The 72,089-nt window shown below is 42.6% G+C and overlaps 4 protein-coding genes and 1 long non-coding RNA gene across 5 annotated transcripts; 1 reads left to right on the top strand and 4 right to left on the bottom strand.

Annotated features, from left to right (window-relative positions):
* Positions 1-20,376: 20,376 nt before the first annotated feature.
* LOC125713524 (kelch-like protein 10) lies at positions 20,377-25,848 on the bottom strand. The gene is made up of 6 exons (XM_048984731.1): positions 25,609-25,848; positions 24,592-25,081; positions 23,617-24,228; positions 22,863-23,012; positions 21,908-22,235; positions 20,377-20,935 (listed from the first exon to the last, which is right to left on the bottom strand). The coding sequence occupies exons 1-6, from the start codon at positions 25,767-25,769 to the stop codon at positions 20,913-20,915; spliced, it is 1,764 nt and encodes a 587-aa protein (XP_048840688.1). The 5' UTR covers positions 25,770-25,848; the 3' UTR covers positions 20,377-20,912.
* Positions 25,849-28,915: 3,067 nt separating this feature from the next.
* Positions 28,916-32,691, top strand: LOC125713525 (basic proline-rich protein-like). Its single transcript, XM_048984732.1, has 2 exons — positions 28,916-30,916; positions 32,056-32,691. Exons 1-2 carry the CDS (start codon positions 30,874-30,876, stop codon positions 32,514-32,516), a joined length of 504 nt encoding a protein of 167 aa, XP_048840689.1. The 5' UTR covers positions 28,916-30,873; the 3' UTR covers positions 32,517-32,691.
* Positions 32,544-33,817, bottom strand: LOC125713186 (kelch-like protein 10; the record flags this gene model as incomplete). The annotated part of the gene is made up of 3 exons (XM_048984144.1): positions 32,544-32,555; positions 32,877-32,975; positions 33,350-33,817. Coding segments are annotated over 3 exons (579 nt in total), but the record flags the coding sequence as incomplete, so codon positions are not given.
* Positions 33,818-39,288: 5,471 nt separating this feature from the next.
* Positions 39,289-40,892, bottom strand: LOC125713311 (uncharacterized). Its single transcript, XR_007383533.1, has 3 exons — positions 40,747-40,892; positions 39,752-40,112; positions 39,289-39,664 (listed from the first exon to the last, which is right to left on the bottom strand). It is a non-coding gene; the product is annotated as an uncharacterized LOC125713311 (long non-coding RNA).
* A 515-nt stretch (positions 40,893-41,407) lies between these two features.
* Positions 41,408-43,598, bottom strand: LOC125713187 (kelch-like protein 10). Its single transcript, XM_048984145.1, has 3 exons — positions 43,412-43,598; positions 42,391-42,880; positions 41,408-42,025 (listed from the first exon to the last, which is right to left on the bottom strand). Exons 1-3 carry the CDS (start codon positions 43,570-43,572, stop codon positions 41,408-41,410), a joined length of 1,269 nt encoding a protein of 422 aa, XP_048840102.1. The 5' UTR covers positions 43,573-43,598.
* Between the last annotated feature and the right edge of the window lie 28,491 nt (positions 43,599-72,089).

The raw sequence follows: 72,089 nt of genomic DNA on the forward strand, positions 1-72,089 counted from the left end.
AATGAGTATTTACGCTGTGCTATTCCTGAATACCTTTCTTTGGTCTGTCTCTGATGTGCACCAGTGTTTGTCAGAATCAACGCTGGCTGCAGCTGCAGCAAATACCTGATGGAGGCAGATTGCTCCGCCTCCTGCGCAGCACGTGTCCTGTTCTTAGACGTGGGAAGCTGAAGTGACAGCTGTGGTGGAAAATGAACAGGCAGAATGACGGCAAGAGCTCGACCGCGGTCCCCACCATTATTTGCACATATGAACACCTTTGGCTAAGATGCAAATCAGGGCTGTAAAGCAGCAAAGCAAAGAGTCGCACCGTTTAGTACGAAGACGCCACCCTTTCACTCATTTGAATGTGTGCTTTTTCACATCTCCTCTCCTGTCTGATGTGTCACGTATTATCAAAGGCACACTGCAATCACATGGAGCACGTGGCCGAAGGCAGGTATCGCTGCCAGATTGCTAACTTGATTCTCTGATGGCAAATGACGTGCCTTTTAGGGTAAAAGTCAACTGTTTGCTCAAACATTCTTGAATTTAATGAGTGCAATTCCTGGCAAATGAACTACTAATCTAATCTAGAGTGACTTACTGCATAAAAATGCAAATGAAGTGAGCACTAACTGAACTGAATGTCATTTCTGGAGCTCAATATGAACTCCAAAATAGTCACCAAGGCCTTTACTTGCCTGCCCTATGTGGGTTGCCGTAACGAGATTTTTCTGAGTGTGCATTAATAGTGATCGGAAGGTTGTTGGTTCAAATCCCATGAATGTCTGCAGTGATTCTACACCATTGGGTCCTTGAGCAAGGCCCTTAACCTGCAATTGCTTTGTCCTGGGTATGATGTTAACCTACATCCAGTCCTGCAAGGTGGCCCTCCAACTTACAGGGAAAATTTAGGGGTTAGGGGCAGGATTGGCACTCCAGCCACTGGAAAAAAAACTCCCACTTTTTCATTCAGACTAGTGTGGTGCTGAGGTAACACCTGCTGCACGGCTGCAATCAGGTTCTCATCCCTGAGGTGGTTTGTTGTGTGGTGGGTGTGGCAAAACGCTGTAATCTGCATATGCTCCTTACCACCACCATTATTGTTCAAAATCCATTTTTATTGCTCGATGTTTCCTTAAAGTCGCACGGACATTAGGTGGGAGTGATGCGGGTTAAGAGTCTTGCAGATCCAACAGCTGAAGGGTGACTTTCCAGCCACAGGGTAGATGAATGTGTATAGAACAAGCGAGGTACGAAAGCCCAGGTCCACGTCTCTCAAAAAGTCAGGCTACTTCAGAAGGTGGCTTTGTGGCAGTGCTGGATGCAGTGAGCGAGCTCGGTGTTTACAGTGTGCCTCGTGCTTAGCCAAAGCTACACAAAAATAATAAAAGAAGATTGTCCAAATGACACGGCCCACACTTCCTGTCAGAAATATTAGCTGGAGAACCTATACAGGTGACAAGCTAAACAGCTTTCAGCAAATATAACTTTTATCCCACACAAAAATTATTTCACGGTTGATAGGTTCCAGGACTCCTAGACTATTTGCAGGAAGCCTGGGAAGGTTATAAATCAAGTCGAAGCATTAATATTTTATGATTTTCTCAAAGCGAGAAGAGAGATTGGAGGAGCTAATGGAATTGATGCGTACGCAGGCTGTTCGTTTTGGCCCTGATTTCCGGATCTTCCTCTGACAGACATTTTCTGCCTCGGTGGAAAAGATCATAAGAATCTCTGAGAAAAATAGAACTGGAAACTCTTAAGATTGCTACCCCCAAATAAAAGGTAGAAGATGATCTATATTGTCTACTTTTGGATGACATGAAAAACTGACCACAAGAAGATAATGACTAGCTTCAGGATTTCAGGAAAAACAGGACACAACAGATGATGCAGAAAGATAGGCTGAACAGGTGCAATCACTACATAAGTCTTGTGGCAATAAACATTACTGGACAAACTTGTTATTTCATATCTTGGGTATCGGGGCAGAGCTGAAGGTCTATGATTCAGCTTGGTGGCTTTAATGCCTAAGACAGGCAGAGGCAGTTGTGCGAAACAGAAATTTTGTTTCCTGCCGAATGCTGCAGTGGATAAAATCAGGGATAGAGAAAGAGAATCCAAATTCCAAATTCTAGTGAAGTGTGTTGCTGTCCTTAACAGGTCTCCCTGCACAGGTACCTCTTCTGCACACTAGATGATGCCTTCTGATTAACATGACCCTGATGGAAACTCTTCTCATTCCAGGTGAATTTTATAGAGCTTTGATCTTTAGCACTGTTGTACTGTGAGCTGGCGAATAGGAAGTGTGCAGGTGGTCTGGCGCCCTTCCCCTTCTGCAGTGCCCCCTGCCCTGCAGCCGCGTGCTCTCAGCGCCCCCTGCCCTGCAGCCGCGTGCTCTCAGCACCCCCTACCCTACACTCCGTGTGCTCTCAGCGCCCCCTGTCCTGCAGCTGCGTGCTCTCAGCACCCCCTACCCTACACTCCGTGTGCTCTCAGCGCCCCCTGTCCTGCAGCTGCGTGCTCTCAGCACCCCCTACCCTACAGCCCGTGTGCTCTCAGTGCCCCCTACCCTACAGCCCGTGTGCTCTCAGCGCCCCCTGTCCTGCAGCTGCGTGCTCTCAGCACCCCCTACCCTACACTCCGTGTGCTCTCAGCGCCCCCTGTCCTGCAGCTGCGTGCTCTCAGCACCCCCTACCCTACAGCCCGTGTGCTCTCAGTGCCCCCTACCCTACAGCCCGTGTGCTCTCAGCGCCCCCTGTCCTGCAGCCGCGTGCTCTCAGCACCCCCTACCCTACACTCCGTGTGCTCTCAGCGCCCCCTGTCCTGCAGCTGCGTGCTCTCAGCACCCCCTACCCTACACTCCGTGTGCTCTCAGCGCCCCCTGTCCTGCAGCTGCGTGCTCTCAGCACCCCCTACCCTACAGCCCGTGTGCTCTCAGTGCCCCCTACCCTACAGCCCGTGTGCTCTCAGCGCCCCCTGTCCTGCAGCCGCGTGCTCTCAGCGCCCCCTACCCTACAGCCCGTGTGCTCTCAGCGCCCCCTGTCCTGCAGCCGCGTGCTCTCAGCGCCCCCTGCCCTGCAGCCCACGTGCTCTCAGCACCCCCTGCCCTGCAGCCACGTGTACTCAGTGCCCCCTGTCCTGCAGCCGCGTGCTCTCAGCACCCCCTGTCCTGCAGCCCATGTGCTCTCAGCGCCTCCTGTTCCAAAATCATAGCAGTACCCAGCACGCCAGTTAACAGGTCGGGATTCCAGAGGTGACCCAGGGGCCCTGAAACGCGACAAATCCAAATGAAAAGGAGCCAGGGACTGGAGCCGGTGGTCGAGGAAGGCCAGCTGTTACTGCCCCCTCCTGGGAAGAGCTCAGAAGACAGGGAGGTTAAATAGGGCTACAGACACAGACCAAGGTTAATGCAAAAATCACCGCCCCCCCCCCCCCCCCCCCATCAGTATTCCACTAATAGAAATATATTCACACACACAGAATATAGTTAGCATACAGTCTCGGTCAGCATCCACTTCATTAGGGCTTCTCTGAATTATCCCATAAAAGGCTGACCGCAATCTTTCATGTCACTTAAAAAAAGTGCAGAAATTAACATTTGCTCTCAGTTAACTGAAAATAAGATATATTCACCTAGATATAAAACAAAAGTGTGATATTAGATGCTATCCGATGAGTTTGATCCAGGTTAAATATTTCATGCAGCCAGACTGTGTTTGGAAACACCCTCGTGACAGAATGCAGGGGTATTTTTAAGATGTAAACAACACTCAAGAAACGTCTAAAGACTAGAAGTTAAAACACCCAGAACAGAGAACTCAAGTATACTGACCCATAATAAATTGAAGTATAAATAAAGAAAACAGCAATATGACTTATTCAGATCACAGCAAATGTCATAAACATCACGGCTGGGTGACGTACATTCGAACTTCTAGTTCGCTAAGACATTACCAGTAAGACATCAACCTTCAGGTGTCTTAGCTGAGGCGTTAGAGCTCTGTATGCCGCGTTTGCTCAGATCTATGTCTCACACTGGCTTTATTCAGCAAAAGAGCAGTCGCTGTCTGTCATAATGACAGCGTCCTCCCTGACATGTGAATCAATGAGCAGAAATGAGGTCTCGTTCAATTAGCATCGAGGTCCTATTCAATTATCTTTCGCTTCTGCATCATGATCGAAATCGCAAATTCAGCCATGCAGCTCTTAGCTCCTGTGCAGTTGTGTATAGTGATGCAGATTTTCTCCTACAGTGAGACCTCCTTTCTGCAACCAAGGAGCATTAATGTAATGGCTCAAATTAGCCAGAGTCAAACCAAACTGCTTTATTGCATGAGAAAGCCTGTTAAGGCAAACAGGACCAGAACAGAAGGGCCCCCATGCCGGGTAATGATTGTTACAGGAATTCCAGACTTACACAGTGAAACTATGTAAAGCATCTGCAATGATGAGAGAGGGAATTTCAGCCCCTTCTAATGTTGCATAATATATCAGCACTGGCTGCGTGATGCCTGTAACACCTGCGTCACTTTCGCTAAGCGTCTGATAAACACATAACATAAATATAAGGCGAAACAGAAAGCCTGTAGGTGTAAGCGACCTTAGTAGAGCTGCGACTGCACACCTCGCGAGGTTTCTAACCTCCATAAATGAATGAAATGCAATGATGGATGACAGACTGCAATGAATGAAACAGAATTACTTTCAGTCAATCTAACCAGTTGGTTTGGCCGCATGCCACAAACAAGTCCGAGTCCTTCCGTCTGTCCATCCATCCATCCATCTTCTAACCGCTTATCGCAGTCAGGGTTTGGGGAAAGCAGCTTAAATTCGCACAGGCAGATGTCATTCCCACCACAAATGAAAGCAAAGTACATGAACATTTTAATATATCTTCAGCAAACCCTCCAAACACCCAAGCTAACAAAGATCGCTCATTTTTCCCATGATCATTATTATTATGTATTAGAGGAGACCATAATGCACTGGCAGAGTATGCTTGTATAATGGCTATTACTCCTGTGTTTTCCAGATAACCTGCCATCTGTTCATTGCAGTCTCAGCCAGAGTGAAAAATATCCTGCAATTTCTGCTTCTGGATGACAGCAATAACAAACAGCGTTAGGATGGAGGAGGATGACTGGGAACTGGAGTGGGGGGTCAGGGGGCTACACCCCCAACAGCATGTGTCTGACACCTACAGAAAAATTCTGACTGCAGGCCACATGGGGGCGTGTGACTTACAGACAGATATCAGTCATTTCTTCTTCAACAAAGTAGCTACGGCATCAGTGAGATGAGGAGACCACACAAGACTGCAACCAGACAGCTTCTGTTTTTCTTATAGATGGCACCAGCCCCCCATAAGGGGAAAGAAACTAAGAGTTTCAGCACTTAATAAAATTTAACACAAAAAGAAACACTGATGCTCGACTATTTGAGGATTTTCAGTCTCATCCATGGCAGCACAGGGCATACGGCAGGGTGCAGGGGACCAGACAACGGGTACAGAACAGGGCACAGGGCACAGAGTATAGGGCAGGGCACAGGGCATACGGCAGGGTGCAGGGGACCGGACAACGGGTACAGAACAGGGCACAGGGCACAGAGCATAGGGCAGGGGACAGGGCATACGGCAGGGTGCAGGGGACCAGACAACGGGTACAGAACAGGGCACAGGGCACAGAGTATAGGGCAGGGCACAGAGTATAGGGCAGGGGACAGGGCACAGAGTATAGGGCAGGAGACAGGGCACAGGGCATACGGCAGGGTGCAGGGGACCAGACAACGGGTACAGAACAGGGCACAGAGTATAGGGCAGGGGACATGGCATACGGCAGGGTGCAGGGGACCAGACAACGGGTACAGAACAGGGCACAGGGCACAGAGTATAGGGTAGGGGGCAGGGCACAGGGCATACGGCAGGGTGCAGGGGACCGGACAACGGGTACAGAACAGGGCACAGAGTATAGGGCAGGGGACAGGGCACAGGGCATACGGCAGGGTGCAGGGGACCGGACAATGGGTACAGAACAGGGCACAGAGTATAGGACAGGGCACAGGGCATACGGCAGGGTGCAGGGGACCGGACAACGGGTACAGAACAGGGCACAGAGTATAGAGCAGGGCACAGGGCATACGGCAGGGTGCAGGGGACCGGACAACGGGTACAGAACAGGGCACAGAGTATAGGGCAGGGGACAGGGCACAGGGCATACGGCAGGGTGCAGGGGACCGGACAATGGGTACAGAACAGGGCACAGAGTATAGAGCAGGGCACAGGGCATACGGCAGGGTGCAGGGGACCGGACAACAAGTACAGAACAGGGCACAGAGTATAGGGCAGGGGACAGGGCACAGGGCATACGGCAGGGTGCAGGGGACCGGACAACGGGTACAGAACAGGGCACAGAGTATAGGGCAGGAGACAGGGCACAGGGTATACGGCAGGGTGCAGAGGACCGGACAACGGGTACAGAACAGGGCACAGGGCACAGAGTATAGGGCAAGGGACAGGGCACAGGGCATACGGCAGGGTGCAGGGGACCGGACAACGGCTACAGAACAGGGCACAGGGCACAGAGTATAGGGCAGGGGACAGGGCATAGGGCACAGGGCACAGAGTATAGGGCAGGGGACAGGGCACAGGGCACAGAGTATAGGGCAGGGGACAGGGCACAGGGGACAGAGTATAGGGCAGGGGACAGGGCACAGGGCACAGAGTATAGGGCAGGGGACAGGGCACAGGGCACAGAGTATAGGGCAGGGGACAGGGCACAGGGCACAGAGTATAGGGCAGGGGACAGGGCACAGGGCATTCAGCAGGGTGCAGGGGACTGGACAACGGGTACAGAATAAAAATGCATCAAAATGCCTTAATACCGTCTTTAATATTCTTGCTTATTTATTCACAATGTCCAATCAACAATGTATTAAAATATAAAGTGATTCACAGATTGCTTCTTAAACACCTTATGTCTGGAAAAGTCTAGCTAGTAAGGGAAGATTGGCAGTAGTACGGCAAGCGAAATGAGTCAAAATACAAAAACATGGAACAGAAATCAAAGCATAATGTAGGAATATCTCATCCACTAGAGAAATCAGAGCAAGTAATGAAACAAAACATTAAAGCTGGTGGAAAAACATGACCTTTACTGCAAAATTGACCTTTTATTAAACTGTTCACTTTGAATCTTTCATTAATTTTGGGACATTCGGAAATGCTTAACACTGAAATAAGAGGAGCCGTACTCCATCAAGGTGCAGTTTGGTCATAAGGAGGCGGAGCTGGGCTCCATCATGGTGCAGTTTGGTCATAAGGAGGCGGAGCTGAGCTCCACTGGGCCCTATATATATTTAAATGCATGTGTTACAGTAACTTTCTTTTGACCATAAACTTTATTTGATCAGCTGTATTTGACATTTTTCTCCAATGCTGTTTTAGTTCGGTGCTTAAGAAATGTGATGGTCAAAATTGACTTTATTGAGTTTATTGCACTGTTGTTATTGTTACCATTTCCTGTACTAGTAATTTGTTCAGAATGTATATCTCCCATATCATGGTCTAGCGTACAGCACTACTTTTACACAAGCATTTAGTTATGAAGAGTACTATTCAGATTGACTGTAAAGTGTTTTATTTTTCATTAACTCTGACACTTTTTCAGAATTTTTGTTTGTGCTAGTTTTTTGTTGAGAGTAATGCTCTGGCTCTTATCACAATTTCAACTTTCAGTTTCAAAACATTTTAAGAGAAATACCTTGGCAGAAAGCAGCTTATGTCACTGGGACTGAGTCTGATGGGAATTTGGTTCTTCGCAAATCTGCATTGACTCTCTTCTCCGCTTTGAGGACTGGGTTAGTCCTGGAAGGAGCCTCACCACACAGGCAGACCGCAATGGAAGGAATTTGGAGGTGATGGTCAGTTGGGGTACGGTACCTATGGAAGCCTTTAAAATGGAACATGACTGGTCAGTGCATGGGGTTGACATAAATCCTGACTGGTCTGACGAGAGGCAGGTAGGCAGGTCTGGATAGAAAAGAAGAGGTGGCCCCATCACGACTCCTAAATCTCTATCTGTCTCCGTTATGTTTACTGCCAAGCAGGTGGTCAAGGCTATATAATGGCTTTCATAAGCCTATTATGGGGTCAGAGAACGCACTGTCCATACGGCCATCGGTGGCAGCTCTACCACGGGCCACATTCAGAAATTACTGCCTCCTTCTTCAATAAACTTGGAGCACTGGGCCTCTGGAGCACTGAAGGGGGAGGGGTTACACTAATGAGGATTTAATGACCCCCCCCATCATAAACGAAGCCCCATGTCTTAGAGAGGTGTGGAGTCCATTACCGGTATTCCATATCCTGTCCTGTTTCTGGACAGGAAGTGGTGTGCTATCTTACTCCAGCTATAATAAAAGCCAGAAGAATGTAACTGAACTGATATCACAATGTACACAGTGTTTCATTATTAAAATAGGCTATTTTAACTTAGTTTGACATTGTGTAGGTGTATGCTGCAGCTATACTGTTGTAATGGACTATTGATGTTGTTCCCTCAGGACAAACAGTGGAAATTCACAGGAGTTAATCAAGGACATAAACCTCATTTAAAAATCTGCCCTGTGAGAAGCCATTCATTACTCGTCAGATGTGGAATTACAGCATTTTTCTCCTTTCATTACTACAGCATATAAAGGCTTAACAGTAGCCGAACCCCCTGCTGGCCACAAACAGTCACTACACTAAATATTAAATAAACATTTTTCTTAAGTTCTGTTAACCAGCTACTTAGCTATGAGCTCCTGACTCTACTTACTATCTATTTATTTAGTTTTTGAGAAATCGGGGGGGGGGGTCTGGTCATTTTTAAGTTGAGCCCCGAATTAACCAACCATGCCACTACCTCATACTACAGTGATCCTAACAGGAAACTGCCTCTTAACAGGAAGCCCAAAGTTGCACTACTGCCCCCTACCTGCACAGCAGCATCAGGCACCCTCACAGGGGTCTCTGATTGTGCCACCAAGAATGACCTAACAAAGAAACACACCACTGGCCTTAACATCCCCAAGCAGCTCTGTAATCAACTGCTGACACCAATCTAGTGCCTTCCCTGGGGGGACCCTGTGGTGGGTCCGCCCCCCTCCCCCAGGCTGAAATACAAGTCTGTGGGTGTTTCCTTAAGTATTGATAATGCCCCTATCTCTGAATAAAACCCTCTACTCGGAATGGTCCGTGTCATGCGGTCATGTGACAGTGTCACCTTGACCTAATCCTACACTCATAGGCAGAAAGTATATATTTGGTTGCATCATATCCAAACAAACTGAAATGCTTTAATGTGTGCTACTCTAAACTCATAGAAGACATCTAGAAGGCTTTCTGTGTTTTTGTTGACGAGGGCTCTAGCAATAAAATTGTTCTCCGGTTCTTTCAATTTGACACACAAAGGTCAGTGATAATTTCTTAATATTTTAATTTCGAATGATTTTTTCCCCCCTATGCCATTATATTAGCATCTTAGTATCACATAGGGATTCACTCACTACAAACATCTATTCAGCTGGTTGCTAAGGCAATACAAGCATGTTTTGTTCCTTCTATGAAGATAATAACGATGGGCCCTTTCTGAGCAGGGAGACAGCGCCCCACAGAGGCTCGAGATACAGGATGGCAGAGAAGGACACCAAACCCATTCTGGAAAAGCCTGTGAGAAACACATACAGTCGAACCTCGTTACTACGTACCCCGGATACAACGTTTTCACCTTTTCAACGTACAGGTTTCTAATTCCCGTTTTTAGTCTATGTATTATTCTAATAGCAGCCATTGTTTACAGCGTACACCCTTACAGCGTAAACTTCGATACAACATACAAATTTCTAGAGAAAATACGAAAACTAACCACCGTTACAACGTACAGCGCTCTCCCCGCCCACCACAACTTGTATCGCTACATCTACCTGTATCTACCGGATCTTCGCCCGACAATGCACATTTGTCTATTGCGTTGCTTGGCTATTGTGTTGATTTAATTTGACCAATATTTCATTAATATTTCAGGTCAAATGCCAATTTGGATGCCAATGTTTATTTAAAAAATCCATTTTGACCAGCCGTTGTGTATTTTCGTTGCCGTTTATCGCCGGATCTTGAAAATAACCATAAAGCCCAGATACATGTACACAAAGGACGATACATCGATCTTATCTATCAACATCATTGCTCGTATGAGGGGCTTGGAAAAGACTGTTAGCATCAGCAATATTAATTTATATAATTCCTGTCATGGAACACTCTCTATACACAGAAGTTCTGCAGCTGTCTGAAGGATTTAAAGCTATAATCTCAAGGATGAAGGGTATCTGCGTAAGAGGTAAGCTCTCCTGATAGCTTAAAATCCATCGGAATGTGACATGACTTGATAATGGTGCATTAACGTTGGATGGATATCACTGACACACGTTAGGAACTTAAGCTGTGGTTGAATAGTCTTTATTTTGCATAGGAAGGTTTCTGAGTGAGATGAGCTAGAAGCGTCTAAGTGGCAGCTGTAACGGTGCAGGAGGGAAAAAGGTGACTGTCCACTAGTGGCTCCAAGACAAAAAGGAGTTTATTGAAGAAACTGAACAAACGGGGGGAAAGTATAAAACAAAAGGACCACGAGGAGTCAAAAAACATGCGGGGAAAAACACTGAATTCATTATAGACAAAGAAATTAAGCACAACTAAGGAACAAGGGAAGACTGGGAACCAGGTAACCCAGGGAGCCGAACCTAGAAACAGAGCGACGACACCCAGCTACATTCACAGATCCACATACAGCGACTGACTGGAAAACAGAGCAGGAACTTAAATACACACAAGGCTAACAAGACGCGACGCAGGACAGGTGAGAATAATACATAAATAACCAATGAATGAAAGCGCAGGGAACCTGGGCAATACATTAGGAAAAAGCGCAAAGACAGAGGAGGGAACCAGAGAGTCACCTGCAGCACCACCTGCTGGCCAAGCAAGGAAGAGACATGAAGGGCTGGGATGGAAGAGTGCTGATCCTGACAGGCAGCCAAAAGAAGAGCTGTTGAAATTCTCTAAAAGGTGCTTCAATGCTTCCTTTCTTACCGCCTTTAGCATAGGGACCATCCTTTACAGCAGTGATTCCCAACCGGGGGTACGCGTACCCCTAGTGGTACGCGAGCACATTACAGGGGGTACGTGGAAAATTTTTTTATATTTAATTTCCCTGATGATGGGTAAATATTATCAGCCATTCCATTAGCTGTGCCCTGGTATAGAAAGAAAATCTATCTGGGATGTGTTGCTTAATGAATTAAATGTTCAAGTTATGGAGATTTAATAAAATGTTTTAAATTTGATAATCAGTTGTACGTTCTACTTTTATTGAATCATCAACACATTTGACAAAGGGGGTACTTGTGGTATGAGAAAATCTCTCAGGGGGTACACAATTCAAAAAAGGTTGGGAAACACTGCTTTACAGAACTGTCATCCCACAATTCCCTGCTGCGGCAACATTTAAAGTAAGGGGCCGTCAGCATGGATCGTAACAGATCATAATCAGCATATTAACCATAAAACAGAAGCTTGTCTTTGATAAAAAGAGAGATATGAAATGTTTTTAATCAGATGATCGTTGAATTTAGCATGTTTGAAACTGAAGGATGATGATGTGTAGTGGATTTATATGCCTGTCTTAACGTTATGCCTATTTAACAGTTAATTTAACAGTTAATAAATGCATAATTTAACAGTTATTCTCATGCAATAATTGGGATAAATATGTGTGTGACAATCATTTCCTTTCAGTTTTGTGACTGGTAGCCCACATTCCTTCCAAAACTTAAACTGCAACCTTGGTAATGAATATTTTTCACTTGCCCTTTAGACATCAGTACATAGGAATTCTTGCTTGTGCCATCCAGTCAGGGAAGTTAAACGTGTAACTGGATTAGATGGCACAAAAGAAAACAAAGGCACTCACAAAACATCAAAGGACTTAACTATGAACTGCAGAGATACAGTATATATTTGTGGAATAAGTCCTAAATAAACAGTAGAAGTTGCCGAAACTGAAAATATGGCTAACTAAAGTATAAATATATGAAATAATCCATCCATTTTGTGTAACTACTTATCACATTCAGGGTTACAGGGGGTCTGGAGCCTATCCTGGAGGGAATGGGCAAAAGGCAGGAAATAACCCAGGATGGGGTCCCAACCCATCGCAGGGCACACTCACAGAGTATTTATACCTACAGACAATCTGGTAACTCCAATTAACCTCAGCATGTCTTTGGACTGTGGGGAGATACTGGAGTACCCAAAGGAAACCCCACGATGACACGGGCAGAACATGCCAACTCCACACACGTGGAGCCATGGCGGAGACTCGAACCCTGGTCTCAGAGGTGTGAGGCAACAGTGTACTGCACCGCACTGCATTTGTGAATTTGGAGTATTATTCACCTGTCCAGTAAAGTATACTGCATATTTATGAGGTTGGAGTATTATTATTCTGGCCAGTAAAGTTTTCTATGCTTTTATGAGGTTGGAGTATTATCGCTATATTCAATTGAGTGCATTTACCAGGTTAGAGTATTACTGCAGGTACTGCAGCAAAACCATCTGTAATTAAATATAGAACACCCCATAATGCCCCCCCCCCCCCCCACTCTGCTTATCCATGCCGCTCCCCTATGTCCTCCGTCCTTAATGTGAGCTATGGGGCAGGTTTAATTTAAACAGAAAATTAATTAAATGTTAACAACAAGGGTGTCGTCTGAGAGGGAATTCTGCTATAACAAGCTTGCATGTGAAACCCTTCAAACATCTGCTTGCTTTGGTGCTTCTTTGGAATAACAAGACGAACTAAATATGAAAATGGTGACGTTGTGTGTGGCTCCACACGTTAGGGCTCTGGGCCCGTGATCGTAAAGTCGCCGGTTCAAATCCAGTGTTTGGCAGTGTGACGATGTTTTAGGCCTTTGAGCAAAACCCTTAACCCCCAGCTCCAGGGGTGCTATGTCATGGCTGATCATGCGGCGTCACTCTCAAGCTCGCTCTCACCTGTCTCTGCGTGTCTCACGGAGAGCAAGACCACGTAGGCGAAAAGACAATTTCTCAACGGGGATCATTATCCTATATAAATATTGAAGATATGTAGTTGCATAACAGAGTGTCGAAATGCCTGCGACGTTTTCTGTCCACCGTGAAGAAAAGTCTCTTTATTGGTCACAGGCCATGATGAGCAAACCCATTTACAGACTGAGGGGGTGCTCTGGTGACATCTAACTGCTCAATTACTTACATCTCAGTGATGTTTGACAGAAAGGCCCCTGCATCATGCACAGCACACTGCACAAACACAGTCCTGGAAATTACTTCAGATCCACTCGGACAATCCTTCTCTTCCTCAAACGCTAAGCCCAATCTGTAGAGAGCCCGAACCCCCGCACACATCATTTCTAAAATCATCGATTTCTCACTTCACACACGTGCATTTGGTCATTTATAAACTGTGAGAAAATAAAAGCAATTTTTAAAATAAAGCAATAAGAACGTACTGTACAAACGTTCAGGAGTAGCCTAAATATATATATTCGGTTATGAAAATGTATATTGTTGCTTACGGTCGTGTCTTCTAATTTAAGCTTGAACAAATGAATTTATTATTTAGGATCATTTTAAAAAAAGGAAAATATTCAGTTGGCAAATTGAAGTGTAGAAAAAAGAGCGACACAAGAAAAGGGCCGGTGTGAATGCAAGTTTTTGGGATGACCTTTAGGTCTGTTCAAACGCAGGACTCTTCAGCCAATCAGTCACAGTGGCCCTTTCTGGGTAAGACTGCCCAGGCCTGGCATAACCTAAAGATGTGTGTGTCCCATGTGGGACCCAAATGGTATATCCTCATAAAACTATTTCAACATTATAAAGCATTACAAGTTACAGAATTATTAATTAAACTTTACGCTTGGGTAATTACGAGCTGCGAATGAACGGGACGCCTTCTTTCAATATGCAATTAATATGCAAACTTTGCTCTGTGCATAGCTGACCTTTTTCAAACGTTTCACGTCGCGAAAAGGTCAGACGCCGAGAAAATTACAGAAGCGACAGCTTTCACCTTCTCGGCCACTTTCCGCTGCTAATGTAAATTCCTGAGCGCATTTACAGACGTACAAATATATTACAAGAAGCATGAAACACGGGCTGAAATCAAGCTTTATTTGAAAAGTGCACGAGAAAAAGTACATTGGGCTATGTCTGTCATCACGTATCCCACGATGCTCTGCTTTTTAAAACACATGCACTTACAGAGGTGAGAGTGAAGTTTGGGGTCTGAGACGTAGGGTGGGGTGTTTTTCAGGGGTATACAAATCCACCCATTGACATATTGAGACATGGACAAAAGACATAAGAACGACCAAATACCGTTAAAAATACAAATGTGAAGTGGAGAATTTTAAAACACCAATTCAGCTAAACCACTACAGTATTCCATATGTATCCCTGCAGTGGCACAGGTATGACGTCTAATATCACCCACTGGTTTTCGGTTAGTGCTTTGGATTAGCAAGACCCCTCTAGGAAAATGTGAAAACCCAGTAAAATGTCATCAGCAGGTAGCAGGACATCATTAATCGTCTAGTAGGACTGGGAACCAGGCATTACTTCAGCACTAAAGCCAGCTAATCATATCCTGGAGCTCAATAGAAACTCGCCCTTTTCTCATGTAGAGAATTCCCTGCAGTTACTCTGTCTTGGCTTGTCATTTTCTTCTGAGTGAGAAATAATTTGCTTTGTCATGATATCATCGATCTGCTCATCTCCTGCTTGTCACAGGTTACACCAGTTATTAATCATTTGCTTGTTACTCTTAGCAGTCTTTACGAAAATGTCCACCTTCTTTCTTAGACATCATATCTCTGTCATCGGCCTGTCAGATGCGCCGTCTGAACCAGTAAGAAATCATTTGCATCTCTTTGGCTCATCATTCATACATCTCCGTCGAGTTGCATTCCTAATACTGATGACAATTTGTTTTATGAAATTGTGGAATTATTGAAATCTGGAAATTTAATTTAAGTAAAAATAATAGTTTTTATTATTCAGTTTCTTAAATTACATGATGGTTACTTTTATTTATGTACTGTATAGCGATACAGCTGTATTTCTGTACTTAACTGTGGGAAAATATGACTGGTTGTATCAAATGTCTGAATATGTATCAGGGCCACGAAAAGATCAGTCAATGCTAGTTATTGAATACCTGTCTAATGGCAAATTAGAAGTTTTCAGGAGAAGCAGTTAGCATATAGATGTCTTTTGAAAGGAGTTTGTAGGATATGGCCGCCATGTCAGCGCCCAAGGAATACAGAACAGATAAGTGGTGTGATCTGAAGAGTTGCAATTAGACTTAGTGTGAAGTAACTGGAAATCCAGTGTATTATGCCTCTCTCCTTACTGGGAACCTGAAATCCAGTGTGTGATGCCTCTCTCTTTACTGGGAACCTGAAATCCAGTGTGTGATGCCTTTCTCCTTACTGGGAACCTGAAATCCAGTGTGTGATGCCTCTCTCCTTACTGGGAACCTGAAATCCAGTGTGTGATGCCTCTCTCCTTACTGGGAACCTGAAATCCAGTGTGTGATGCCTCTCTCCTTAATGGGAACCTGAAATCCAGTGTGTGATGCCTCTCTGCTTACTGGGTACCTGAAATCCAGTGTGTGATGCCTCTCTGCTTACTGGGTACCTGAAATCCAGCAAGTGATGCCTCTCTCCTTACTGGGAACCTGAAATCCAGTGTGTGATGCCTCTCTGCTTACTGGGAACCTGAAATCCAGTGTGTGATGCCTCTCTGCTTACTGGGAACCTGCCATCCAGCGTGTGATGCCTCTCTGCTTACTGGGAACCTGAAATTATTTCCCCCTTAGCTCCGCAGCTCACATCACAATGATTATCTGTCTGAGAAATGATGAAAAACAGCTGAAATTCATTTCCAGGTATTAGATAAAAAAAAACCCTGTGTTTACAGTCCTACATGCCTTCAATATATAAGGAAACACGCTGTTTTTTATTGAGCAGATGCCATTTCTGTTAAAAAGTCAAACAGTTTAACAGTAAATCACAAAGGTGTAAAATAGCAGACCTTGAAGGAAAATCCATCAGGTTATGGGTTCATGCCCAAACTCTCTGTCATACTTACAGTATACACCTTTTACCAGCTTCTGCTGTTTTTTTTTCCGTGTCCCTGTGATTTAATATACGTGATATTTTGTATAAATACCGCATCCTTGGTAACTGTCTGAACTATCCAGGGTGCCACCTGCTGGCAGGCCTGTAGAAAAGCCTGTTTAATAATCATGCATAAGAGGTATTTTCGATAAGTAAAGCCATTATTTTTTAAATTACACTGTTTGGAGCATCATTGTAAGCTAATGCAACTGCTGGGATTAAGCATTATTATTTGTCCAGAATTACTTCATTTTTACTGTATTGTAACATTATTACAGACAGGGTCATACATTAAACATCAGTTATACAGGCAAATAAGCCAAGATTGGACCTTTTTATTGATGCATACTCATGTACATCACATTTATCCCAGCAAATCTTATTGGCTGTCGTCACGAATCATCGTATAGTTCCTGGAGAATCAACATTAGCCACAGAGATGTCTCATTTAGCCTTTCGGAATAGCAGAGTCTGTCTTTGTTATGGTAACCAGATAGTCCCACAGACATGTGACTGTTCTGCCAAAGCCAGGCTCAAACTAGTGGACCAGATAATCCATGTCAGGGAGGACACATTGAACTATGACAGGATTTTTAAAATACCATTTTAATTAAAAGAACCTGGATCTCAGTTATGCGCCGAGGCCTTGCTGCGTGCTGATTGGTCAGTCTCCTATAATCATGCATATGCCACTAATGTTAATGTCTAACAGCTGGATGAGTTTTTCAATCAAAGCAGTCAAAGCACAAGAAGACGTGAGCTGTTTAGCCAAGCACAGGTGCCTTTCAGTTTTAACGTAGTTTGTAAAACCTGGAGTAGCTTGAAGTGTCCTTCCTGACATGGATTACCTGGTCCACTAGTTTGAGCCTGGCTTTGGCAGAACAGTCACATGTCTGTGGGACTGTAAGCAAGGCCCTTTACCCCCAGCTCCAGGGGTGCCACACAATGGGTGACCCTGTGCTGTGACCCCCCCCAAAGCTATGAAAAGCAAGATGGGGTAGACGCAGAGACAAAATCCTATACATGTTCTGATGCGTAAAACCATGGTTCTGTACTTTCTTTTTCATGACTGTATGTGTGCGTGATTTCTATGTACTACCAATATTCACATTTAAATAGTAACGTGTACGTGCAATTCATGTACACAATTATAAAGACTATAATAACATTTATTTACAACATACCAGCCAGGTGCAGGCCACAGACTAATGGGTATTCAGTCAAGAAACGTCTCTAATTCTTTTTTGATACATACTAAATAATTTTTCGTCTATGTGTAATGGTTATAAAATAAAGTATATCAAAAGCACGTTGTCAAACTTATTACTTATTTGGCCTTCAGCCGTCAAACTTTCAACGTGAGCAGAGGGTCCGGAGCAAGGAAAGAAAAATAAAAGACCCAAAAGAACCGCCTGCTATCCTGTTTAACAGGCCGTCTTACGTCTTCACTTATTAAAACAAGGTGTGGAACTGATGAAGGAAAAGAGAAATGAAGATCAGCCTGTTATCCTGTTTAACTTGCTCCGGTTTTTCCATGTTCCTTATCCGCTTCACCTGGTGCCTCAACTCACAAATTCCTGTGTTGATTTTTTTCTTATAGCCGACACCTGGGCCCCTTGATGTACAACAGCGTCTGTGGAATAGAACAAAAACAAAATAATCACATTCACAAGAGACAGCAGGAAATACAATACAATATCCATAATACTCCGATTAAATCATACAATCAGCAAGCAATCAGGCTGTGACTAAAGTTTATAAATACAATTCATAAATCAGATAATGGAATATTAAGGTTGGGAAAAAAAAAAAAACGTTTACAGCCTTGAGATTTTTAAAGGCAGACAGCCGGTTATAAAACAGGGATGGTTTGAATTTTTTGAAGTGAGTTGACAAGGGTAGGGCAGGGTAATATGACAAAATATTTCAAAACAATATCAGTGTTTATCGCAACATAATTCAAATCATTACTTCTTTGTTTCGCAGTTGTATTTTAGCTTAAATTTCCCTTAGAATTGCCCTTGAACAGTCACAGCACAGGGTGACAAATTGGCTTTTTTACCAAAGTCATATACTGTAAGCTTTATATATCAATATATAACGCATATTAACACTCATGCGCAAACTATATTAAATGTATGTGTCATTAGTCATATATGTTCTTCATTCTTGTAAAATACTGTACATGAGTTAAACCACTCCGTAATGTCTTCTTAAGTACTCAAAGACTTCCAATACGGTTAAGGTCAAGACTGTGTCGTAGCCAATTCATATGTGAAAATGATTCCTCGTGCTCCCTGAACCGCTCTGACAGTTTGAGCCCGATGAATCTTGGCATTCTCGTCCTGGAATACGCCAATCCCATTAGGGAAGGAAAACTCCATTGATGGGATAACCTGGCCATTCAGGAGATTCAGGTACTCAGCTGACTTCACTTTAGTGCTGCATAACGCAGCTGAGCCGTAATAATGATCCAATCATTGGCTTTTAAGTATTTGCTGATTTAAATTCAAATAGTGTTGTTATCGCTGTCAGGCAGGATAGAGCGATAGAAAACCGGGTGCAGGGAAATGTGTTAGATGTTCTGGCATTTTCTTTAATTGATTTTTTTGTTTTATAGCTGATCTCATTTTCTTTCTCAAAGGTACAGGTAAGCATATTCATTTCCAATATAAAAAATAATTCCTCTTACAGGTTTCAACTGAATGTCTAATGTACAAATCATTTCCATGTATCCAATGTATTTTAATGGTCCAATGCCTTTTAACTTCAGAATTTTTACTTCTAATTTACAGCAAATAATATTCAACTTACTCATCACCACTTACGTAGCATTATACACCTAATAACCGACAATAACTAAGTACTATCTCAATTGTAAATATTACACATTCAAGTAAGAACCAACCTACCAACGATGCCCACCATTCCAAATGGCCTGTACGGAGCTCATTGGACACCCCGGTGGCGAATTTGCGTTTTGCTGGGTGGTTTAGGAAGATAAATTAATATTCTTGAGAAAAGCGCACCCTGATTTGCCAGTGAATAACTTAGACCAGAGGTAACAGGCAGACCGCGGTCCAGGTCCGGATCCAGAAGCTGTCCCATACAGACCCGGACCGATAGCCAACACAGAAAGTTATTTAAAACCTGACGGGGCGCTTCTATTTTAACCGACGCAGCTTTTGTAGTCTTTTCGGTAGTGGTTTAGCACTAGAACCGCAGTTTCCCACGGCAATGAACGTCAAACGTCTTTAACCTACAAGCAAGACGTAGTTTGGCGTATGTAGCCTTTTTTTGTGCTAATGTATTATTAGTATTAATAGCAGCAGCAAAGCTAACACCCACAACGAAAAAGCGTAATGTTCCTAATAGAGTGGCTGATCTGTCCTGAAATCGTAAAGCTTTTCAAAGTTTTCAAACACAGTATGTATATTATATAACATGTTAGATAAATAGATGTAATTTATTGGTGACTTCGTGTACATTGAAGTTTCCGCCTTTTAAACAACTATAAAGTAATGTTGTTTGTTATATAAAAAATGTACATTTAAATGTATGAAACAAAAAATGTATACACACACACATTACATTTTCGTTAGCTGTAAAATACAGTGAAGTGAAATCTCCATTATTTGCGTTGCAATATTCCACCACTAGGGGGCAATGTTGGACGGAGGAATCCCTTTAATGGCTGTTACCAACAGAAATGTTTGCTGCTACAGTATTCAGCTTTCTGGGTGTCCTGCAAAAAGAACTAGATGACTACAAGTAGTTATGGAATGCACACTGCCCATCTGACAAACCAGAAGCCAGTTTTTGAAATGTAAATTTTGTTATTGAAACATTTTGTTGGATTGCACTCTAGGTTTAATGGAAGAAACTGTGGATTCCATGTATCTCCTGAAAATCTTCATAGTCTTTGTGGAGACGATGATCTTCAAATTCACTTTGAAGTCTTGCAGAGACAAAATGAACTTGCTCCACCAGTCAGCTGGGTTACTGCCATGGAGAATTATATTGCATTCAAAAGTGTATCAGGTCTATAAGGTAATTCTGCTAACAAATCGTACAAAGCTCTCAAAAGTATTTTGGTTTTCAGACAACAAATAACATTTTTTCCACCCATTGTTCTCCAAATAAGACATTTATTTAAACGTTAAACTTTTAAGCGCTGGTTGCCTTTACATAAAGTCTGTAAAATAAAAATGTAAATGTATACAAAAATAATCTAAGCATATTCAATAAGAACACTTTGGCCATTATACACATTGCTGTGTATAGAGCCATTAAACTGCCCCCTTAAAGCTTTTTACTGCCAAACAAAGCTGTCAGGTCAAAAATCACACTGTTAAAAATGAAGTATAAAAGAATACAAAAATAACTTCCAACAACTTATAACACTTATTCAATAAGATTATAGAACAACATAATCATTACATTGCAATTCAATCACCAGAGGTGGCGTGGAGTACAATAATTAACAGCTTGGCTTCAGGGAATGCCAAACCCTTCAGGGAATGCCAATGTTATTTAACTGTCCCATTCTGTGTCCCTTCCCTGTTTGGCCAGTAGGTGTCATTGGTCATCTCGTCCCACGTGTTGTCAGTCTTTCTTGTCCTCCCCTGTTGTCAGTCTGTAGCGTTTCCCTTGTTCCCTGCCAGCTACTTGTTGAGCACGTGGTTACCTGTAATTTCAATTCATTAACTTACTGTTTGCCATAGGCTTTTAAATACATTATAAATAATTTTAAAAAATAACATAACAAGAGATAATACTATGAATTTCCTCACTGATTAATTGTGTTGCGGGTTGGAACTCAGTATGGAGTCCCCACAAAGATACAGATACCTTATATGTGTGTGTGTGTGTGTGTGTGTGTGTGCGTGTAGCAGGGCCGTAGCACATCTTCTTCTTTGTGTTCAGGAATTGCTTCTTGTAGGTTAAGTTAGAATGGTTTTCACAGTTCTTTGGTCTGGAGATCAGGCTGATTAATCACAGTTGATTTTTGTGGGCAATCAACCATATACATATATATGTACATATATATGTGTGTGTACAGTAGTGTGCAAAAAATCATAAGCAGTCAAAAGAAATTGTGTGATGTCACGATTGTTATGGTTTGTAGCAGCTAATCACTGCTGTTAATAGCAGCTAATAGCTGCTGTCTGTAGCAGCTAAACTACTGTTAATATAACTGCTAATAACATAACAATTTTCCCGTTTTTTTGTGTAATAAAGTATATAATGTAGTAATGTGGTGCGTTTTTGATTCAAATATGTTAGTATGGTATTGGCAAGATATTACTGTATCAGCCTTTATTACATTAAGGGGGAAAATTAGCACATTATTGGCAGTTATTACATTAACGGTAGGTATCATATGTGCCCTTGAGAGGTAAAGTGGGCTATCCCACATGTCAGTCAAAAATGAGTTTAGTGTCCAATATTAATTATTGAGGGTTTATCTATCTTTTAAATATACTGAGATCTGTGCTACCTATGATGTATATCAATTATAGGGTATAGGCACACTTTGGAGCTCATTTTTTCAAAACTTTGTTTTTGTGGGATAGCCCACTTTACCTCTCTAGGGCACATATTATATAGGTCTAATGTACGAAGCATTAACGTTAGACATGATAACCTAGTTACCCACCAGGCAGGCAGATGGGGGCAGGTGGGCGAGGTGCAGCGTACTGTACGAAGCGGGGGTGCGCAGGCACTGTGCAGCAGCTGAAGTTCCTCTTAGGCGTAATCATGTCCTGCGCACGGTACCAGCTGCCTTTCTCTGCATCATAACATTCCACCTTTGCAGTGACTTCGAACCCATCGGAGCCTCCCATTACAAACAGCAAGCCGTCCACCACTGCGATGCCGAAATAGCTCCTTTGTTGTCTCATGGGAGGCGCAGCGTGCCACTGGTTAGTTGCAGGGTCATAAGCCTCCATACTCCGCACTGCATGAACCCCGTTGGTACCGCCCACCTGCGAGACACCAATGGTAAGTGATCACTCGGGTACCAAACGGATAAGTAAATATCAGCTTTCTCGAAGTCAGGAACTCTTAAGGAATTATCGCCCTATAATAGCAGGCTGCACAGAACCTCCCATTGTGTATATAGGACACAAGCTTATTACTAATTTGTGTTCAACATACATGTCAACATAACTGCAGTGAAAAAAGGGGATTTGGGCAACAGAAAACCGGTACAATTCAGCGAAAACTGTCAACCATCAAAAAAAGACTTCTTATGTTCATATATTTTGCTTTTATTATTATGTTTATTAGTACTAAAAATAATACTTGTAGTCAGACACTGAAAAAAACAACAACAGAGCAATTATAGTCTGGAACTACAGAATATAACTATACTAAAAAATCTAAGCTTTACTAAGCTTTACTAAGCGTATTCGTTTATAACCCAGATATGCAGGGAGCATATGTGTACTGAGATGGGCCTTCCCAGCAGGTCATTTTATCCACTGAATTCTTTTGTTTGTTTTAAGCACATTACAATCTGTGACACAGCAGCAGTGACAAAAAATATGAGTCTCAGATAAATCTTGAGATTTGACTCCTTTGTTTCAGAGTACAAGAAAGGAATCACTCACCGCATAGATGTTTCCCTGATATGCCGCAACTCCAAGGCCACGTCGGCGAGTGCGCATGGGAGCGATCAAGGTCCATTCGCCCGTGAGAGGATCATAGCACTCCGCAGTGGAAGTGGTCTGAGCTCCATTGCTACCCCCACAAATATATATCTAGGAAAGATGGTTCACAAGTGATGTGTGTTATGCTGTACATGATTGGAGATGGAGATCTAGAAAGCGTAAATGTACATTTAGCTAATGGATGTTTAATCCATCCACCTTCCATAAAAGTCTATTCAGTACAGGGTGGTGGTGAACCTGGAACCTACCACAGGAAGCACATGGGCATTGGTAGGGAATTTACAGTTAGTTGTGATCATTTCCCTTGTGAACCGCAGCTTAATCAGCTAATTAAGTTCACTAGGTTTGTTTGAATAGGGAAATCTGCAAATTGTTTAGGATTCTGACCCTCCAGGACTGGAATTGGGTAAAGCTCCTATGTTAACACCAGTTATTGTATCTCACAAGTCTTGGGCTGTGGGCAAAATTGCAAAAACACAGAGCTGGACACCACAGCACTGCCCAATGTGCCACTAATGCAGAGCAACAATGCAAGGTCATTTATGTTTTATCTAAACACTGACGTTTACTGAATTAACAATTATGGATTGAAATCAACCATTTGAAGACAAAGCGAGCTACTGAGTATGTAACATAATCAATTTCAAGGGGAAAATGAGGGTAACCACAGTAAGACGCCCTCCTATTAACCTACCTTTCCATTCAGGGTGGTGGCACTGGCATCCTGTCGCTCCTCGTTCATGGGCTGGATGATGGTCCACTCGTTGGCATTTGGGTCATATCGCTCTACGATATTCAGAGGCGACACGCCTAAACGGCCACCCATCACGTAGATGAAGCCGTTACTTACGGCCACACTGACACTACAGCGGCGCCAGTGCATCGGGGCCATGTGCTGCCATGTCCGTGCGACGGGGTCAAATCTGCGCACAGCATCGGTGAAATTATGGCCATCATAACCCCCAAAACAATACACGAAGCCATTTAAACACACACTGCCATGGCCGGACTGGCGAGTCTCCTGCCCCTGTGTTATATCGACCCAGTGGTCAGCCCGGGTGTCATAGGCTTCAGTCCAATTGGTTGTGCGGAAATTCCAGCCACCAATGGCCAATAAAATGTCAGCGGGTAGGCGCGGGCGAATCAGTGGCCTTTCAAAGTCAGATCGTGGACTTTCATCGTCGAGATCATATATCATCTTCAGTACATCACTGATAATTGGCCTGCACGCCGCATTGCCCTTCACCAGATCGTTAGCTTTGACGATTTTCATGAAGTACTCCGGATCCATACGAGCCATCCGAATCTACACAGGAAACAATGAGAGAATTCCCATGAGTTCTTTAGTGCTTTCTGTGAATCTCTGGAGATGAGCAATTCCTAACATTAAGGATACAGCAGTAAGTGCAAATTTTAATTTCTTTAGCTGAAGCTATTTACTTTGAAAGTCTCAGATGTGTCAGCTACACTTGTTTAATGTAAGACATCTGAGTGTTTTGTTTTCCATTATTTGTTACACTCTCCTCCCAGGTGTAATACCTGGAAGCCTTGGTTGTACACTTATGGGACATGGAAATCGGTCTTTAGCTACAGTAATAAGGACTTCACTCAATGAGCATTCTATTGCTATATACACAAGTCAATGAGAACATAGTATAACTATACTCACCTTGGGCAATAGGACTGAAATGTGGGCCTCTCGGGTGGCAGGCTCGTGCTCGATCCAACGGAGGATGGCCTCAAACACCACATCCTCTTCTCTGACATTAAGCTCATCCTGCTCTATGATGTCAGAAAGTTGTTCAAGACTTAGTTCTGGGAACTCGTTTGAGCTGATGGCAACCTCCTTGAAATTTTTCAAGATGAAGTTGAATGCAGACTGGTGCAGCTCGTTTACGCAGTAGACATCGGCGATTTTAAGAAGGCCAATGCAGTTGTTGAGGCAGAGCTGCTCATGCAGGAAATCACTGCAGCGCTGCACGATGCCCAAGACACTGAGATAATCAGCAGCTACCAGGAGGTTCTCCACATTGTCAGCTGTGATGACCACAGAGTACGTGTAGGCGTACTCTATGACCTGCCTCAGTGTTTCTGGGGAAATGCCTGGGAGTTGGTACTCCCGCTTTCCTGAGTCACTCCAGCCAGTGGCGAACAGAGCCCTGAAAACAATCCAGAAGTGACTCATCTAATAAATATGGGTTTTGCAGGCAAAGTTAAATAAGGGCTTTTCTAAATCTTCTGAACCAGGGACCCCCAAATGGAAATTAAGCAGAGATAAGGACCCCTGCTACAGATGATCACATAGGCATCTAAGAACTAGGGACCAGGGGCTTTAATTCTTATTTTTCCAACAGTAGCTCCCCCTTTAATATATTTTACTTGGGCTGGTGGGCAAGTGCCCCGGAATACTTTGTTTTGCCTGTTTGACATGGTCCCCTTTTCATATCTATACCATTATTATTGTTATTATTATTATTATTATATGGTAAAAGTTAAGGTGGTACACTTATCAGAAATATTTCTCATCAGCACTGACCTACATTAATATAATTTAATATAATGTATATTAATATAAACTTTCTGTCATCCTAGAGCCTTATTGCCAAGGAGAAGTTATTGCTAACGAGAGATAAAAACTGACTCCTTGCTGTTTTCGCATCTTCATATATGGGTCACAGCTACTTACTGGAAGTAGGAGCTACAGCCACACAGAATTACTCTATGGGCGTTGAATTTAACACCGTCTGCGATGAGGACCACGTCACAAAGCTGTCCTGCCAGCCGAAGCTTGTTGAACACTTCGAAAGCCGGGGACATCAGTACTCGCTCCATGTCGTGTGCCATCATTATTCAAAAATGTGGATGTCTCGTCTCTTTCTCCTTTTTATACCACTCGAAATGACGTGTAGATACGTTCTAATACGCAAAAACCGCACTTTTGCGTCACATTCTGCTAAGATACCGTAATGTTTATTTTTAAATCTATATTTAAGACTCGAAATTGATTTGGGGGGGGGGGGGGGGTGGATATATTCTACGCACAATCAGCTTTACAAGAAGAACAAGTGAAATGTTTTTAACATCACTTTTGGAAAATGTATACCGTGCTTATCTTAGAATTTAAGTTTTGTATTATGTAAGAATAGTCAAGTCACGAATTCCCGAAATAAAATAAATAAATAAATGTTTTCGTATTTTTTCTCCTCCGCTACGTTTCTAAAAATGAAAAACAAAAAAGGTCCTTTACATGTCTGTCAGGAACGAGGTTTAAGTTCGCATCTTATTCCCTAGTTTCCACCTTAGACATAAGCCATTGAGCAACAAATGTCCACAGGACATTATTTTATGGGCTAAATCTGGTCGGCCCGTTGTGGCAATTATTTGGAACAAGACTATTCCTTGAAAACTGGGCTGCGTAGTCCGTCTGTTTTGGTCCACATTTAGCACAAGGCGGACGTATTTTTCGGACCGCATATATCCCCAATACAGTCATGAAAACGTATTGCAGCAAGTGTGGAATTATCACAATGATTATTGTGCTGTGTACACGTCACCCAAATCCTGAACGCTATTGAATATAATCGATTATGTATTATAGAGCAGTTATGTTACAATCAAGGTACAGTGTGCAATATCACTCCATGAGCTATTGTCCATTTTCCTGTTTTATGATCTTTTCTTGAGAAATCGTTTTTTTATTTTATTTTTTGTAATTCCTCACTTTTGCCGACTAACTCCTCCACGTTTAATATATTTCCGTGCAGGTTTTTAAGTTTGTTTTCCTGCAGCTTCACGGCACCCATCGTTCTTGCGCACCCCCACACAGATGGACGAGTTAAGTTAGAAGTGGATGGGAGTAGCGGTAGGACATATTCCTAGGGCGCCCATTGAACGATGTAAGTAATTATTATTTATCGTTAGAATTCTCACTTAACACAGAATGTTGTGTTTGGCTGAAGTTTAAACAGTCGAGCTGAATTGTGGCAAGATAAGCTGAAGCTGTTCGCGTCCGCAGCTAATGCTCGCGCCATGACTAGCCAGCACATAGTGAAATGGCGAATGGATTTGGCGACATTTTCCGTTTGAATTGAGCACAGAGAGGTAGGTGGTGTTTTATTTGTGGCCCTGCTTTTACAATGGACGTGTAGCAAAGTGAAGTTGGGATCAGCTTGCGTCTTTTGCAGCTAACATCACACTCGATATAGCCTAGCCGCAGTGTATGGTGGAATCGTCATTTTGGGTGTAAACAACGCAAGAGCGCACGAGTGTTTATATATATATATATATATATATATATAAACAATTCCACTCTGGCTGAGTTTTCTTCTTATTATTTTTCATGCTATACTATATACAAACTTTTTACTTGTATATCTTAGGATATAGTTTATTGTGACAATATAAATGATAGGAGAGAACTACAACAGCAACGAGTGTGGGTTCGGGCGGGTAGGGGATAACGTTTTCATAGTTGGGATTAGGGTTTTGCCCATAGACTTGAATGCAGAGTCCCCATAAAGACATCTAGCACATCTTCTTCTTTGTGTTCAGGAATTGCTTCTTGTAGGTTAAGTTAGAATGGTTTTCACTGTTCTTTTGTCTGGAGAACAGGCTGATTAATCACAGTTGAGTTTTGTGGGCAATCAACCATATAAATATCTACATATATATATATATATATATATATATATATATATATATATATATATATATATATATATATGTTTGTGTGTGTGTGTACAATAGTGTGCAAAAAATCATAAGCAGTCAAAAGAAATTGTGTGATGTCACGATTGTTAGGGTCTGTATCAGCTAATCACTGCTGTTAATAGCAGCTACTGTAAACTACTGTTAATATAACTGCTAATAACATAACAATTTTACAGTTTTTTTTGTGTAATAAAGCCTATAATGTAATAATGTGATGCCTTTTTGATTCAAATATGTTAGTATGATATTGGTAAGTTATTACTGTATCAGCCTTTATTACATTAAGGGGGAAAATTAGCACATTATTGGCAGTTATTACATTAATGGTAGACATCATATTATATATGTCTAATGCACGAAGCATTAACGTTAGATATGCTTGTACCACAACTTATTAGGCAAGAGATAAGTTCTATTGCCCATTTTCATTTCAAACCAGCTTAACATTTACAGCATAATTAATTACAAGTTCCGATGTAGGCTACCATTCACACACACAATTGGAAATAATAAAATGCCTGGACAGAGCAGATACAGCCATTGTAGCCTTCGCTCCTGTCTGCTGCTGTATGCAAATCTCACTGAACCCTTAAAGCTGGAGCAGAAGTGATGTCTCTGACTAATTGCTGGTTGTTAGAGACGTACTCAGAATAATGAGAAATAAAGTAAGAATTGTGAGGGAAAAAAAAATCAGAATTTTGACTGAATAAGTCAGAATTCTGAGATAAATGTGTGTTTTTTTTCTACTCCAGATGGCAGAAAACTCTAAAATCAACAAAGCACAAGAGTCATAATTCAGAATGTGTTCATTTAGATCAGAAACAGCTCTGTGGGATGCTTTCATCTAATCAGACTGTACCACATGGTTCATATGTAACACTTTTCTGGAGACCGCAACAAATGGGGGATTCTGAAACTGCCCGTTTGTTTGGAAAATTCCAGTCACCCTGAGTGAAAAAGGGTAGAACTCTCCCTCCTGTCCCACTGGCCTATGATTGATTGCCTGATAGCAGGAAGAGACGGTCTATAGGGGAAAGTAACCTTCAGTTTAACTCACAGAAAGACAATAAATAGTAGCACTTAACAAATGAGAGAATATCAATTGACTAGGACAAAATGAGATGAGCAACAGGAAATATAACTGTAAGCTGATAAGAGAAAAAGAAGGTGAAGGGGAAAATGGAGGGAAATTTGCTGCTTCTGATTGGATGCAAGCATGCAGGTCAGCTGATCCACCTGAATATTTCCAACTCAGCAATCGGTGATAAAGGGTCAGTAGATTGGCTAAGTGCTGGAACCAGAAGCAGAAGCTGGCTTTCATGCTCAGGAGGGTCCTGTGGCATGAAACCTTAGCCAGTTCTTTACGGATATGATGCTCCTTTAGGGGGTGCCATAGACATTCGGTCTGCATATATATTATGTTTTATCAGTGTTTCTTGTGGACCCTCAGACAGTCCATGTTTTTGCTCTCTCCCAGCACCAGCTGTCTGGCAAGGAGCAAAAACGTGGACGGACTGGGGGTTCCTGTGGATCAGGTCGAAGAACATTGTTCTGTATTGTTTTTGTTAAATGACTGATAATCAGAATTTATTTTTGGGGCTTTGGCTGCATCTTGGTTATAATGTTTAATTGAGATATGAATTAATATGGAGAACACCACACACACGGCACAAATTCTATGAAGATACTACTCATGAAATTAATATACCACATGTGATAAAAATACAAATATAAGGGCTTTATTTGTATGAATAAAGCATTTCACATATCTAACACATGTGTCCCCAACAACCGTAGCCAGATATTAAATCCGTTCTAGAAGAGCACACTCATTGCTTGCTGTAAAAGCATGCAGGAGGTCCCAGCTGAGCTCTGCTATAGTTGTGCTCTGTGTATTATTCATTTGGCAGATGCTCTAAGACAGAGAAATGGTTGGAGAGAACAAGGCAATTAACAAATGCATGCAAACAAGTGGCATGTTACCCAACAGGAGCAAACCGCTACAGCATCCGATAACAAAGGAAAGCAATTGTCTTGCCATAATTGCATTTTGATAGCTGTTCTAGTGCCTTAACCTCTATGCTCTGACTCCACTGTAAGGTCCAAGTTCTGTTCCCTCAGTCCATTATTCAAGAGGCATTTTCCTTATTTTGGTGAATGTTTCTGATTCTTGTTAGTGTCCACTGTTTCTGTTGATTAAGTCCAGTGCTGCTAGCCACACCGGCAGATGCGTAACCTGGTTACCCACCAGGCAGGCAGATGGGGGCAGGTGGGCGAGGTGCAGCGTACTGTACGATGCAGGGGGGCACTGTGCAGCAGCTGAAGTTCCTCTTGGGCGTAATCATGTCCTGCGCACGGTACCAGCTGCCTTTCTCTGCATCATAGCATTCCACCTTGGCAGTGACTCTGAACCCATCAGACGCCCATTGCAAACAGCAAGCCGTCCAGCACTGCGATGCCGAAGTAGCTTCTTGGTTTTGTCATGGGAGGCGCAGCGTGCCATTGGTTAGTTGCAGGGTCATAAACCTCCATACTCCACACTGGATGAGCCCCGTTGGTACCGCCCACCTGCGAGACACCAATGGTAAGTGATCACTCAGGTACCAAACGGATAAGTAAATATCAGCTTTCTCAAAGTCAGGAACTCTTAAGGAATTATCGCCCTATAATAGCAGGCTGCACAGAACCTCCCATTGTCTATATAGGACACAAGCTTATAACTAATTTGTGTTCAACATACATGTCAACATAACTGCAGTGAAAAAAGGGGATTTGGGCAACAGAAAATCTGTACAATTCAGTGAAAACTGTCATCCATCAAAAAAAGATATGAGATATAAAAAAAATCATATATTTTGCTTTTATTATTATTTTTATTAGCACTAAAAATAATACTTGTAGTCAGACCCTGGAAAAAACAACAACCAGAGCAATTATGTGTGGAACTACAGAATATAACTGTAATCAAAAATCTAAGCTTTACTACCCAAGAATATTCGTTTATAACCCTGATATGCAGGGAGCATACAGTATGTGTATTGAGATGGGCCTTCCCAGCAGGTGATTTTATCCACTGAATTCTTTTGTTTGATTTAAGCGCATTACAATCTGTGACACAGCAGCAGTGACAAAAAATATGAGTCTCAGATAAATCTTGAGATTTGACTCCTTTGTTTCAGAGTACAAGAAAGGAATCACTCACCACATAGATCTTTCCCTGATATGCCACTACTCCAAGGCCATGTCGGCGAGTGCTCATTGGGGTGATCAAGGTCCATTCGCCCGTGAGTGGATCATAGCACTCGGCAGTGGAATTAGTCTGAGCTCCCTTGCTACCCCCACAAATATATATCTAGGAAAAATGGTTCAAAAGTGATGTGTGTTATGCTGTACATGATTGGAGATGGAGATCTAGAAAGCGTAAATGTACATTTAGCTAATGGATGTTTAATCCATCCATCTTCCATAAAAGTTTATTCGGTACAGGGTGGTGGTGAACCTGGAACCTACCACAGGAAGCATATGGGCAAAGGTAGGGAATTTACAGTTAGTTGTGATCATTTCCCTTGTGAACCGCAGCTTAATCAGCTAATTAAGTTCACTAGGTTTGTTTGAATAGGGAAATCTGCAAATTGTTTAGGATTCTGACCCTCCAGGACTGGAATTGGGTAAAGCTCCTATGTTAACACCAGTTATTGTATCTCACAAGTCTTGGGCTGTGGGCAAAATTGCAAAAACACAGAGCTGGACACCACAGCACTGCCCAATGTGCCACTAATGCAGAGCAACAATGCAAGGTCATTTATGTTTTATCTAAACACTGACGTTTACTGAACTTAACAATTATGGATTGAAATCAAGCATTTGAAGACAAAGCGAGCTACTGAGTATGTAACATAATCAATTTCAAGGAGAAAATGTAGGGGGTAACCACAGTCAGACGCCCTCCTATTAACCTACCTTTCCATTCAGGGTGGTGGCACTGGCATCCTGTCGCTCCTCGTTCATGGGCTGGATGATGGTCCATTCGTTGGCTTCTTGGTCGTATCACTCGATTATGATTAGAGGCGAGAAGCGTAAATGGCCACCCATTACATAGATGGAACCATTAATTACGGCCACGCTAACATTTCAGTGGCACCAGTGCATCGGTGCCATGTGCTGCCATGTCCGTGCGACGGGGTCAAATCTGCGTACAATTGTGGCCATCAAAACCCCCAAAACAATACACGAAGCCATTTAAGTACACACTGCCATGGGCGGACTGGCGAGTCTCCTGCCCCTCCGTTACATCGACCCAGTGGTCGGCCCGGGTGTCATAGGCTTCAATCCAATTGGTTTTGCGGAAATTCCAGCCACCAATGGCCAATAAGATGTCAGCGGGCAGGAGTGGGCGGATCAGTGGCCTTTCTTTTTCTTTTAGTGTGTGTGGGGAGCCACAGCCCCATCCCTCAGGACATGAAGCAGACACGGAGGAGGCCCGGAACCCAGACCGCCAGAGGCCCCCCAGGGCATGGGAGCCCCCGGAGGACCACCGCAGGGAGAATAGCAGCCCCTCACCCAGAAAAGGGCAGAGGAGAGCTCCGGAGGGAGGCCATCCGGCAGCCACCGTGCAGGAGCCCCAGGGGGCCGTGGCGGCGAGCCCGCAGGCTCCACTGGCGGCCGGCCCCACCACGGCAAACCAGGCCCTGGGCCCAGAGATCCAAGGGCCCCCCTACCCCCCAGCAAGGGCCCGACAGAGCCAGGAGGGCCAAATCCCGCCAGGCAACCGCCGAGGGCGAGCCAGCACCCACCCGAGCACCCAGCCCCGGACATCGAGAACCACCAACGCACCAGCGGCCGGGGGCCCCATCCACCGGCAGGGAGTGTGGCGGGGGGGAATAGAGCCGGAGATGTTATTTCGGGTGGAGTCTAGGACCCAACCTGACACATGCGTATAGACAAACAGGCACACACATATACAAGCATACGTTCCCACCCTCATGCACACATAAACAAATATTTACACATTCACCCAACATAGAGATACACAGAAATGAACGCTGTACACATACTCTCACTCCCCATATATACTCTATGTGGACCCCATTTTTGTCCTCTGGCGAGGAGACCAGAAGACCACCCCAGACCCCGCAGCAGCCGAGAAGCGGACCAGCCCAGACCCCGACCAGACGGCCAGATCAGTGGCCTTTCAAAGTCAGATTGTGGACTTTTATCGTCGAGATCATATATGATCTTCAATACATCACTGATAATTGGCCTGCACGCCGCATTGGCCTTCACCAGATCGTTAGCTTTGACGATCTTCATAAAGTACGCCGGATCCATACGAGCCATGCGAACCTACACAGGAAACAAGAATGAGAGAATTTCCATGAGTTCCTTTGTGCTTTCTGTGAATCTCTGGAGATGAGCAATTTCTAACATTAAGAATACAGCAGTAAGTGCAAATTTTAATTTCTTTAGCTGAAGCCATTTACATAGAAAGTCTCAGATGTGTCAGCTAACACTTGTTTAATGTAAGATATTTGAGTGTGTTGTTTTCCATTATTTGTTACACTCTCCTCCCAGGTGTAATACCTGGAAGCCTTGGTTGTAGACTTATCGGACATGGAAATGGAGGTTCGGTCTCTAGCTACAGTAATAAGGACTTCACTCAATGAGCATTCTATTGTTATATACACAAGTCAATGCGAACATAGTATAACTATACTCACCTTGGGCAACAGAACTGAAATGTGGGCCTCTCGGGTGGCAGGCTCGTGCTCGATCCACTGGAGGATGGCCTCAAACACCGCATCTTCCTGTTTCACATTCAGCTCATCCTTCTCAATAATGTCGCAAAGTTCTTGCAGGGACAGATCTATGAACTCCTCTGAGATGCTGGCAACCTCCTTGAAGTTCTTAAGGATAAAGCTGAAAACAGACTGGTGCAGCTCGCTGAGGCCGTAACCATCGGCAGTTTTTAAAAGGCCAATGCAGTTCTGAAGGCAGAGCTGCTCATGCAGGAAATCACAGCAGCGCTGCACGATGCCCAGGACACTGAGATAATCAGCAGCTGCCAGGAGGTTCTCCACATTGTCAGCTGTGATGACCACAGAGTACGTGTAGGCGTACTCTATGACCTGCCTCAGTGTTTCTGGGGAAATGCCTGGGAGTTGGTACTCTCGCTTTCCTGAATCACTCCAGCCACTGGCGAACAGAGCCCTGAAACACAATCCAGAAGTGACTCATCTAATAAATATGGGTTTTGCAGGCAAAGTTAAATAAGGGGTTTTCTAAATCTTCTGAACCAGGGACCCCCATATGGAAATCAACCAGAGATAAGGACCCTCTGCTACAGATGATCAAATAGGCATCTAAGAACTAGGGACCAGGGGCTTTAATTCTTATTTTTCCAACATTAGCTCCCCCTTTAATATTTTTCACTTGGGCTGGTGGCCAAGTGCCCCGGAATACTTTGTTTTGCCTGTTTGACATGGTCCCCTTTTCATATCTATACCATTATTATTGTTGTTATTATTATTATTATTATATGTTAAAAGTTAAGGTGGTACACTTAGAAATATTTCTGATCAGCACTGACCTACATTAACATAATTTAATATAATATATATTAATATAAACGTTCTGTCATCGTAGAGCCTTATTGCCAAGGAGAAATCATTGCTAACGAGAGATAAAAACTGACTCCTTGCTGTTTTGGCATCGTCATATATGGGTCACAGCTACTTACTGGAAGTAGGAGCTACAGCCACACAGAATCACTCTATGGGCGTTGAACTGAACACCGTCTGTGATGAGGACCACGTCACAAAGCTGTCCTGCCAGCCGAAGCTTGTTGAACACTTCGAACGCCGGGGACATCAGTACTCGCTCCATGTCGTGTGCCATCATTATTCAAAAATGTGGATGTCTCGTCTCTTTCTCCTTTTTATATCATGTAATGACCAGCAACGGACGTGTACATCAGCATAGTGACGATATGTTCTAAAACGCAAACACTGCGCTTTTGTGTCAGTGTCCTAACATACTGATTTTTTTAATTTTTATTCATCTATATTTGCGATTCGAAATTGATTGACCAGATAGTCATGCGCCCTGCTTTTTATTTTTAACAAAATGTGGAAGCCAATGAGAGACTTGCCGATCAAGTTTTCTAACACAGCTACTTTTGAAAAACCGACTTATCCCAGATGAGTTTCACCGGCATTAACTCATTCAAGATGAGACATCTGATCTCAGATAATTTAATATTACGTAAAATACACCGGTAGGAAAATACCCCCAGTTACAAATTTATTGTGAAAAAATATTTTGTTTGCACAATCAGCTGTACAAGAAGACCAAGTGAAATGTTTTTGGTACATGTATACTATGTTCATCTCAGAATTTATGTTTTAGTTTTGCATTATGTATGAATAGTCAAATCACAAATTCCCCAGATTAAAACACCAATAAATCTAAAATTATTAAATGTATAATATTTTGTCCTCCTGTCTTTTCACTTCGGTTAAGATTCCACAAATTAAAAAAAAATGTACCCTGAATGTACCCTTCACATCTATTTCAGCGAGGCTGCAGAATCATGTGTCGTTAATCGACGTGGGAAATTGCAGCGGGAATGAAACCGTTTCATTTTCATTTGAGAATAGCTTTGTATATTATGTATAAGAATATAAGAAATTCACAAACGAGAGGAGGCCATTTGGCCATCAAGCTCATTTGGGGAGAAGTTAACTAATAGCTCAGAGTTGTTAAAATCTTATCTAGTTCTGATTTAAAGGAAACCAGGGTTTTAGCTTGTGCTACACTAACAGGAAGACTATACCATACTCTAACTACATGCTTTGTAAAGAAGTGCTTCCTCAAATTTGTTTTAAAATGTCCTCCCGCTAATTTCCAGTTATGGCCACGAGATCTGGTATTTAAACTAATATTAAAATAGCCATTTGGCTGAACAGCATCCAGACCTGTTAGAATCTTATACACCTGGATCATGTCCCCCCATAGTCTCCTTTGCTCGAGGCTAAACAGATTCAGCTCAGCTAACCTCTCCTCATAAAACATTCCTCTAAGACCAGGAATTATTCTCGTGGCCCTACGTTGCACCTTTTCCAAGGCAGCAGTGTCCTTCTTAAGGTATGGTGACCAAACCTGCACACAATATTCTAGGTGGGGTCTTACCAAGGAATTTATACGCTGCTCAAAAAATTAAAGGAACACTTTGAAAACACATCAGACATCAATGGGGAAAAAAATCATGCTGGATATCTATACTGATGTAGACTGGGTAATGTGTTAGGAATGAAAGGATGCCACATCGATTGATGGAAATGAAATTATCAACCTACAGAGAGCTGAACTCAAAGCCACCACGAAAATCAAAGTGAAAAATGATGCGGTAGGCTAGTCCATTGGCTGTCATTTTATTACAGTAGCTCAGAATCATACTCAGTAGTTTGTATGCCCCCCACATGGTTGTATGCATGCCTGACAATATCGATCCATGGTCCTAATGAGACCACGGATGGTGTCCTGGGGGGGATCTCCTCTCAGATCTGGACCAGGGTATCTCACAGCTTCTGGACAGTCTGAGGTGCAACCTGGTGCCATTGGATGGATGAAACATAATGTCCCAGAGGTGTTCTATTGGATTTAGGTCAGGCGAGCGTGGGGGGCAGTCAATGGTATCAATTCCTTCATCCTCCAGGAACTGCCTACATGCTCTTGCCACATGAGGCCGGGCATTGTCGTGCACCAGCATAGGGTCTAACAGTGGGTTCAAGGATTTCATCCTGATACCTAATGGCAGTCAAGGTGCCGTTGTCTAGCCTGTAGAGGTCTGTGCGTCCCTCCATGGATATGCCTCCCCAGACCATCACTGACCCACCACCAAACCGGTTGTACTGTAATACGGTGGCCCTCAGCGGCTGGATTTACAGTGAGAAAGACTACCCCAAATGCAGTGGAACAACACGTATTTATTTTCCATGCAGCTCTTCTTACAAGCATCTCACACGTCGAGCGTCTTCACAGCAAAAAAGAAAAAAAAAAAAAAAACCCTCTAATGACAACTGGCAGCCTTCAATACTTTCAGCTGTCACAGACTAAACCATTCTTCCACTCACAGGTAATTTCTTAAATCCCCCCCTTCCACCATAGTACACAACACATCAACCTACATAAATAAATATACAACTACATTTCACATTTTCATATTAATAAACATCTTCCTCTTTAATCTTACCCAAAAAACCCATATTATAAAACCCCAAACCCCAGCACAAAAGATTCCCCACCCTTCCTTAAGCCATGGTCTCTCCCGGAACCTTTAAATGGTGTCTGGACCCCAGGGAAATATTTGCCCAAACACCTTGGAGAGAACACAGGAAAGAAAGGTGAGTAACTACATCTTACAATTACTTCTTTGCACCCCCTTTAATTCTAGATCTTTCACCCCCACCCATCTGCATTAGTTGTCCTTACTGGTAAACCTTATTCTCCCTCAATCACCATTCCTTTTCACAGACACCACCACCTTCCTTGATGAGGAGCCGCTGTGCAGTATCTGAAACAAGGCTACCAACTGATTTTAAAATTCCCAATAAATATTCAATAAATAAACTTTGTTTGCAACTGTTCTGTGCAAATCCATGGTTAAAGTCCGAAGCTAAATAAAGTGCTGTTATTAAAAAGGAGGATGTGCTGCTAACGTGCTATACAAATTACAATATAAATAATAGTAAGGGAGTCCTCTTCCTTACACTGGTCATGCTGAACAATGCTGCAGGCAGCATAATGTTCTCCATAGGCTCTCCAGACCCTTTCACATCTGTCACATGTGCTCAGGATGAACCTGCTCTCATCTGTGAAAAGCACAGGGTGCCAGTGGCAGACCTGCAAATTCTGGTATTCTATGGCAAATGGCAATCGAGCTCCATGGTGCTGGGCAGTGAGCACAGGGCCCACTAGAGGACGTTGGGGCCTCAAGCCACCCTCATGAAGTCTGTCTCTGACCAAACAATCAGAAACATTCACACCAGTGGCCTGATGGAGGTCATTTTGTAGGGCTTCAGCAGTGTTCATCCTGTTCCTCCTTGCACAAAGGAGCAGATACCGGTCCTGTTGATGGATTAAGGACCTTCTATGGCCCTCTCCAGCTCTCCTAGAGTAACTGCCTGTCTCCTGGGATCTCCTCCATGCCCTTGAGACTGTGCTGGGAGACACAGCAAACCTTCTGGCAATGGCACGTATTGATGTGCCATCCTGGAGGAGTTGGACTACCTGTGCAACCTCTGTAGGGTCCAGGTATCGCCTCATGCTACCAGTAGTGACACTGACCGTCGCCAAATGCAAAACTAGTGAAAAAACCACCAGAAAAGATGATGAGGGAAAAATGCCAGTGGCCTCCACCTGTTAAACCATTCCTGTTTTGGGGGTCGTCTCATTGTTACCCCTCTAGTTCACCTGTTCATAATTTCATTAGCACCAAAGCAGCTGAAACTGATTAACCACCCCCTCCACTACTTAACTGACCAGATCAATATCCCAGAAGTTTAATGGACTTGATGCTATACTCTAATTAAAAAGTGTTCCTTAAATTTTTTTGAGCAATGTATAATCGTAGCATCACTTCCCTTGTCTTAAACTCCACACACCTAGAGTTGTAACCCAACATCCTATTGGCCTTTTTATTGCTTCCCCACACTGGCGAAAGTGGGACATGGAAGCATCAACATACACACCGAGATCTTTCTCATAATCAGCTACCTTTATTTCAGTGGGACCCGTAAAATATCTGTACTTTATATTTCTGCTCTCTGAATGATTATCTTACATGTATCTACTGTATGTTAAATTTCATCTGACAGGTATCAGCCCAGTCGCTAATTAAATCCAGATCCCGTTGTAGCCTCTCCGCTGCTAGATCAATATCTGCTACGCCACCCACCCTGGTGTCGTCTGCAAATGTAACCAGTTTACTGTATGTATTGGTGTCAATATCATTAATGTAAATTAGGAACAGTACTGGTCCTAAAATTGAACCCTACGGTACCCCACTATGAACGCAGGCCCACTGTCATGCCCGGCTCATACGATCGTTGTGTGCCACGCCCCCTGATTATCCACGTGTGCTTCCCCTATCATGCCCAGCTGTACCTTGTCGTTTCGCCATGTCTTTTGTCTATATCAGTCCACATCTTGCCCTGTCCGATGTCCGTCATTGATGTTAGTGCTGTTGTCATGTCCCGTTCTGCCCATAGCCGTCTTCCCCCTAATAAAACCCCAGTTTTCCCCGTATTCTACCTCCCTGCTTCGTCCTTCCCTGCCTCCTTCCTGCCAGCCTGCCCGTTCGCACACGCAAACTCTGACACCCACAATATAATATTGTGTACAGTACATACTGTAATCAATCCAGAGGTAACATCACTTCTCCAAATTCAAGTTGCCAGTTATGTTTACTGTAGGTCCCAGGGGAAGGGGCTGCACTAAACCAGTATTTCAATTGATTACGAAAAACCTTAGTGCTTAATTAGTAATCACAGATGGTTGCAGCGGAATTTCTGAAGAGAACCGTCAAACGAGAACGAAGGAGTATATTCAAACAACATTTATCCAAAATGGGAAATTTATGACGCTTTCACAAACTAGATAATATAAAAAAGAGAACTTTATTTTAAGTATGCAATGTCAGGAGAAGATTCAACTCCGACCTCCAGCAGAGCTTCTCCCATGTCCTGGAGGACGCAGGGGACATTGAGTCCGAATGGGCCTTGTTCCATGCCTCCGTTGTGGAGGCGGCTGACTGGAGCTGTGGCCGTAAGGTGGTCGGTGCCTGTTGTGGCGGCATTCCCCGAACCCGCTGGTGGACAGCGGTGATGAAATGATGGAATGCGGCTTCGGCGGTCGTCGAGGCAAAAACTCAGGTGTGGGAGGAGCTTAGCGAGGCCATGGAAAATGACTTCCGGACAGCCTTGACTTCAAAGACCTCGATCCCACCAACACACCTTCCAATGAGGAAGCAGAGTCTGGGGAAAAAAAGAGGTGTCAATAGAAACTCACTGTATATTATAGGGAAAGAATTCGGGGTTGGGGGTGTAAATGAGGTTACGTACTGGGCATGCTGTTGTGGGCAGATGGGTTTCTCTCCTCCTTGGTGGCCGTTAGGGACTAACGAGGTGAAGCGTATTTTATGATGCGGGGGTGCGCAGGCACTACGCAGCAGCTGAAGTGTTTTCTGGCTCTGCTCATGTCCTGCGCACGATACCAGCTGCCTGTCCCCGCATCATAACACTCCACCTTGTTAGTTACCCTAAACCCATCGTGGCCGCCCATCACAAACAGGAGGTCGTCCACCACTGCGATGCCAAATTCACTGCGCGGTGTGGACATGGGGGCCACAGCATGCCAGCGGTTTGTGGTAGGGTCATAGACCTCCATGGTCTGCAGGTCATCAGGCCTGTTGATACCGCCCACCTGAGAGATGCCAAAGATTCATTATCACTTGGTTGCCAAAAGGATGGGCAAACATCAACTTTCCCAAAGTCATGAACTCTTAAGCAATTTTCACCCTATGAAGGCAGGCTCTTTAGAACCTCCCATTGTCTATAAATGACACAAGCTTATATACACATGTCAACCTATATGCAATGAAAACATGGATTTGGGCAACAGAATACTTGTATGATTCGGTGAAAACTGTGAGCCTTCAAAAATGACTCCTTATGCTAATATATTTTGCTTTTTTATTGTTATTACTTAAAACGAACACTTGAAGCTAATCAGACACTGAAAAAAACAACAATCTGACCAATTATATCTGTAACTAGGGAAAATAATTAATAAAAAATCTAAACTTTACAGCCCGAGCTAGTAGCAGAGACCCCCAGCAGATCCATTTATAACCCAGAAATAAATGCAGGGAGGCTAAAGAGGGTAGCATATATGTTTTTTATGTGTATTAAGATAAGCCTTTGCAGCAGGTATTTCTGGCATTTAACTGTTTTGTTTGGTTTAAATGCATCACAATGAAAGACACAGCAGCAAAGACAAAAAAACCATGAGTCTTACAGGTAAAATGTGAGATTTGACACAGAAAGGAATCACTCACCGCATAGATCTTCCCTCTATACGCCGTGACTCCAAGGCTGTGACGGGGAGTGCTCATTGGAGTGATCAAGCTCCATTCATTAGTGAGGGGGTCAAAGCACTCCACTGTAGAAAGGCTCTCTGTTCCACTGTGGCCCCCACAGATGTATATCTATGAAAAACAATTTAACTGTGAACACCGTTATACTGTATATGACTGGGGTTTGGAGGTTACAGATGAAGTTCATTGTGACTCAAAAATAAAAGTATATGCTATGCATAGTGTATGACAGGGTTCCCCAGTTCCGGTCCTGGCGGAACACAGTTTGCAGATTTCCCTTCTCAAACACACCATAATCAGCTAATTTTCAGGTTTAGTATGGCTGTTTGAAAAGGGAAATCTGCAAAGAGTTTTGAATTCTGCTCCGCCAGGAACAGAATAAAGGAAACCTGACATGGGAACACCATTTCATCTATCTCACAAGTCTTGGATATGACACCACAGCACTACCCAATGTGCCCCTAATGGAGACCAATAATGCATTTATGCAAATACTTAAATTTATTGAACATAGTAATTATGGATTAAAATCAGCAATCTGAAGAGAAAGAGAACTTATGATTGAGTAAAATACTCAATTTCAAGGGGAAAATGAAGGTAAACACAGGCAGACGCCCTCCCATTACCCTACCTTGCCATTCAGGGTGGTGGCACTGGCATCGTTTCGCCTCTCATTCATGGGCTCGATCTGGGTCCATTTGTTGGTTACTGGGTTGTACCGCTCTACTTTATTGAGGGGCCTGAAACCAATATGGCCACCCATGGCGTAGATGAACCCATCAAGCACGACCACACTAATATTGCAGCGCTGCCAGTGCATTGGGGCCATCTGCTGCCATGCTCGTGTGATCGGGTCATATCTGCGCACGGTATTAATAGAGTTTTGGCCATCAAACCCCCCAATGCAGTACACAAATCCATTATGGTACACCATGCCATGACCAGCTAGGTTGGTCTGCTCCTCCTGCGTGATATCCACCCAGCGGTCGGCCCGTGTGTCATACGCATCGATGCAGTTGGTAGTGCGCATGTTCCAACCACCAACAGCCAGCAAAATGTCAGAGGGCAAGCGTGGGCGGATCAGCGGGTTCTCAAAGTCAGAGAGTGGACTTTCGTCAAGATCATAGATGACCTTTAAGACATCGCTGATAATTCGCCTGCACGCCGCATTGGCCTTCAATAGATCGTTGTTTTTGACAATCTTCATAAAATATTCTGGATCCATACGAGCCATGCGAACCTACACAGAAATCAAGAATGAGAGAATTCCCATGAGTTCCTTAGTGCTTTCTGTGAATCTCTGGAGATGAGCAATTCCTAACATTAAGGATACAGCAGGAAGTGCAAATTTTTATTTCTTTAGCTGTAGCCATTTACATAGAAAGTCTCAGATGTGTCAGCTAACACTTATTTTATGTCAGTGTGTTGTTTTCCATTATTTGTTACACTCTCCTCCCAAGTGTAATACCTGGAAGCCTTGGTTATAGACTTATGGGACATGGAAATGAAGGTTCAGTCTCTAGCTACAGTAATAAAGACTTCACTCAATGAGCATTCTATTGTTATATACACAAGTCAATGCGAACATAGTATAACTATACTCACCTTGGGCAACAGAACTGAAATGTGGGCCTCTCGGGTGGCAGGCTCGTGCTCGATCCAACGGAGGATGGCGTCAAACACCACATCTTCTTCTCTGACATTCAGTTCATCCCGCTCCATGATGTCACAAAGTTCTTCGAGCGTGAGTTCTAGGAAATCGTTTGATGTGATGGCAACCTCCTTAAAGTTCTTCAGGAGGAATTTGAATGCAGACTGGTGCAGCTCATTGAGGCAGTAGACTTCTCCGATTTTGACAAGCCCAACACAGTTGTCAAGGCAGAGATGCTCATGCAGGAAGTCACAGCAGCGCTGTACGATGCCCAGGACACTGAGATAATCAGCAGCTGCCAGGAGGTTCTCCACATTGTCAGCTGTGATGACCACAGAGTATGTGTAGGCGTACTCGATGACCTGCCTCAATGTTTCAGGGGAAATGCCTGGGAGTTGGTACTCCCGCTTTCCTGAATCACTCCAGTCACTGGCGAACAGAGCCCTGAAACACAATCCAGAAGTGACTCATCTAATAAATATGGGTTTTGCAGGCAAAGTTAATTAAGGGGTTTTCTAAATCTTCTGAACCAGGGACCCCCAAATGGAAATAAACCAGAGATAAGGACGCCCTGCTACAGATGATCACATAGGCATCAAAGAACTAGGGACCAGGGGCTTTAACTCTTATTTTTCCAACAGTAGCTCCCCCTTTAATATATTTTAGTTGGGCTGGTGGGCAAGTCCCCCGGAATACTTTGTTTTTCCTGTTTGACATGGTCCCCTTTTTATATATTTATACCATTATTATTGTTATTATTATTATTATTATATGGTAAAAGTTAAGGTGGTACACTTATCAGAAATATTTCTGATCAGCACTGACCTACATTAATATAATTTAATATAATATATATTAATATAAACTTTCTGTCATCCTAGAGCCTTATTGCCAAGGAGAAGTCATTGCTAATGAGAGATAAAAACTGACTCCTTGCTGTTTTCGCATCTTCATATATGGGTCACAGCTACTTACTGGAAGTAGGAGCTACAGCCACACAGAATCACTCTATGGGCGTTGAACTGAACACCGTCTGCGATGAGGACCATGTCACAGAGCTGTCCTGCCAGCCGAAGCTTGTTGAACACTTCGAACGCCGGGGACATCAGTACTCGCTCCATGTCGTGTGCCATCATTATTCAAAAATGTGGATGTCTCGTCTCTTTCTCCTTTTTATACCACTCGAAATGACGTACATACGTTCTAATACGCAAAAACCGCACTTTTGCGTCACAGTGTTCTAAGATACCGTAACGTTTATTTTTAAATCTATATTTGAGATTCGAAATTGATTGGGGGGAAATATTTTCTATGCGCAATCAGCTGTACAAGAAGAACAAGTGAAATGTTTTTAATATCACTTTTGGTAAATGTATACCGTGCTTATCTTAGCATTTACGTTTTGTATTATGTATGAATTGTCAAATCACGAATTCCCGAAATAAATAAAATAGTTCCTTAATTAATAAAAAAAAAAAATCATATTTTTTCTCCTCAGCTGCGTTTCTAAAACTGAAAAACAAAAACGGTCCTTCACATGTCTGTCAGGAACGAGGTTAAAGTTCGTATCTTATTCCCTAGTTTCCACCTTAAACATAAGCCACTGAGCAACAAATGTCCACAGGACATTATTTTATGGGCTAAATCTGGTCGGCTCGTTGTGGCCTTTATTTAGAACAAAAATGGTCCTTGAAAATTGGGCTGCGTAGTCCGTCTGTTTTGGTCCACATTTAGCACAAGGCGGACGTATTTATCGGACCGCATATATCCCCAATACAGTCATGAAAACGTATTGCAGCAAGTGTGGAATTATCACAATGATTATTGTGCTGTGTACACTTCACCCAAATCCTGAACGCTATTGCATATAATCGATTATATATTATAGAGCAGTTATGTTACAATCAAGGTACAGTGTGCAATATCACTCCATGTGCTATTGACCATTTTCCTGTTTTATGATCTTTTCTTGAGAAATCGTTTTTTTTTTTTGTAATTCCTCACTTCTGCCGACTAACTCCTCCACGTTTAATATATTTCCGTGCAGGTTTATAAGTTTGTTTTCCTGCAGCTTCACGGCACCCATCGTTCTTGCGCACCCCCACACAGATGGACGAGTTAAGTTAGAAGTGGATGGGAGTAGCGGCAGGACAGATATTCCGAGGGCGCCCATTGAACGATGTGAGTAATTATTATTTCTCGTTAGAATTCTCACTTAACACAGAATGTTGTGTTTGGCTGAAGTTTAAACAGTCGAGCTGAATTGTGGCAAGATAAGCTGAAGCTGTTCGCGTCCGTCGCTAATGCTCGCGCCATGACTAGCCAGCACATAGTGAAATGGCGAATGGATTTGGCGACATTTTCCGTTTGAATTGAGCACAGAGACGTAGGTGGTGTTTTATTTGTGGCCCTGCTTTTACAGTGGACGTGTAGCAAAGTGAAGTTGGGATCAGCTTGCGTCTTTTGCAGCTAACATCACACTCGATATAGCCTAGCCGCAGTGTATGGTGGAATCGTCATTTTTGGTGTACACAACGCAAGAGCGCACGAGTGTTTTATATATTTATATATATATAAACAATTCTACTCTGGCTGAGTTTTTTTATTATTATTATTTTTCATGCTATACTATATACAAACGTTGTACAAGTACATCTTAGGATATAGTTCACTGTGACAATATAAATGGTAGGATGGAACTGAAACAGCAACGACTGTGTTTATGTAATTATTTAGGTCTGTGTATAATATCTTACTGTATCTAAAATCCCAAAGTAAATTAATTACTTTTACCCACCCACACACACACACAAGACATATTAAGGATTGTACATTAACATATTTTATCGTAAAAAAAAACTGTTGTCCGAAACATACTGAATTTAACTGGATATAGATATATGCACACACAAACAAACATAATAACTAACATATAAATATAACGTTAAATATAAAACAAGCACACACAGAAGTCAAAATATGACATACATATAAAATGTATGGTCGGTTGATGGCCAGTTTTTCGCTGGTACTTGTGACTAGTGACATGGTGTATTGCAACAGCAATAAAGGGTTCTCATCATCATCTCATCATCAAATAGAACTTTAAATAAATATAACTTTAAATATAAAACAAGCACGCACAGAAGTCAAAATAAGACATACATATAAAATTATTATATTAAATAAGTATAAAAGGCAGATACAATTAAAATAAGGCATTCCTAAATGACACAATTAACATGATTGCACTTTGCACAACACACAGTGATATGAAATAATTGTCATCTATATCAGGACCTTCCTTGACTTCCTTGATGCAAAGTCATCAATAATGTCATCATATGAAATCTGGCCAGCAATTGCATGATTAATGCTGATGATAGCAAGGCCAGTGAGGCGTTCTTGAGACATAGTGGACCTCAGATATGTCTTCACAAGTTTCAGCTTTGAAAAGCTCCTCTCTGCTGAAGCCACAGTTACAGGTAGAGTAACTGCAATTCTCAGAGCAATGCACAAATTTGGGTATATTTCTGAGAGTTCGCTGTCATGCACAAAGTTCAGCAGCTCAAGACAGGTCATAGATTTTGATGGTAAGTCAGACGAATTCTTAATCTCCTGTGCAAGCTCTCCGGCATCCAAGTCTGATTGGTCCTGAAAAAGCTAAGTAGCACCGAGGGTCTTACACTGTTCAGTGAGGTCATCATTTGAGAGATTTGGAAAATGTGTCAGTCCTCCAAATTTCTGTCCCACATTTTCCAATGTGGTGAATCTCTCTTGGATGGAAGACACTGCAGCATCAACAACAACATTAAAAAAGGTCACCTCCAGGTTCTTTAAGTCATCACTCAATGGCTCATCAAATGATTTGTGAGAGAAGTGCCGCTTTGTAGTTCTCTGTCTTTTCTGCTGTAGAACAGCCTCTACGTTCATGTCCTCACACATATCTTTGGCTGACATTTGTGCAGATGCAAAGCCTGTTGCCCTGTACTTGCGGAGACCTCTCTCTGTCTTTTTGAGGAGATTGCCCGCTACATCCACATGCATGTTGGGAGACTGCATGAGCTTGCTCACATGGTGGGTTTGGTTCAGGATGTCACACCACACCACTGTACAAATGCTGAATCTGTCTGATCCCACCTCCTCCTCAATGACTGACTGCAAGTGCCTTTCTGGACACGGTTAATATGCTCTTGCATTATGGGATCAAACCTTGCCATGAGTTCAACTTCTTTTAGAAAATTGCCATTTGATGGAGAAAACAATGTTTCTGTGTGTCCCCTTAGTGCTTAATTTCTGATTGCGAGAGACTGAGTGATAATAGTGAGACGAGTCAGCGCCGCTCTCCATCTTATTTTCTCAGCCTGCAGAAGTGCCATCTCTTGTTTGTTAATTGTTTCACCATTTTTAATCCTCACTACCAGCTCTTTCCATGCTTTCATGGAGTTATGGTGTTCAGGACTATTGTCACGTGAGGTGAGAAGAGAACTGGCATGCTTCCAATCTATCAGCCCAGAACTTGTTAAACGGATGTGTCTTTTAGAAAACAAAAAAAAGCAAAAAAGGCTGTTGTTTTTCTCAGAATATACTAGCCAGCTTTTAGGCATCTTTTCACCGCTAACTAGTGTTTTCTTAAAATACTGCTGGTGGCAACTTCTTCCATCACCCTCATTTCTAGGAAAAACAAAGTCAGGTGCTACCTTACTTGGTCCTTTGCAAAACCAGCGGTATTCGAATGCTGTCAGTGATATCTGAAGGCCAGTTTGCAGGTTCTGTAGGCATGGGCTTATCCTCAGGGGGTTCAGCTCCAGGCATTTCTATGAGCATACATTTGCATTAGCATACACAAGTTATTTTGAATACACAGCATTCATGGTGGCGGAACAGTCTTTGCAAAATATTTTGCCACACACACACTCAGGCAACGCACAATCACACCTGAAGTGGCTGCTATTGGCTCTTCATCCTCGGGATCAGACATTTGTGGAGACACATATGTGGCTGAGGAGGTGGACGGCTCCTCATCTTGGGCGGTGGCAGTGGCAGAGGGTGCTCCAAAATGTTTCAGAAGTGCCCCTGAATAGAAACCCACTATAAAACTCTGATACATGCATGCATCATTTTCATGTTTAAAACAAACATATGATTTTGCCCAATTTATCAAATATTCAGAATTATATGTATAACAAGCATTTAATTGAATAGGCTATCACAACATCGCTGTTTGGAAGCAATGCATTACTCTGTAATTACACTAAGGTGACTTTCCTAAATAATGCAGCCTTATAGTGTAAGGGATTTTTTTTGCTAAGTCAGCTAGACTACAACAGAATTCTGTCGTCCGGTTTTCGCATAAGATAGTATGCAAACGGCTAACAAACAGCCATTATAATTCGTCATACACTGAGAATAGGACACAAATCAAAAGTACTTGTCCATCTTCCATCTGTGTTAATTTTGCACTCCAATATCAACACCCATCCCCCAACCCGAGAGTCTGGTGCTTTTGTGTTTGTTTCTTTGTTTTTATTTTGCTTTATTTTGCGTGCTGGTTATTTGACGCCACTCCAGCCAGCCGGAGAATCCCCCGCCGCCCCGCCCATCCTCTCTCCTCTCCACCCCTCCCCTCTCCTCCCTGTGTGGCAGGCAGCAGGCACACCCCACAAATGGAGTGTACCCTCACTCCCCACAATAGGGCAATATAAAACCAGTCAGTGCCCATGAAATCCCAAAAATGCGCTGGCATGATGTCGGGGCAGCATGGGAGTGCAAAAAAATATATATATTTTTTTGCCGATACCCATGATGCTATGAGGCACCAACAACCTTACAGCCACAGCTCCACACTGTTGCCTCAATAATGGAGTCCTGGGACATGGTTCATTCAGGCTCAATATCCCCTGACTATCTGGGGATGCAAGAGAAGTTCTGCCGGAGATGTGAGTTAAAGATTTCCTGGACGAGGACCTCCGCCAGACACTCCCTATGCACCATCACCAGTGCTTGGTCCCATACATCCATCCATCCATCCATCCATTGTCCAAACTGCTTAACCTACTGGGTTGCGGGGGGGTCCAGAGCTTATCCCGGAAGCAATGGGCATGAGGCAGGGAACAACCCAGGATGGGGGGCCAGCCCATTGCAGGGCACACTCACACACCATGCATTCACACATGCACATCTACGGGCAATTTAGCATGCTTGGTCCCCTTGTTAAATATTGAGATTGGGAAAATCTATTGTAGCATTATTTTTAGGGGATTTCCCCAGTCCTAGTCAACTCCATTTCCTGGATGGAACCGTGAGACAGTCAGAGAGACAAACCAAGAAACAAAACTAACGGTGGGTGTTTTTGAATATTATGACTTATGACAAAAATAAATATTTATTAAAATAAGATTTCATTTTGTACTTTATTCAATTTTTCACATTTCTCATGTTCTGAAAGGGCAACTCTGATGGAATTTTATGCATTGAAATAAAGAAATGACTTGAATTATGAATTTACAGAGTGTACAATATTTCAATTTGAAAATACTGTTGACTGTAGCAATGCCAATGTAGGCCCATACAACTGTAAATAAGTGGGTTCCTTTTTTATTCAGTTTCTTTAATGTGCAAAAGGAACATATCAGTTCAGTCGTGTCATTTGCAAAACATGAAGATTAGAGTTTACACCTGTTCTGTATATTACACAATTAAATGTAATACTGTGACCTGGTTTGAACCCATATGAGACACAGTTTGTTCCGTGCTTTTGGGTTACACGATCAATCTCCTCCCCCGCCTGCAAATTTTATTTGTTCAGACCAAATGTGCCAACTTGAGTGAGGATTGATAGTTTGATCAATGAAGCCATGCATCTCCAGGTAATGGGGGCACATTACCTGCATTGTGAGGGATTGTCAGTTAGGGCACTACGGCCATGTGGCGCGTTTCCCTGAGGGTGATCCGGGTCGCAGGATACTCATTGCTGAGGACCCAAGCGGCTGGACCAGACCAAGGGGACGCCCACGTACATGTAACACCTACTGTAGCTGTGGCAGATGGATGGCCGATGGATTGGTAGAACTGGACCGTGTATTTGCCTGGGGGATCGCCGGCCAGGATCCCGAGGAGATTCGCTGTGTGGTGGTTGACTTCATACATACAGATTCGATTTTATATCTTACATGAAATGCAAAACACAACAATAATCCTGATGTAGTTTTCTGAAAATCTGTAACAATAGAGTGAAGGAACTGATCAAAGGCTGGGTTACTCATATATGGTATGATGAATACAATTAAGTGTTTGTTTAACCCTTTAGCTAAAAAACACACACACAAATTCCATAGCACAACTGATTATATATATTTTATATATTTTAATCATCCAGCGATATTGTTTAACGTTGTTTCGTTGTTCACATTTCGTGGTGTGTCAACAATGATCAATGAAAAACAAATTAAATTGTTGTTATTCCAGTCCTCCTGCCTGTTGTCTGCCTCAGTCTGTCTGTGGCTGAAGGAGCACAGATGCCCTCCCCAGCTTCCAGATGTCTCTGTATGGTAAAGTGCAGCAGTGTCTATTGGTATCATGGTCTCAGAAAAGAACAGCAGAAAATGACAGGAACAAATGTCCATCATCTGATACTCGGACTCCTGGTGACAGACAACTAGTCTCTTCCCGCCTCCCAGCCCAGCATTCACCAAATAGCTATAGAGACACTGTTGCATATGCATGAGCTCCTACATAATTGTTAGACTGAACATGTTTCCTTTGTGTGGTTACATTGCAGCATTCTTAGAAAACTAAGAAAGTATCCCAGTGTTCTGTAAGCACTGTACATTTTAGGGAAAGAATTTGAGGGGGTGTGTACTTGAGGTTACCCACCAGGCAGGTGGGTTTATCTCCTCCTGGGTGGCCATGGGGCTACCGAGGTGCAGCGTGCTGTACGATGCAGGGGTGCGCAGGCACTACGCAGCAGCTGAAGTCTCTGTTGGCTCTGCTCATGTCCTGGGCGCTAAACCAGCTGCCTGTCCCCGCATCGTAACACTCCACCTTGGTTGTAACCCAGACGTCATCAGAGCCGCCCATCACAAACAGGAGGTCATCCACCACTGCGATGCCAAAACGGCCTCGTGCCGTGAACATGGGGGCCACAGCACGCCAGTGGTTCATCGCAGGGTCATAGGCCTCGACGCTCCGCAGGTAATGTGACCCGTTGGAACCACCCACCGGGGAGACACCAAAAGCAAGTGATCACTCAGGTACCAAAAGGATAAGCAAATATCAGCTTTACCAAAGTCTCAAACTTTTCAGGAATTTTAGTCCTATGAAAGCAGGCTTCCATTGTCTCACAAGCTTATAACTCATTTGTGTTAAAGACACGTGAACCTAACTGTACCAAAGACAGGGATTAGGGTGGAGGGAAAACCAGCAGAATTAGGGGAAAATCATGAGCCTTCAAAAAAGACTCCTTATGCTCATATATTTTGCTTTTATTATTATTATTACTAAAAATGGCATTTGTAGTTAAACAGACACTGACAAAAACAACAATTATGTCTGGAACTAGAGAATATAAAACTGTGATCAGAAATCGAAACTTTACTACCCGAGCTTGTAGCAGAGTCCCCCAACATATTCGTTTATAACCCAGAAATGAATGCAGGGAGGCTAAAGAGGGTGGTATATATTTTGTACATGCATTCAGATAAGCCTTCACAGTGAGTTATTCTGACACTGAACATTTTGTTTGGTTTAAGGGAATCACAATCCATGACAGTAGCAAAGACAGATAGGTAAAACTTGAAACTTGTCACCTATGGTTCAAGGTGCAAGAAAGGAGTCACTCACCACATAAATTTTCCCGTGATAAGCAGCGACCCTAAGGCCACGTGGGCGAGTGCTCATGAGAGCGATTATGGTCCATTCGCCAGTGAGTGGGTCATAGCACTCCACAGTAGCATGTGTATCAGCTCCATTGTAGCCGCCACAGATATATATCTAAGAAAACCAATTCAAAAGTGATGAGTGTCATGATGTACATGATTGAGATGGAGATCCAAAAAGTACAGGGTCGTAGTGAAGCTGGAGCCGACCACAGGAAGCACATGGCACAAGGTAGGAGATTTACAGATAAAGTTCACCATGACACAAACATAGAAGTATGTGCAATGGATAGTGTAGGACAGGGTTCCCCAATTTCCGTACTAGCGGGCCAGAATCCAATGCAGCTTGCAGATTTCCCATCTCGAGCAAACTATAATCAGCTAATTAACAAGTTTACTAGGTGTGTTTGAATAGGGAAATTTATCTGCAAACTGTTTGGAATCTGGCCCCCAGGGCCGGTATTGGGGAACACCATTTCATCTATCTCACAAGTCTTGGACTTGAGAATGAGGGTAAACACAGTCAGACGCCCTCCCATTAACCTACCTTGCCATTTAAGGTGGTGGCACTGGCATCGTGTCGCCGCTCATGCATGGGCTGGATAATGGTCCGTTCATTAGTTTCCGGGTCGTAGCGCTCGGCTGTGTTGAAGCGCATGAAGCCGTCAAACCCCCCAATGCAGTACACGTATCCATTTAAGTATACTGTGCCATGGCCGGACTGGCGCCTCTCCACCTGCGTAACATCCACCCAGCGGTCGGCCCGGGAGTCGTACGCATCAATCCAGGTGGTTGGGTGGTCAACCCAGCCACCAATAGCCAACAGGATGTCAGAGGGCTGGCGTGGGCGGGTCAACGGGTTTTCAGAATTTGGGCTTTTAAATTCAAGTTCATACATGGCCCTTAAGACGTCGTTGACAATGGGCTTGCACGCCGCATTGGCCTTCACTAGATCGTTCATTTTAATGTTCTTCATAAAATATTCCAGATCCATGCGAGCCATCTGAACCTACACAGGAAACAAGAACAAGAGAATGTCCATGAGTTCTTTGATGTTTTTTTTATATATCACTGGAAAAGAGGAACTCTTGAGATAAAAGATCGAACAGCATGTCCAAATTGTAATTTCTCATTTTCATAAGGCTTTAGCTGAAGCCATTTACTTTGAAAGTCTCACTTGTGTCAGCTACAACTTTTTTTAATGTAAGACATTTGAGTGTGTTGTTTTGGAAGCCCAGGTTGTAGACTTATGGGACATGAAAATCTCTAACTACAGTAAAGGAATTTGGTGAATGAACATTTTATTGTTATATCCACATGTCAGTAAGAATGTTGTATAATTATAGTCACCTTGGGCAATATAACTGAAATGTGGGCCTCTCGGGTGGCAGGCTCGTGCTCGATCCACCGGAGGATGGCGTCAAACACAACATCCTCCTGTCTGACATTCAACTCAACCTTCTCAATGATGACACAAAGCTGTTGGAGGGACAGATCCATGAACTCCTCTGAGTTGGTGGCAACCTCATTGAAGTTCTTCAGAATGAAGCTGAAGGCAGACTGGTGCAGCTCGTTGAGGCAGTAGCCATCAGCGAGTTTAAAAAGGCTAATGCAGTTCTGGGTTAGGGTTAGGGTTGGTCGTGCAGGAAGTCGCTACAGAGCTGCACAATGCCCAGGATGTTCAGCTGATCGGCGGCCGCCAGGAGGTTCTCCACGTTGTCAGTCGTGACGAGCACAGAGTACGCGTAGGCGTACTCGATGATCTGCTGCATCGTATCTGGGGAAACGCCTGGGAAGTGGTAGTCCCGTTTTCCTGAATCCTTCCAGTCACCGGTTAACAGAGCCCTGAAGGACAGTACAGATGTGAGTCATGTAATTAATAATAGGGTTTGCAGACAAAGTTAACAAGGGATTTTCTAATTCTTAAGTTGAGGAACCTCCACTACAGATAATCACATATGTACTTAAGAACTAGGAACCAGGACAGAAAGGACTTTAATATTTTTTTTTTGCGGCAGTGGGTCCCCATAAAATTTTTCACTTGGATCTGTGGGCAGTCACCTGCAATATTAGTTTGCCTTTGATTGACGTGGTCCCATTTCAATATTTTTATACTACTACTATAATAATAATAATTATTATACTAATAATTTTAAGTATTATTTTTATTATCATTATATGTCCAATGTTAAGGCGGTTCACTTAATAACTAGCTCAGAAATATTTCTTATTAGCCCTGTACTCTAATTTAACACAATTATGCATTTATGAAACTTTCTGTCATCACAGACGCTCATTGCCGGGGACAAATCATTGCTAAAGAAACAAAACTAACATTGAATGTAAGAAAACAATATATGTGATGTTTAGTAAATTCATTTGAGTTAAAATTGTGTTAAAATTTCTAACACCGATGTTTAAAGGGACTTTAAGGGACTAGTTCATATGTATGCACGTGTATTTTGTGACAAATGTTTTATCACCTATGGAAAAAAAAATTAAGTACATGTATAATTAAAAAGTTTTAGATTTTTCCTATAGGCTTTTCCTTTGAGTAAAAAAAAGCAGTGAAAACGGGCTTTCAGGTAATTTACCTGGAAAAATAAAGTTTAAATAAATGAAATAAATGCTCTAATAGTACACGTAAGTTGGTGGTTTATTTATTGTTAGTTACTGTAATGTTGTGCTGCTTTATTTCTTTAATCGTCTAGTCTATGAGGAAGGCATTCAAGTACGAATTGCAATGTATTTTGTACATGACAATAAACTCAGAATCCTTGGAATAAATGTATTTGATCTTTTTCCTGGCAACTCTCTTTTTATACAGGGCCATTATATACAATAGTAAATTTTTTTCACTGCTGAGAGTTTGTACCAGAACTTGGTTATTGTAAATTTAATGTGCATGCAGGTGTTATTTGTATAGATTCATCTACACCCTTCTGGCAGTGCTGCTATCGCAGTCAGGTCTCGCACACTTCGAGCAGTAGTTTTTACTCCACCCCTACAGCCGCCGGCAGATGGCGCTCCACGTCCCGTCAGCTGCACACAGACCTAAGTCCGAGTCCAACGCACCCATAGTCTTGTGATGACATGTGATTGAGAAAATGTCATCAGGTGGCTGTTTAGCGGTTCAGAGGATTAGCTGGACTTGATTTTGATTGAATGACACCTGGAGGAAGTTTTAAGGGTAGAGGACCTTGTTTAGAAGCAAGAAGGGGAGAGAGACGGCGGGGTTGTTTCGTGAGGCAGGGACGGTGTTGGATGCTCAGTTGACAAGAAAGGATGTTTTGTGCCATGTTGGATTGACTTTCGGATGGAGTGACCAGCGAGGGACGTGTGGAAAGACTTTGTGTGCGTTTTCGGTGGGCTTTTGGGACGCAGATACCCACAGACTGATCTACGGACATACGGGATGGTCTTGGCGGCTACTGGACAGAGGGAAGTTCGGTGGTTGTTTTAATCTTAGATCCTGTGTGTGTGTGTGTGTGTGTGTGTGTGTGTGTGTGTGTGTGTGTGTGTGTGTGAGAGAGAGAGAGAGGGGGGGATTAGGGAGGTATATTTACTATGGTTTAGCGTGGAAAGTGGGTGGCTTATTGGGAATGTTTTATGTATTGAGCATTTATTTATGCATAATAACGAGGTATGTTAGTCTAACCTATCCCTGCTTTAGACCTTTTGGGGGGTGTGCAACACTGCATGATGGTGGGTGGCGCTAGCTGCTGGCTTGGTGCTCCGTAGGTTAGATAGCATAACCCGTATTCCTGCCTGCATTCACTTAAACCTGGTATCTTTTATGAACAGTATATTTAGTAAAGAATAAAGGAAAGTGTATTTGTTACCGTGTTCTGTGTGGGTTTTTGTGAGGAATCTAGGGACGACGACCTGACCGGTTAAAAGAGGCGGTGGCAGCGTAAGGAAATTGCTGTGACATTACAGTCTATTGGGTGGGTTTCCTGGTAACGGTGACTCTTAGCATCTTACGAAGACTTCAAAGGTAAACCTTACAACGAGAACACGTGTGTACTTTTCTAGGCGTGCTTCCAGAACAATCCCATAAGACGTTGCTTAAGGGACAGCTTGACTGCGGAATGAAAGAATGTGGTGTTCTCTGTAAATACAACACTGCAGGAAAGCTTCACAATCAGGATTGAGGAGAGCCTAAAAATGAGACGCAATTTGAATAATCTAACCGTAAATTAGATTTTCGCTGATCGGGTGCAGGATCCCGCCTTCCCAGCTTGTAGTATCACAGCTTTTTATTTGTATGCATACGTTCTTTAAAATGCCTGGTGCGCATGTCATTTGTTTTTGGGATGAGCAATGCCACGATAGCCGAAAGATTGTGTTACTGTTATAACGTAAAAGAATGTACAATGTGCGTTGATTACCTCATTAGTACTATTCCAGGGTGCTTTCTTAGAGAAAACATATTAAACTTGTATGAAATGAACCTGCAGTGTCGACTCAACCTTATCAACCAAAGTTTTGTTATACCGCGACAAGGCTGAAGTTGTCTTCTAATTCTCCAGCTTCTTCGCAGGATCCGTGCCTCCTTAAAAGGGGATGCCGTTTCGACCGAATCCTCTAGAGGGCGCTGCTAAATTGAAGACTCCATAAATGTATTCCTTATCTCTGAAATTTGTTCTCTTAAATTAAATTTGGAATCTGAGCTGTGTATTTGATTTCTCAGATATTATTTGAAGATACGTCACTACAATTTTCAGTTTAATTCCCTCTGAAATTGGAAGTCTTTCATTAAGATGTACTGCACAAGCTGCAGTTTCTGTAACTTGTCGGATTTAAGGTACCGCAGTTTAAATGGACTTCATATTCGTTCACTTACATTTTGCCCAGACTACCTCAAATTCGACAAGATACCCTGATAAGCCAGTAACTCCGCTTCGTAGTACAGGCCGCTGTTCTCGTCTAGCTCCATTTATTTTTGTTCCTTGTTATAACAGTGTAGTCTTCAGAGTTTTATAATCCTGCTCCCTCTGTTATACCTCGTCTGTGTATATGTATGTGTGTGTGGCGAGACACATTAGGGGATGACAAGAGGTTCAATATTAACTTCAGCTCCAGGTCTAACGCACACACACTCAACTTCACTGTGTTGCCTTCTTCGACTTCCCCCCTGTGCTGCCTATAACTATATGCTACTACTGCCCTCTCGTGGTTGAATCCAAGCTATTACAGTATCTATGTATGTGTGTATTTATATGTATGTATATATAATATAGTGTGTTTGTGCAGGAATATTTCAAAGACAAGTCTGGTGGTACCTGAAGCACAGCCGTCTCTGTGTTGCACAGTTGGTTTCAGTATCCAAATGTCCCTTCAATTACAGTACGTGCTTCATTCTGATAACGCGAGATTTTTAATGATACGGTTTGTTCTTTATAAATGTATATAATTTCTTTCAGTATTTCATTAAACAGTATGATTGAGTGAAAGGATCAGATGCTATAATAAAACATATATTGACCAGTTCTTGTCTTTTTATCAATCTTGGAGGGACTTCCAGTTCTTGGTGACTCTGCGGTGTGTTTCATGGTATCTAAGGCCGTGGAAACTTGCCCTTCCTGCTGACACACCTTTCTGCAATATGATCCTTTTCATGTTTTGTAAGCTTTCTGTGAAATATGACTTTTGGTGTAAGATACAACTGAGTAAAGGTCATGAGAGAACCTACCTGGACCGCTGAGCTTTATTTGGGGTTAATCAGTCACTTAACTGATGGCAGGTGTGTCCCCAAAAAGCCTGAATGCTGTAATTAAATCAAAAGCTGCTCCAACATAATATTAGTTTATGGGTGTGCGCACTTAGCTAGCTTATTGTACGTTTCTTATTAAAAAAAATTTCCCCCCAAACACATTTTTGTTTTTCGGTTGAATTGTATAGGTTTTAGGTCACGTTAAAACTTTTTCCACTTTTGAAATGACTTATTGTGGTCAAATTATTATTTTTTTTTTTACATCATGAAAACCTGGTATGTTAACAGGGATGTGTACATTTTATCTCCACTGTACCAGGGCATATCAGTGTGGAACAACTAAAATAACCAATCAGCACAGGACAACAAGAAGCAGATGGCGTAACAAGGACCGAAAGTAAGAAACCTTAAACACTAAGGGTTAATAACGCTAGAGAAGACTTGGAATAAGAGTCTAAGCAGAACAAAGTTAGACAAGCAGGTTACACCTTAAACAGGGACACAAAGAGAGACAAAAGATACTAAGGAAACCAAAAACCAATAAAACCTTGAGAGGCGAACTCATGACTGGAGGGGTTTAGCCTCTAAGCCATTTACTCAACCCACTGAGCGACACCTGCTGATCAAAAGGACACAAGACACACAAGACAGGATCGGACAGGTACTGGCGCAAACGTTTAATTGTCTGGTAAAATTTAACTTCATAGAGGTTTAGGAACTGAAGTGGTGTCCATTTAGCCATCCAACAAGATATCAGTAACTTTTTGGAGAACAGAACAAATTCTTGTTAGTTTTTGTTTTACTTTTTTTTCTGAGCATTTTACTAAGCTTTCTAGCCCCATAAATGGCTTTAAACATTTTCTTTGACTGCCTACGACTTTTCTTCAGTACTGTGTATGCGTCTACATGCATTTCCTCAGACAGAAAAATGACCTGGAACATGTCGTCCTTGGTTAAATTTGAGGCATTTCTGTATGCGATTGACAGGTAATCTGGGTGTTTAATGTCATTGCATGCTTGTTGATTTTGACTCCACTCTTCTTTGTACACATTATTCTCACAAATAGAACATGACAGCTGTACAGCCAAAGGATTTATAGCATCTGCTTTACCCTGAAACACATGGGGCTCTGAGGCTCACAGCTGGGACTCAAAATGCTAAATGAGAATCACTGAATATTTACTACCACATGTATGTATGATGCCCTTATTCTTTTAAAAGTTGCACAATTTCATTTTCGTAAATACATTAATAAAACAAACCTGAGCAATTTCATAATAGGAAATAAATGCTTTTGCATGATTATTTGTCCAGCTATGGACATTCAGTGGCACCCCCAGAAAATATAGATTTAGATCCTTCCCTGAAGACACCCACAGCATCAGGACCAGTAATATTACTTTTAAGGAGGAAAAGTTGCAACTACTTGAAGCTAGTCCATAGCCATACTAACAACTGAAGCTTACTTTATGTTCCTCATTGGAGTTGGTACGTTCCAGCGGTCTCTTCTGCAAGCTCAGTCAGTGATGCAAACAAGAGATGTGATTAGTGCGGATATTTCTGGATGTTTGGCGCAGATTATGGTTGAGTTTCGATACAGAGAACTGTCTATACAGCATGCCAGTTACTGATGGAAGAAATCACTGAGCCATTTCTCCAGTTTATTTTAGGAACCTTGGTTCCTGTTTCTGACCTGTGTGTTCCTAGTTTGCATGTTCTCTCTCTCACGCACGGATCTGGCAGTTCTAGATTCCACCTGCAGTCCAAAGACATACAGTGAGGCTGATGGGTATCTCCAAAGTGCCTGGAGGGTGGTTTGCCCCATGATGGTCCCGGGTGAACCCAGCTTTGTGCCCTGTTTTGCCTGATAGACTCTAGTCCAGTCTGTAGTGCTGCACTGTATTCCGTGGTAGGAAGGAAGAAGTGGGGTTTGGTTAGGCTTCAGAAATATTGCATAGAGGTTATAAAAAAACGCAGCCTTGCACAGATGGCACAGAAGGGTGCAGGGGCATGTCAGATGAGCCGTGGTACCTCCTCAATGCCAGTTCTAGTGACCAGTTATCAAGCCCAGTCAAGCGGGCAGAGAGGAAATTATTCTTATTCCTCCATAAAAGTTGCTGCTCTCCTCCATGCATGGATGGATGGATGATTGCAGGAGCCCGACCATGACCTGTAGCAGCAGCGTTTGTCACCACTCAAATCACACGTTTGCCTGTGTGAAGCAGTTACTACACTAAATATTATGTATACACATTCCTTTTAGGAAATGCTGAAGCAGCCCGATCTGCTAACCAGGATCATGCGCCATGTCAAGCAGCTCATTTAATCTCAGACTGGTTTCTTGAATGAGTTCCCTATATTCAAATGGTCTCTACCGTCACCAGATCTCAAACCAATAGGGCGCCTATGCGGTATGGTGGTGGAATGGGAGATTCACACCATAAAGGTACAGCTAGCAAATCTGCAACGAATTATATCTATTATGATTCTGTCATGTCAACGTGGAACAAAGTCGCTGAACAGTGTTTCGAGCACCTTTTTGAATCTATGCCATGAAGAATTAAGGCAGTTATGAGGACAAAGTGGGTTTCAACCTAATACTAGCAAGGTGTACCCAGTAAAGTAGCCAGTGCGTGTATTTATAGTGGCGGTGGGTGAGTTCTGACCACCAGCACCGTGGCAGTGCCATGCATGTGGATACCAAAGCAGGCTGTCTCATTACATTGTTACTGCAGTATAATAGGCAGCAGACATCAGTTACATTACAGCGATCAGTTATATTACAGCGACAGTGTTTATAGGCTTAGGGACCGTATTTATTGTCTCAAAATAATAATAATAATAATTTATTAATAATTTATTAATGATTTTATTTAAAGGGGACTTTCAAAGCACACAAGGACACAGCACAGAATTACACAACGAATAAGAACAATCAGAATAAAAACTAATTACAAAACTAAAACAGTGTAAAAATGTAAAAGAACTTACAGGGAGAAGGCACTCTTAAACAGATGCACTTTGAGTTTTGATTTAAAAAGAGAAAATAATGTACGTACTGAGTTTTCAGATGTATCTGCGAGGTTTTTACTTTGCCAGAAAATGTCTCGACGTTTAGACCCAAAGGTCTTGTCCGGTGGCCCGGAGCTACACAGACAAGTTAATAATAGCAGTGTGATAGATGCCGGTATTGTGCGATCGTGACAGGCTGGGCCATTTCACACTTTAGTGTCGTCAGCTGGCTGCCGTTGCTCTCCTGTGATTTATAGCACTTCGGAGGCTCAGTGAACCCAGTCAGGTGTGAACATGCTTAAGAGGCGTACAGATCATTAAAAAGCTGGAGGGTCCCGTAAATTGTAGAAACACAAAGGAAAGGATCATGTATCTAAAGGTACTGTGAGAAAAAGAAGCGTATCGCAGTGTGTTGCTCAGTGGGTTACAACACTGTGTGTGTGATCTGACAGTTGCTAGCTGAAATCCCAGGGTCTGCAGAGACCAAGCCCCCTAATGGCTTAACCCGTTTTTTCAAACAAATTTCTAAAACTCAGTCAGTACGCAAGGATGCATTTCTGTGGAATTTGTTTTGGAAGTTAAATGAAAGTTTTTTTTGTGGCATTACATGAGGACTGAATGAGATTTTGTTCCCAACACTGTAAGTTTTGATCAGAGAGGCTGACTTTACGTTACTGGTGGTCTCATCTCAAAAGTGATTAAAAAAATGGATCTGGTGAGTTTCGGAAATTTGCTCTTAAATCTGTCCAGGGACCGACTTACCCTTCTTTCTCAGAAATGTACGTTGCTTCGGATAAAATTGCCAGCTCAATAAATAAGATGTAACAGAACTCTGCCATTCATTCGGATTTTGGGTTGGCCAATGTTTTAGTACAAAGGAAAACGCAGAGATAAAGAGCTCAGCTAAACGTGCTTCGCTCTCATTCAGCATCACTGTGGCTCTGGACTATTCCCCAGTGCGTGCTGTGGGTGCCGTACACAGCTGAGATCCACACACTGCGCTTCACAAGGCACAGCCCTTACATGGCCCCTCATGCCTCTATCCTCTGCTTCACCTTGATCACTTAGCCTATAACTTAACCAGCCTGCTCCCAAATAAAGGCTGATTTACATCCGCTCCCAGGCTGGGCCGTGGACACCCTCCCTCAGCATTACCCCTGACTCGCGCTGTGATAAATCAGATTATGTATTTGGCATTGGTGGCGTGACCTTATGCCACAAAAGGAGCGGGACATCTTGGTTACACACACCTAATATAACAGGGCTCTGTGACATTACCCATTCAGTACAGATCAAAGTGGGGGTTTTACAAGCATTTCGGGGGGGTGGGCAAAGGTCACTCTTTGCATGCTGGAAAGCACATGGCAGGGAATCTGCAGAGATGGCTGATAATTATATGGGCTCAGCTGTGGGCTTTGACCTGAACTCTAAAGTCCAAAATATTGCCTTCCACACACATATACTCTGCAATACGCACTGCTGTCTGGTCTCCGAAAAGGGACCACAGTAAAGGGAACTGACTGAAATCGCACTGCACAGTGATAACACACTGCACTGCAGCGATGAACCTGGTGTCCTGTTACTCTGATACTTCCGGAAGGTGCTTGAAAATTGACGTTTTAAATGATGACCACTATAGCCACCTCACTGTACTCCACTGTACTCCATTGTACTCCACTGTACTACACCAGCCCACAATGTTTAATTTGCATCTTAATTTTACAACTACCGATATCATCACTTTCGTTTTACTGTAATATTTTATGGGTTTTTGTTATTTCAGTCTTAATTATGATAATCTATCTTTTTATATATTTTGTTTTTCCCAGAAGCTGGTGGGAAAATTATTTTGATGCACATATGTACAGTGTATGTTAGTATATGACACGTAAAGTACCCGGATGGAGTAATGATTAATGATATATACATGTAGACTAAATGAAAATGGAAAAATGGAAATTATATAACAGGGACATATGTGCTGTAAGTGAAAATGTAAATGTTTTATGAAACAGGCCTGGGGGCTGAAGCTAATTCAGTGGTAAAGACATGAGCTCGTCTCTTGGAGGTCGACGTGAGGAGGTCTGCACTGGAAAAGACCACACTGAGTGAGTGTACCCTTATTGGTAACTGAAGGGTAACAGCGGGAAGCTGTTACCCTTCAGTCAACTTCACTATCCAATGTTGTGTCAATAGTCATGATCAGCAAGGAACATTCTTAGATATTAAAGTCGTTTACTCTGGTATTTGCGCTCTGGCTGTGAATGCAGCAGGTGTCCACAGTGTAACAGGCAGGCAGGTACACAGACAGACTGACTGGCAAGCAGATAGATAGACAGACAGATGGAGAGGCAGGCAGGCAGGCAGGTAGAGAGATAGACAGACTGACAGATAGACAGACACGCAGATAGACATGTCTAGGAGGGCAGAATGAGGCTGTGAGACCCTGATAAATACTCCTGCTTCCTGTGAGGTTTTATGTATTTCCTCTCCAGGACCAAAGAGCTCTCTCCCTTCCTCCATCTCTGAGCTACAGGATGGTATATGTCACCTAACCTCTGCACACTGCACACAGTGATTTGCAGTGATTTGCATATGCCATAGGACGCTTGGCCCTTTGCCTCCTTCCTGATCCAAACTTCCAGGGTCTCCATGGGTAACCAGCATCCTGGTGCCATGAAGAGGGTGTTGAGGAAGAGGAGAAGCTTCATGGTGTAGTAATACCAGCCACCTTTAAATCAACATGTAGGAAAAAAAATCACCTGAGCTGCAAAACACATAGCAATCCAGTGGGGGCGCTGTTTGGCTCATTGAGTTTGGATGCTACAGTCAGGTCCATAAATATAGGAACATCGACACAATTCTAATCTTTTTGGCTCTATACACCACCTCAATGGATTTGAAATGGAATGAACAAGATGTGCTTTAACTGCAGACTTTCAGCTTTAATTTGAGGGTATTTACATACAAATCAGGTGAACGGTGTAGGAATTACAGCAGTTTGTATATCTGCCACCCACTTTTTGAGGGACCAAAAGTAATGGGACAAATTAACAATCATAAATCAAACTTTCACTTTTTCACAAATCCTTTGCAGTCAATTACAGCCTGAAGTCCAGAATGCACAGGCATCATCAAACGCTGGGTTACATCCCTAGTGATGCTCTGCCAGGCCTCTACTGCAACTGTCTTCTGTTCCTGCTTGTTCTTGGGGCATTTCCCCTTCAGTTTTGTCTTTAGCAAGTGAAATACACGCTCAATCGGATTCAGGTCAGGTGATTGACTTGGCCATTGCATAATATTCCACTTCTTTGCCTTAAAAAACTCTTTGGTTGCTTTCGCAGTTTGCTTCAGGTCATTGTCCATCTGCACTATGAAGCACCGTCCAACCAGTTCCAGTGGCAGCCATACATGCCCACGCCATGACACTACCACCACCATACTTCACTGATGATGTGGTATGTTTTGGATCGTGAGCAGTTCCTTTCCTTCTCCATACTCTTCTCTTCCCATCACTCTGGTACAAGTTGATCTTTGTCTCATCTGTCCATAGGATGTTGTTCCAGAACTGTAAAGGCTTTTTTAGATGTTGTTTGGCAAACTCCAATCTGGCCTTCCTGTTTTTGAGGCTCACCAATGGTTTACATCTTTAGTTGAACCCTCTGTATTCACTCTGGTGAAGTCTTCTCTTGATTGTTGACCTTGACACACATACACCTACTTCCTGGAGAGTGTTCTTGATCTGGCCAACTGTTCTGAAGGGGTTTTTCTTCACCAGGGAAAGATTTCTTCGGTCATCCACCACAGTTGTTTTCCGTTGTCTTGCAACTCTTTTGGTGCTGCTGAGCTCACCGGTGCAATCTTTCTTTTTAAGAATGTTCCAAACAGTTGATTTGGCTACACGTAATGTATCTGCTATCTCTCTGATAGGTTTGTTTTTATTTTTCAGCCTAATGACGGCTTGCTTCTGATAGTGATAGGTCTTTGCAATCTCATATTGAGAGTTGACAGCAACGGATTCCAAATGCAAATAGCACACTTGAAATGAACTCTAGACCTTTTATCTGCTCCTTGTAAATTAGATAATGAGGGAATGACACACACTTGGCCATGGAACAGCTGAGCAGCCAATTGTCCCATTACTTTTGGTCCCTTAAAAAGTGGGTGGCAGATATACAAACTGCTGTAATTCCTAGACTGTTCACCTGATTTGTATGTAAGTACCCTCAAATTAAAGCTGAAAGTCTGCAGTTAAAGCACATCTTGTTCGTTTCATTTCAAATCCATTGTGGTGGTGTATAGAACCAAAAAGATTAGAATTGTGTCGATGTCCCAATATTTATGGACCTGACTGTATGTCTATGATGGGAAGGTCACCTGTTCAATGTCACTACTGGGCCCCTCCGTAGGGCCCTTAACCCCCCGTTACTCCAGGCACTGTTTGGCCCTGCTTTCTCAAAAATGTCGCTTTTTATGAAATTGTCTGTTAAATCTAACATTCATTTAATTGATAGAAATGTGCATCACTGGTGGAAGGTAAGCAAGTACTTAATAACAGTGATAAATTCAGTGTCTTACTTTTAACAGGGTTTTAAATACATATATAAAGCAAGCTGTGATTGGAAAGCAGTTCATACCCAAAATGGTACAGATGGCCAAAAAAATCCATCCGTCTGTGTCTGCACTCGTTCTGCCGTCTCATTCGAAACCAAAGCGGGTCGTACCTCCCACTACACCTGTTGTCAGTCAGAAACATCCATCCATTTTCCTACTGGGTCGCGGGGGGTCCGGAGCCTATCCCAGAAGCAATGGGCACGAGGCAGGGAACAACCCAGGATGGGGGGCCAGCCCATCACAGGGCACACTCACACACCATTCACTCACACATGCACACCTAGGGGTAATTTAGCAATTTCAATCAGCCTCAGCATGTTTTTGGACTGTGGGGGGAAACCGGAGTACCCGGAGGAAACCCCACGACGACATGGGGAGAACATGCAAACTCCACACACATGTGACACAGGCAGAGACTCGAACCAGGGTCCCAGAGGTGTGAGGCAAGAGTGCTAACCACTGCACCACCATGCCGCCCCAATTTGATAAATCAACCTGTTTATTTCAAGGCAACACAAGTTTTAGATGGGAATATTTTACATTATTGATTTAGTTTTAATAGCAAGACCCCGAAGCTGGTATCAGTATCAAAGTCAAAATTTTGGTATAAATCCATCTCTAATGTGATGTATTCATGACATGCAAAGTCTATACAGACAGGCACAGAGGCACACACACACACAGAACATGGCTGGGGTTCGAGTGGCCTGTATACCTGGAAATGGGAGGCCACCATGCTAACACTATATACTATATGGTTCTTATTTTTAATTATTGAAAATTATCTAATTATTTATATGGACCATAACAGTGTATGCTGAATTATACTCGTATGTGGCATTAATGGCTGATATAATAGGTATGGAATACGTACTGTAGAAGACTGTTGCAACAAGTTGTCAGGTGCCTGACCAAGCCTCTTCTCAAAGGAAAATCAAGAGATTATGAGCTTAAGGGCCAATAAGGCACAGTTTACGTCTCTGCAAGGTAATTAAGGAGAAGCAACTCTCAGCATTATTACTGTACATGCGATGTAATGATCGTGGGCAGCATGGTGGTTAGTGCTGCTGCCTCACAACAAAAAGGTTCTGGGTTTGGACCTGGGTTCTCTCTGTGTGGAGTTTGCACACTCTCCTCATGTGCGTGGGGGTTTTTGCAGGGGCTCCAGTTTCCTCCAACGATCCAAAAGTGTGCAGGATAGGTTGACTGGTGAGTCTAAATTGGCCCTGTGGTGTGTTGGCGACTGCCCAGGTTTGGTTCCAGGGATCGGTCATTATGAGCTTAGCTGAACCTGCTTATGTGATTATTTATTTTTTTGGTTATTCATTCTTGAAAAAAAAAAGGCAAAGTATAATATCGGCAGATTTTGGGATGAAGGATGGTATCTGAATACACAAATCACGAGTAATAAAATGCCACTATTTACTACTGTAAACATTACTGCACTGTAGAAATGTTTGGTTGGCATGCAATACAACAGTGAAACGACAGGGGGTGCTAAGGCGACAGAAGTACAGTGTAAAGTTGAATTGACATAGAAAAATGTTTTTGTCAGGTGAGAAATCGACATTACGGAGCCCCTGATAGAACCTGTGCAAAAACAAATTGCTCTTACTTTCACACAGTCCCTTCAGGGGCTCCGTAAGACACAGGCAAACTCTGTCAAAATGTAGTTGTCACAGACAAACGCTTTGTCACATAGTCAGTCGACATGGACTGTGTGCTGTTTACATATTTTTGTAACAGAAACACAACAGAAACAATTTCTTAAATTTCACAGGCCATTTATTGCAGTGTAGTCAGTTTATTAATGAAATTGGAATTTTGTAAATATAAGAAAATTATACTTGCTTAGATTTTCATTTTTTGCAGTAGAGTCACAAAACCTGCTTTCAGGTAAGTCACTTCAGCTTTCATAATCCCTGGTGGATGGATAAATCATTGCAAGTACTTTACACACAAAGAGGTAAGGAGCGGATCATGCCGGCCCCCATGTTCATTACGTCATCGTGGGGGGTCTCATTTTATGGTGTGTTCGATTATCTCTCGGAACTCGGAAATTCCGAGTTGGGTGACATCACATCCGACAATCTCCCGTTCAAGCTACCACAACTCGGAACAAACATGGCTGCCTGCATGAATACGCTGCTGTGTTGTTGCTTTATATTTTAGCAGTTTTGGAGTAAGATTGTTATTTCAGAGAGACAAACAAACAAGAAACAAGAACTAGTCAAACCACATTAAAAGCTTTATAAAGTATTTTAGTACATTCATAGCGATATTCTTTTTTCGAGAGGCAAACAAACTACAAACAAACCAAAAACACTAACAAGTCTGGTAAAAATCTGATATTGCATGTTAGGATACTGTTTACGGTCACGATATGGTATTCCTTCAATTGAACATGTGCAATTGCATTTATAATTATACATTTAACAAAAAAAACATTTTTAAATATTTGCAAAATAGAATTACTGAGGCTTACACACTATTGAGTGTGTAAGCCGCCATGTTGAAATTACGTCACAGGGGCAACTTGGACAAGAAAATTCTATCCGACATAAAAGAGGCATGTTTCCGAAGGGAAGTAACATTTTTCGTGACGTTTTCGTCCGAGTTCCCAGTTGGAGACAAATAATCGAACGCATCAATAGTCAAGGTTCCACCCAGAACCAAACAGGGGCCAGTCATGGATCAGCCAAGGACCAGCCAAGGCCCCATCATGGAAACAGGAGAAAATTCAAGTGACTGCATCTGTACTTGATCCTTACAAAACATCCTCGGGAACAACTATGATTCTTTAGGCTTTTATACATGGTGATTATGTTCTTCAGTCTTATGCCCCTGCAGGTTCGGGATCTCCTCACTCCCCTGGTTGACGTCCTCCTTGTCTGTCCACAGAAACCAAACTCAGGGCTTTTATGTGGAGAACTTGTCCACTGTTGGACATTCTGGAGGACTTTATGTTATCTGGATGTGTCTCTGTGGGTTTTTCTGGTTTGCTGACTGCCTTGCCTCTGCACACATTGTTCCAGGTTTGAGGAGCAGACACACATCCTCGCAGGCCCAGAATGAGCTCTCCAGCCGCAGCCACTCCATCCTGACAGTCTCCGTCAGAGCTAAAGCAGTGAGACGCCTGTCTTTCTACCCTCTGCACATTCCTGTGCTTCTCCTGCTGCACTCTTTAAGAATCCATCTCTGCTTTAATGGGGGCTGATCTTGGGTAGAGTGAACATCCTCCGAAACCTACATCTTCTTTCTTAGGCTAATAGTGATGAAGGCACAGCCACCCAGGGGAAACTGTGCCCAGTGGATGTAGCCAGAAGTGAACGGTTGAGGGGGCCCAGTTCCTCAGAAGATCTCCTGGAAGAGGCTGCCAACATCAACCAAAGTCTCTTGTCTTTGGGTAGGTGTCAGCTGTACAGTATCTGTCTCAGACAGCAAAACAGGATCTTCGAGGTGCTTCATGATCTCCCCTGTGTCTGCTTTCTCTCTCTATGCAGGCAAGTGCATATCCGCACTAGTGGACCCTAAGAAGAAGAGCGGGCACATTCTGTACTGCGACAGCAAGCTCACCAAGCTGCTCTCTGATTCCCTGGGTGGAGCAGGCATCACACTTATGGTTGGCAAGCTTACCAAGAGGACACGCTTCACAGAACCCTTGCTGCTTGCTTGATGAGCCAGTTTCTTCCCCTCAGATCACCTGTGTGTGACATCAAAGAACTGATTACTGATTGCAGCAACTCAGCCTTTCCACAACATTAAAGCTGCTTATTCCCCCCCATGCCATGAAGAAATAATCTCTGTGGCTCCCCTCTCCCCCTCCCTCAGCCCCCAGTCTGACCTGAACATTTGCACTTCCAGTAAAAATGCGCCCCAAACACACTGACACCAAACTCAGCACCGGTGCTCCGTAAAATCCCGTGATTCAGTCTCAGAAGCACTGGCTCCCCTGCCCTCCTCTGAACATTATTAAAGCTACACCCTGAACACTCTGTGTGACTGACATGAATGAGAAGCATCTTTATTCATAATCTCTGTAGCGGAGGTCAGAATACAGAGTGTCATTATTCCCGTCTTTCTTCTGTCTCCTGGGTTTTGGCTTCTTAAGGTTCAGGGCAGCGTAATTCAGTGTGTCCTCGTCATGGCACTGGGGAGAGAAAGATGGCAGAATTGGATGGATTAAATCGGTTTGCTATTACTTATTTTCACAAATAGCACTTAAAATGCTGATCCCAGGATGGAAATCAGTCTGAGGTTCATTTGTTTTACTGACGATTTGTAATTTGAAATATTTATTACATACTTGCTTGAATGACCATTCCACTTTTGATATATCACTGTTCTTTTCATCTGTTTAAAATATATAACACATCAATATATTATTTAATTTCGCACGGTATCATTCAGTGGTCAGATAACATTCCAAATTTTCAAGCAATCAACATCCTTTTTGTCTCAAAAATGAAAGTAAAAATGACTTCTGTCAATTTAAGTGTGCATGTTTGGATATGTGTTATTTGTTCTCAGATATCATATATAATAAAATTGCTATAAAGGAGATCTTGGTAATAAAAGTTATTGATATGCAACTTATTGCAACATGCATATTTCAATATATTTTGCAAAATATGAAAGATATAATACAAAAATGTAAATCTTGCAGTACAAAATGTTTTATGTAAATAATGTGAGTTTTTAAACTGGGTTACCTGCAAGAGTGGTTTTAATATGAAAATGTTATCTATCATAAAACAATTTAATATTTCTATAATTTGTTAAGGAAGGACATTTTGTCCTTCTTCTGAGTGCATAAAGCCGGGCAGCGTACCTGCACAGTGTGTACAGGGCAGTTTACATCTTTACATCATACAAATGAGAGCAACGTTCAGAATAATGCTGCAAGATAAAACTATCAGCAAGCCAGAGTGAAGAGGATCCAGCAGCTTCTGAAAGCCTGTAACAACGAGATAGATTTCAGCATAATGATATAGAGACACATTTCCCATTTGCTTACATTACTATACATTAGTTAAAGATAAAATCTATAACACATTACAGCAGTTGTTTTGTAAATAGTCCATTTTTAACATGAACTTCTAGTATTTTGCATTTTAACAATTTCTATTAAGTCATATTTGAAATAATTATTAAATTAACATCTGTGTAATTAAATTTAAGCACTTAAATTAGAAAATTCATTACATTAAAATAAGAAATAAATATCTTAATAGCAGAATAAGCTAAATAAAACTTTGAAGCAGATATACTCTCCACACTGGGTGCTACCATCTATATCCAGCTGTGTGCCGTTCCCAAACAGCATCTCCCCACACTGGGTGTTACCATCTATATCCAGCTGTGTGCCGTTCCCAAACAGCATCTCCCACACTGGGTGTTACCATCTATATCCAGCTGTGTGCCGTTCCCAAACAGCATCTCCCCACACTGGGTGTTACCATCTATATCCAGCTGTGTTTCGTTCCCAAACAGCATCTCCCCACACATGGCCACGGCGCAGTAGTAAGTCCCAGCATCGGAGAGGCTGAGGTTCCCCTTGGGGAGGCTGTAGACGCAGCTCCGTGTAGGAGATCCAGCCTCAGGGATCTTCTCACACTCATCACTGCTGTTTCCGTGGCTGTAAATGACTCCAGGAAGGGATTCTCCTGATCCATGTCTGAACCAGTAAACACTGTGTTCTCCTGCACAGCTCCCAGTCTCTATCGTACACTGCAGGCTCACAGAGTCTCCTGGCTGCAATGTGTCAGACACAGGCTGCTGTACCACAGTCCTGCTGTTGGAGTCTTTACCTGAAAAGCAAAATAGTCATGATGACAGCCCTTTGAGAATAACAATGGAAAATACAGATCCTCAAAAATTGTTCTTACAGATTTTTCAGAGGTTTGGGAACTGAATCGATCTTCTTCTAGCCATCCAAGAAATCAGTAACTTCTTGGAGAACAGCTGACATTCTTGTCTCTTATTATTGTATTACTGTTTATTAGTATATATCCGGTAACACTATACATTAACTGCACCTACATAATACCTAAATAAAAGTTATATGACAATAACAAACATTATATTCATATAATGTCTGGTATTAATGTATGAAGGTAGATTAATTTAATTAATTTCAATTCAAAGAAATTAAGTGTGTAAACTGTACTTTATATTTTCAGGATTTTCGTGACTTTACATTTGGTTTATGTTGCCCCTTTTCCACAGGAAGGTACTTATTGTTTTTGCATATTTAGCTCTTGATGTGTTTTGGTATTTTTGAGCATTTTGCTGTAGTACCTGCATGATTTAATTCAAGAGCCGAATGTATTATCTTTGCTTCTTACTGTTTGCCGATCTTTTAACATTAAAGAAAAAGAATTCATAGCAAAAGGAATTACTTGGTTTGGTAGTTGCTCCTATTTATTTTCTTATGTGTGGAAAAGTAAGTTTTTCCGTTCAACCATAGCACTACAGCGAAAAGCAAAACGTCATGGCAAATGCAATTATGCTTTATTCCAAAACACATGGCCAATTTTTTATTATTATTACATTTAGTCAGAATAATATCTTATTTAGGATTTAATTTGCAATCTTCTGGCCTGAAATCTTTTCCTGCTACACTGAAGACTCTCTCAGCGTGTGCAGAGAAAGCTGCAGCCAAAGGGTTGGCATCCTCTGATAAACATGGCTGGCTCAGGTATCAGTGACATTATGTGAAGCTTTCATGGCAGGAATAGGCACTAGTTTGACTTTTGATGCAGGAAAAGTGTTTGGGACGTTTCTTAGGTTAGAAACTGCAGTCACTGCAGCCAACACTAACTTCTAAGGAGAGACACTCAGTTCTTCCTATGAGCAGATCCACCATGGTGCACAAAATGACAGTTTAATTATTATTTTAGGTGACACTTCAAATGTTGCATTATTTCATTCTGAACAAAACGACATTTTTATAACAATGATGTATAACAATGTTAATGTGTTTATGTATAATTCATATTTAAATTAAAGTTCATATTTTAGTTAAAAGCTACACCTACAGTACGTATATGAACTTGAATTTGAATCCGAACCCTTTTTCGTTCTTCTTCTTTAAATTCAAATATAAATTTCAATGCCACAACCTGTTTTCAACCACAATTCAAATTTAATTCAGATTAACAAAATGAACTGAAATTCAAGTTCATATGCGTATTTCAAAATCCTGAATTTTAAGAAACATATTTGAGAATTTCATTCTCAAATCAGTTCTGAATGGTGCACATCCCTAGTTCTTATGTTAAATCATGCTTTTTTTTTTCAGAGTGAATACACACTGACTGCTCAGAGAAATAACGTCAAAAATAATTTTCTTTTGTTGCTTAAGATATTTGCACAGTGCTATACATTTTTTTTATGTTATTTCTTTTAAAGAGGCTGCAATGTGTAACATTA

The sequence above is a fragment of the Brienomyrus brachyistius genome, chromosome 18, assembly GCF_023856365.1.
Source record: "Brienomyrus brachyistius isolate T26 chromosome 18, BBRACH_0.4, whole genome shotgun sequence".
Lineage (NCBI taxonomy): Eukaryota > Metazoa > Chordata > Actinopteri > Osteoglossiformes > Mormyridae > Brienomyrus > Brienomyrus brachyistius.

What these genes read in the sequence shown, in the direction of transcription:
- LOC125713187 (XM_048984145.1), bottom strand. Translation starts at nt 43,572, where the DNA reads ATGATGGCACACGACATGGAGCGAGTACTGATGTCCCCGGCGTTCGAA. An exon ending in GGCTGTAGCTCCTACTTCCA is followed by an intron (nt 42,881 to 43,411) that starts GTAAGTAGCTGT and finishes ATTGTGTTTCAG; the next exon opens with GGCTCTGTTCGCCAGTGACT. An exon ending in TTTCAGTTCTGTTGCCCAAG is followed by an intron (nt 42,026 to 42,390) that starts GTGAGTATAGTT and finishes ATTTCTGTGTAG; the next exon opens with GTTCGCATGGCTCGTATGGA.
- LOC125713525 (XM_048984732.1), top strand. Translation starts at nt 30,874, where the DNA reads ATGTCGGCGAGTGCTCATTGGGGTGATCAAGGTCCATTCGCCC. An exon ending in TGATCAAGGTCCATTCGCCC is followed by an intron (nt 30,917 to 32,055) that starts GTGAGTGGATCA and finishes TTTTTCTTTTAG; the next exon opens with TGTGTGTGGGGAGCCACAGC.
- LOC125713524 (XM_048984731.1), bottom strand. Translation starts at nt 25,769, where the DNA reads ATGATGGCACACGACATGGAGCGAGTACTGATGTCCCCGGCTTTCGAA. An exon ending in ATCAGGGAAACATCTATGCG is followed by an intron (nt 22,236 to 22,862) that starts GTGAGTGATTCC and finishes GGTGTCTCGCAG; the next exon opens with GTGGGCGGTACCAACGGGGT. An exon ending in TGCCCCCATCTGCCTGCCTG is followed by an intron (nt 20,936 to 21,907) that starts GTGGGTAACTAG and finishes TTGAAATTACAG; the next exon opens with GTAACCACGTGCTCAACAAG.